The following is a 60948-nucleotide window of genomic DNA, read 5'->3' as shown; positions in this document are numbered from 1 at the left end:
AACAAATATAAAGTTGGACTTAACTAAAATGGTAGTTATGAGTGTCAGAATGATACCAGATACAACTAAATATATGCATATTATGATAAATAATAGCATAGCATTAAGAGAAGAATGCCAAAGAAGGGATAGTATCTTCAAGTTTTCTCTACACATCATTCTAGAAGAGCAGAAAATGATGACAACTCAAGCCATGTCAATTTGGATAAAATTACTTTAGCTAAGAAGCAGAAAATGTGATCAAGAAAAGCTCAGTCAATCTTAGCCACTTCAGTCGTATCAAATAATACTAAAAATAATAAATTTGAAGGCTAATCTATGCAAAGGCAGAATGCTAATAATACCAGAGGAAATTTGGCAACTATTGCCCTTATAGAATTATGACGTCACTGTAGCAGTTTTTTGTTCATTAGATGCTTGGATTAATGAAGATATAAATAAATTAAACATAACCTCTCCATTTTAGCAAACTTCCTAAAGAGGCTGAGTCTTTTAATTTTCTATTATTTCTTCACATTCCAATACATTCCTATCACATTTAACCCAGAAGAGATTAGGTAACATTCTAATGCTTTATAAATTTTATTTAAACCCACTATTTTAACTTAATACACATGCATAGATTTCTTAGATAAAATAATCAAATATTAAGTTTGTATCATACAAAGGTGGTATTTCAAACTATTCAAATACGTCAGTCCCATGTCCCACCAGTGGCAATTTATTATGAAAATAATGTGTGTGCTGTGAAATGGGGAAGATCTCTACAGACTACAAGCATTAAGTGTTTTTATTATGTCCTCTAATTGGTTCTTATGACTTGGGTCCCAAATAGAGAAAATTAATGAATTAAATCAATACCAATAAAAAACATATTAACTGTGCTACAGGTGTAGTTTAAAAGCAGAAAATAAAAAAGCCACAGCATGGCAGAAATAAGAAATGATGTCATCTCACACTGAACAACAGCCTTGTGGGGGGAAAAAAAAAGAAAAAGAATACCACCATGCTGTTTGATCGGCACTATAAAAATTGACTTTGTGGAACTGATAATTTCATATCCAAAGATCAGGCAGTGAAATAAATTAATATGTGGGAAAAGTGGCATGGGGATGAGTGGTGCCAATATCAGGATAATAACGAATTTTCTACATTCATTTGGAAGGAAAAGGACCATTGTGAAATTACAACCACCACCAAAAGTTGTGGTTTAATTGATAAAATTAACAAACCCCAAACTTATAGAAAACTCAGATATAAAATATTTAATTAAAGTTGGCTTTCTGGTAACTCAAAATGTTTACTTATAATTGAGGTTAATTTCTTAACTCTTTATGCAATATAATGTACCAAATTTAAAAGCCAAGTGATTTCTAGTATGCATTAATTCTTTCTGGAATTTAATATTTATTTTAAAAAGTGCATAACAGGAATAAGAGAGGCTTACCAAAATATTTCAAAACTCAAGTACATTTTCCTCATCTCCAATATTTTAGAACTGAATAAAACATAAACTGAATCAAATTTTGAAACTGTCTTTGACAAGATAAAAACACCAAATTATCTACTTAAAATTCATTTTGAAAATACAATCTCAGATAACTGAAACCAAAAGTACTGACCATTGGTTTTCTCCAGAATACTGAGTTCTAAATGAACAAAAATTTATATGCACTTTTCTAGATTTTGAGAAACATTTTTTTGTTTCATTAGAAAAGTTATTTCTAACAGAATATATTAATAGAGAAATAGCACAATTCTTATTCAGTGCCTAAATTTTCACAAGCAAAAATATGAAATTTTATTTTTCTCCATAGTTTATGTATTGATCCACAGGGCTTACAAATAGCAACACACTCTTGGGCTGATACTATCGTGGATTTTGCTTAAATTATGAGGGCAGGAAAATTTTAAAATCCCACAGGTCACAACTGAATCACATTAACTGGCTGATTGAGTAAATGAAGGGCAATTCTAAAATGCAAAATAAAAATGGAATTAAGGCAGCTTTAAAAGAAAATAAAACTCATCCACCCAAAATAGTGGTACATAATTCATTACTTAAAACGCTCTCTGTGAAGTATAGACATAAAGCCTAAAATAAAAACAAACATTGCAGTTGTGATGCAGCATCAGGTGCTTTTACTTCAGTGAATGAAAAATAATGGTCACAACTCAAATGAATGGGAATTTAATATGAATATATGCACCTTACCAGAGATGTTTGCTACCAATGATATTTTAGCAATTCCATATTCCTTACAAAGTCAGTATAATTGTTGTAAAAAAATCAACTGTGGTTCTGAATACCCATTCACAGTTGACCTCAACAATGTATCTGATGTAGGAGACTGAGTGTCTGTGACAGGCAGAAGCATGTGATGGTCCTCAGTCCCAAGTGGAAGAGCTAATGGTAAAGTCATATCAGAAGGCTTCACATCCATAGTTTCTGATAAAGGACTTTTTTGTATGGAATCTTGTTCACTCAAAGTATGATCCTCTGCACTGGAGTCTGGAGTTTTATCTGCACCTATAATGTAAGGAAAAAAATCTACATTATCTTTAAAACAAAACTAAACCCCTGAGGTAGACTAATGTACTTACCATTCCCAGAAATTACATTTCAACCTCTATACCTTTACTCAAGCGGTTTCTCTTTTGTAGATATGCCCTCCTCACTATTTATGTAAATTCAATCTGGGCCTCAAGGTTAAGTTCAAGCACCAACTCCATTAAAAAAAAATGGACTTGATTAAGAATGAAACAGGGCGAGCTGTTTTATCGGCTTAATCACACGTTTGTCAATTTTCATATACTGCCTTGTGGCATCTATCTCTCTTATTGCCATTTAACATTCTACTCAGGTATGCCTTGAATCCTCAACCAGACTGTAAATTCTTTGAGAGTAAATGTCGTTATACTTCTTTAACTCCCTCAAAATATTAAACAGTGATAAGAAATACTCTTTTCATTCACTGAATGTTTTAAATAAGTTGTTCATATTATTCTGTGAGTTCAGAACAGTATGTATGGCACTTTCATATATTTTCAGAGGTGAGAAATTCTGCTCTACTCAAGAGAGCAATTAGCACACTGACTTTTTGCCTTCAAATTTTCCAATGGCTTTAACATGCTTCCGTTACTCTAAAGTGTTGACATGATTTTGGTTTCACTGTCCTTGTTACACAGACAAAACTGCTTTTGTAAAATTGTAATTATCTGTATTCTTCCCAAACTACTCTTCACTTCAACTAGCCAAGGTTTCCTTCTTGTCCCACTGACTCTTTACAATGTTCTCTGCCTGGAATGAATCCTCTCTTCCATCTCCATCTTTGAACTCTTCTCCATACTTCAAGTTAAAATTAAGTTTTTTCTATTACTTACCTCAGAAAAACGTAGTATCTTCTTTAGCACTTTTGTGTCGATTATGCCCTACATTTTCCCTATTTATTTAGTTTATTTAATTATTTATTTAGGTTTCCGGTCTCGCACACCAGGTTGCAAGTGCTTTGAGTACCAGAACTATGCCTTGTTTAACTTCATATTCCCTGAAAGTACACCTTACAGAAATTTAACAAGTGGTTAAATTAATGACTTACTGCAGTTTTTAATGTCTCTAACTTAATACTTATGATGTTTAAGTATTTACACACCAGAAGGGCCTAGTGTCATGTCTAATAATGACAGAATAAAATGGTAAGCACAGGGAAACTTTTTTAAGAATTCACTTTAACCAATAGACTCAAAACTTATTGTTTGGCTTTCCATTTTTATATATTATAACAACGTAGGACTACCTGTTTCCCTATTTCCTCTTAAACATTTCTGGACTAGTGTTCATGATAACATCCCCCACAACTTTTCTTTTCATAATAACCGTAGTAAACCCTGAGTTATCCAGACTCCAGTATGGAAAACAGTGACACAAAGCTTGCTTATATGTTCCTTCATGCTTGGGACTGTTATTAAGTCAGGTTTTAAAAGGAGGAAATGTTTCAAGTTTTTTTTTTTTATAAGAGATTCAATATGAAAAGAAATCCAGAGTGAATGTTTCTGCAAAAAAGCTACTTTCCTCACATGTATATACCTAGTTTTTGAAATAGACATTTAATTTAAACTGCTTAAATGGACATCTCATCTGAACATTTTAAGGAATAGCACTAATATGAGCACCAAATTAAAAAACAAAACAAAACAAAACAAAACACAAGCATTTACCAGAATGGACTTTTGTTTTGTGCTTCTTTAAATTTTTAATATCTGTGTAAGAATTTCCACACAATTCGCAGATAAATGGTCTTTCTCCTGAAAAACAAATTTAAAAGTTTAAATTTCAATATTTTAAAAGCTGCTAGCTAAGACAAAAATATCAATGTTTATGAACACAAGGCAAAAATTATTATAGTGTTTAAATTTGGTTTCAAATTGTAACTTTAATCACCTGGTGACAATATAGTGAAATGAAAGATTCTATACAACCTAGACACTCCTTTATACAAAAAATCTGTATCTCAAGAAAACTTGAGCATTTTCATGAACAGAAATGTATTTGCAAACTAAAACAAACAAAAGCCTACTCTTGTATTTCTATGAAACACTTAGTGAGTGTCAATTATATGCCAGACACTGGCTAAGAGATTCAGCTGGGAGAAAATAAGTGTAATAATCATGGTTTCTGCTCTCAGGTACCTGGCAAATTAGAAAATCCTTAAAAATACTGACAGCATGCTACAATATTACACTTCTTTGGAAATAAGAACTGTTCAGTGCTTTATGGTGTAAACTAAAGCACATGAGAATATAAAGTCACCAAAAACTTACTAAATCTCTATTAAGTACTCACATTATTCTAGGTAGGAATTATGACGAGGAATTTTTAAATAGAGAATGTCAGAACAGTACTCTTTCAAAGTGGCATTTTCCTTTGTTTTAAAATTTTTTACATTCAATATTTTCTTTATACGATTTACAAACTACTTTTTACAATAAACATGTCAAAATTAAAATTTGTTCCTAAAAATTGCATACTAAACACTGTTTAGTAAGAAAATCTGATGTTATCTTGGTATTACCTATTCCTTTTCATTTCTTGGTATATCTGTGCAATTTAATCCAAATCATTTAAAAACTATTGATTATCTGGCATATTTCTTGGAAAACCAACACAATTCTTTAACAAATTTAATTCATACTCCAAACAACTAAAAAAAAAAAAAACAAAAAAACAAAATAAGCAAATAAGTTGATATTTATACATTAAGATATTGCTATAGGTATAGTATGACTAAATACCATATAGTCCATAATGGCTTAAAAGTCAAGGTTTACATAAAAAGAAATTAAGAGAGAACAAAAAATAATACGTTCTCCCTAAACACAGACCTGTATGGGACCGAAAGTGTTTGTTGAGCTCTCCTGAGGAAATAAAACTTTTCCCACAAATACCACATATGTATGGTTTTTCACCTAGATGGAAAATAAAAGATAGCGAAGTGGTGTACTATACCAATATAATATTTATCAATTACAAATAATCTAAAGTAAGCTTTTCTGAAATATTATTTAAATTAAAATCTCTCTATATTGTACTTTAGAGGTATTTTCAGTGATCCAAGTAAATGAGTATTAGTAATTATTGTATACTGTTCATAAGTTTTCATATATTAAAACTTTATTCCTGAAAATGTCCCTTCTAATAGCGATGATTTGGGCAAGGAATTTGATTTTTATATGATTAAGAACATGTCAATTCATAAACCCACATTTCTATTCTTGCTATCTACTATATTAATAAAGGAGAATAAAAGTATGTAGGGAAGTCTTTTAAAAAATGTACCCTAAAAAAGCAATTTGTTTCCAAACTGCTATTTTGCATCTGAATTACTTTATTTGAAAATCTCAGAATATCTGTGTAGGAAAGGTCCTAAGAAGTTAAAAAATCAATGTTCAACCCAAACCCACTCCCCAACCCTAACTACAGGAGATGACCCTTCAGGAAGCTGAAAAGGTTTTTATAAAGTCACAAAACGCATCTCAATGCAAGTTTATATAATATCAAAATTATCTCACTGATTTTAATGTGTAAGTTATATAATTTACTTCACCCACCTTGTATTATTCTAGAAAATAAGTCAGCTTTTATATTTAACAAATATGTGAAAATCATAAACATACCTTATAGAAGTATAAACAGATATCTAACTACAAAGTTTCCAATCTACTTCGCTAAAGGCCCAAGTCCCCTTTTTCTTTTATTTATAACTTTATTTTAAGCAGTCTCTCCCTGTCAAACTTACCTGTATGTTTTCGAGAATGAGTGATAAGAGAACTAGAGACAGCAAATGCCTTCCCACAGGTATCACATACATAAGGCTTTTCTCCAGTATGCCTACGGACATGATAGGTCAGTGTGCTGGCTTGAGCAAATCTCTGTCCACACCTATCACAGACATATGGCTTCTCTCCACTATGCTTCCTGTTAGTAAATAAAGTTAAATAAGTAAAACAATTTGGAGGTCAGTCTATGTAGCAAGAATTCATAAAGTTTTTTATACATTTTATTTCATGTCATCTTAACAGGCCAAGACTATGTATTTAAAATCAGTAGTTGTTTCAGTGTAAACACTGCCAAAAACAAATATTTTACTTACTATCAAAACATTAGTTCTGAGATCAGTTCAAAAAGTTTTTCCATGATCTTTATATGGTTGTTAGTGGGCCCCTAATACTGCAGGCAATTATTTTCACAAGTCTAGTCACTCTTTGACTTGTGAAAACTCTCTCCTCAAACCATCAGCATCTCCTCACCCATTGTTACTCTCAGGTGACATCCCTGCTTCCTATTTCACTGAGAAAAATTCATATGACATGAGGGTGACAGTTCATCTGAATCCATCAATTCCAATTTGTATACTTGAGATCCTACTTAATGATATCACTTCTGCAGTTTCCCCAGTCCTACATCATCCATGTTTCTCACTCCACTGGATTACGGTATACAAATATACTGATGTCTCCCAGATTAAAAAAACAAAAACAAAAACAAAACAAAGACCCTTGACCTTACTTGCTCCTCCATTCTCTGCTCCCCTTTACCAAAACCTTGAGACTCCAAGTGTTCTATCTACTTCCATTTCTTCTCTACTGGCCTCTACTAATAATACTTTTGTCAAGAGCACTGCTGACTTCCCACTTTGCTAAATCCACGTCAATTCTCCGTCTTCATCTCCCTATCACAGAATTTTACAATTGACCACTCCCATCTGAATAACTTCCTTCACTTGGGATTCCAGGGCAGCTCTCTTTCCTGGTTTTCCTCCTCTACTGGCTGCTCCTTCCTAGTTACCTCTGCTGGTTCTCACCCATCTCTCAGAACTCATAAAGTTAGAGTGCCTCAGGGCCGTCTTTTGATTTCTTCTGTCCACATTCACTCTCTTGGTGACCTTAGCCAGGGTTACAGCTTTAAATACTGTCATATGCTGATGACTGCCAAACTGTTATCTTCAGCTCAAACCAGTCCCCTGAACTGCAGACTTAGATAACCAATTATCTATTACACACCTCTATTCAGAAGTGTTAAGTCATCTCAAATTTAACACGCACAGAACTGTACTCGTAAATTCCTGCACTTCCACTTAAACTGTTCTACCCGCAAACCTTCTCTATCTCAGTTAATGGCAACTCCATCTTTATAGGGGTTCAGGCCCAAAACCTCAGAATCATCTTTGACTCTCTTCCAGACTTCACATACAATCTGTCTGCAAATTCTGTTATTTCTAACTTTAAAATATATCCAGAATCTACTGCTACTTATTTCTTTCACTGCTGCCACCCTGGCCTGAACCACCATCACCCTTGCTTGGGTTTTATCTATAGATTCCTGTTTACCCTGATTCCACTCTTATAATCCTATACCAGTTAGAATGATCCTCTTAAGTTGCATTCTGGATCATTCTGATCTTATTTCTGGACCAGTCTGACCTTATTTCCTAGTAGTCCCCACCCCCTGCTTATTTCCTATCAACCACTGTGGCTTCCTTGTGGTTCCTTGAATGTGTTAATATTGTTTGGTGGAACCACAATTACAATTCTACTGTCCTGAATTCTAATATAATAGTCTATTCATAAGACTATGGTGATTAAAAGACTAAAAGATCAAACAACTCATTTGGTTTTTTACCTTGCATGAATCTTGAGATTGCTAGAAGTTGCAAACTGTAAGTTGCATACATCACATTTATAGGGTTTTTCTTCACCATGATGCATGCGACTATGGAAGACTAGCTGACATTTCTGAGCAAATCCTTTATCACACAATTCACATTTGTATGGCTTCTCACCTAAAGGAACAATAAAACTTGTATTTAGAAGAAAATAGTGTTTTGGTTGCATAAGTCATATAAGATTTCATCAACAGTACTAGCTTTGTTATTAAGAAAATGTTAACTGTTGGAACTGAAAACAAATATAATCTTTTCCAGACCACTGAAAACACCAGTAGAATCAGAAGAAATTAGTGTTTCTGAATTCACGAGAGAAGTACATATGGCATTTTAAAAAGTACGAATCTAGGGCTGTGCTCGGTGGCTCACGCCTGTAATTCCAGCACTTTGGAAGGCGGGGGCAGGTGGATCACGAGGTCAGGAGATCGAGACCATCCTGGCTAACAGTCTCTACTAAAAATACAAAAAAATTAGCTGGACTTGGTGGCAGGCACCTGTAGTCCCAGCTACTCGGGAGGCTGAGGCAGCAGAATGGCGTGAACCCGGGAGGCGGAGCTTGCGGTGAGCCGAGATCGCGCCACTGTACTCCAGCCTGGGCAACAGAGTGAGCTCTGTCTCAGAAAAAAAAAAAAAAAGTACGAATCTAAACGTACCAATGGGTGCTCATACTTTCCAACCAGGCAGAGGACATGCAAAATAAAGGTAACTGTAGAAGCTTAGGGAACACTGTATGTGTAATTCCAATGAACATGTTCAGAAGTCAACAGAGTCTCGAAGTATGTAATGAGAAGTGTTGGCAATATCTGAAAACTGGCCTGAATTGTAATTACATTTTCTCTTTATCAGTTTTAATGTCTTTGTCTCTGTTAAATACTTGGTAAGCTAGAATCAACATGCTTATTTGGAGGGAAAATGGTATAAGGAGTTGATGCATTAGGGCTTAAACAGCCAGTAAATACTTGGTTACAATTACAAATAAATTTTCAACAGTTTAACACTGTTAAATACTTTGATGAATAGAAAAATATACCAAATTCTGGTCACAAGTAGTGTGTGCTAAGTACTCTCTATAAAAATACACTATATTAGTCACAGTATAAAAATAATTATATCTCCCCACACACCCGTCTCACCTGTATGAGTTCTTACATGCGTTTTCAGCTGGTTACATTGGGTAAATGCCTTTCCACATAAGTGGCAGACGTAAGGTTTGACTCCTTTATGTATTCTCATGTGCCTTCTCAAACTGCTGGCTTCTGAAAACACTTTCCCACATGTGTTACACATTGGCTTGGCCTTGGAATACCTCTGATCCAGCTCTTCCCCGGAGTTCTCCGCCTCATAAGGACTCTTGATACTGGCTATATTAGACATAGAGTGTTCTTTCAGAGCACAGTTTGGCTGTGATTTTCCACGTTTCCGTTTCACTGTAACAGTGTGCACAATATCTTGTGCTGGAAAAGTATTTTCCACAACTGATGTCAACTCGAGTTCTGAATTATCATTTATTTGTGCAACTTGTTCTACTACAGGTGTGGGCAGTTTATTTGCATCTAGGAATAAGTCAACAGATGCATTCTCTAAGATGTCACTGGGATATTGCACTGTTTTATTCTGCCCTGTTTTTGGGGAGTTGAAAGCCTTCTTCTTCTTTTTTGTTTGAGATGACTTTTTTGCTAACGCCCCTTGTTTAGGATTTGCCTGAATCAAATCTGTAGATACTTCTGATTTCTCTCGATTATTATAATCTCGCAGAGTAAGAAGACAAGTCTGTTGATTCAATTCAATGTTTCCAGTAATACTAGATATCTCTGTAGAAGAAGGATTAGCAATAAAAGCAAAATCTTCCATCTTTATTTTGCATTTAGTGACCACCTCTTCCACTTTGAGATAGTCAGCAGCCTGATGAATTTCTTTAACATTCCAACTGCAAGGAAACAAGGCTACATGACAATATTCTGATCAAAGAAAAACTTTTCGAAACAGAGCTGCATATATACTTCAATGTATTTTAAAGACCTAATGAAGCAGAATGCTGAAAAAGACATAACTAAGAGAAAAATATATTTATAAATTCATTCAGAATAATGTTTAGGTAAAAAATCTCCAATTTTACAGAACTTCAAGAGATGAAAGATAATGGCTATTCACAGCTGACAGTGAACCACTGCAGAAAAATTAAATGTTAAATTTTCTGGCTTTTTAAAACCCTAGAACACAAAAATAGCTGATGGTAACTCACTACCTCCTCCATTCATCCTGAGGCCTCTTCAGATAGCAACCAACTTTTCTGGATTGGCAAGAGGGAAAGTCTAATGACACTTGTTTCTTACTATTTTCTCCTGCTCCCCTGTGAGGGACTTTAATTATGTTTCCCAAACTTTGCTGTGCATGTGAATCACCCGGGAATCCTGTTAAACGTACATTCAAATTCAGTAGGTCTGTGATGGGGCCTGAGATTCTGCATTTTTTTTCTGTTTTGAGATGGAGTATTCCTCTGTTGCCCAAGCAGGGGTGCACTGGTATAATGATAACTCACTGCAGCCTTGAACTCCTGGGCTCCTGCGTCAGCTTCCCAAGTAAATGGGACTACAAGCATGTGCTACCATGCCTGGCTATTTTTTTTGTAGAGGCAGGGTCTTGCTATGCTGCCCAGGCTGGTCTCGAACTCCTGGCCTCAAGTGATCCTCCCACCTTGGGCTCCCAAAGTGCTAGGATTACAAGCATGAGCCACCAGCACAGCCTGCATTTCTTAATACACTTCCTGGTGATGCCAATGTTGCTTAGAGGAATCCACTTAGAGGAACAAGGTTTTAGAATGTTAAACTCTCTCTAGCAACCCTCCCACCTTTTTTGGTGATACTCAACCCAAATTAGCTGGAGTGTTTGTGATATGAGACTTACAAAGAAAGACTTAAGCCACCTTGTTCAATATTCTAGTCAAATGTTTACTAAGCATCTACCATGTGTGGTACTAAGATATTAATAAGTAAATAGTCTCTGTCCTTCAGAAGTTCACAATGTGGTGAAAGGTTGTTTGATTAATCTAGCACTGGCTCTGACATTACTGGCTGACTTAATTAGGGTAAGTCAGCATCTTTGGGGGGTTCAACTTTCTTAGCTATAAAATTAGAGTTGAGTTGGTATTAACACTAAAAACATGACTGTTATAAGTATTTGAGGATGGAAACACACACACACACACACAACACACACACACACACACACCCCTTACCCTAAAATAATCTTCCTGTTTTCCCTAAATATGGTTTATTTTTGGGAAGATGATCTCTTTCCCTCTTTGTTGTAAGTATAAGCCAGAAAAGGGTTTTAATCATAGCTGACAATGTAAATATAGTGCTGGCGATACTATTTTAAAGGACTAAAATTTGAAATAAAATAAAAAATAACTAGTGTCATGAACCTCTAAGATCTCTAAAAGTATGCTACAGTATCTACAAATCTCTACCCATGTTCTCATCATCTTCTAATTAAACTTGCTTTGCCTCAAGTGCCACCTGTATGTTTCCCCTTATTTAATTTAGCGTCACAATAGCTTTCTAAAAATTGTCTTTTGGGCTGGGCCACTAAAAAAGATCTTTTGGTCTCTAACTGTGTTTAGTGCTCCATAAAATAAACCGCCAAACAGATAACAAGGTCAGGTAGCCTTAAGACCAATATAAGTTAGCAGGAAGTCATACATTAATTGTTCAAGGCCAGGTGCAGTCGCTTATGCCTGTAAGGCCAAGGTGAGCGGATGACCTGAGGTCAGGAGTTCAAGACCAGCCTGGCCAACACGGTAAAACCCCATCTCTACAAAATAACAAAAATTAGCCGGGCATGATGGTGGGTGCCTGTAATCCCAGCTACTCAGGAGGCTGAGGCAGGAGAATCCCTTGAACCTGGGAGGTGGAGGTTGCAGTGAGCCGAGATCACGCCATTGCACTCCAGCCTGGGCGACAGAGTGAGACTCCGTCTCAAAAAAAAAAAAATTTGTTCAACATTGAAATGGTAATTCATACAAACTATTTCATAGATGGCTATAATCTCAGTCACAGTTAAGAGAACCAATCAATACTTCAATAACAGATTTGCTTTTGTTTACAAGTATTAGATAACATTCTGTGAACAGTCACTGAAGGTCATTTAATTACATATTGCCAGGTACATGCCTAAATGCTTTATAAGATTATCCTCAGGACATGCCTATGAAATCTATTATAATCCTCATTTTACATACAAGTGAAAAATCAGAAGTCCAAAGAAATAAAGTAACCTGTCCAAGAGCACAGAATGTTAGAACCAAGATTTGACCAAGGTAATCTGGCCCCTGAGCCAACCTAATTCTATTATTCTACCTGTTTTCTTAATCACTAAGTTGTAAGCCTTTCTATTTTGGTATAAATCTTCTCTTACATTTCTAGCTGAACTCAAGGAATTAGCTCCCCAGTCCCCAGGAAAGATATGTACCAAGAGACTGAACAAAACACCTGGTTGTTCTTCACATTGGTTCTTTGCATGAAGTCTCAAAGAAAAGTGCTCTACTGTGTATTCAAATCAAGATTTTTTTGTTTTGCATAGTTAATTGAGAGAAAGGGAAACCATTAAATTGAAGGCCAGCCAAAATTCACACTGCTCTTTTCCTTTAATCAACTTATAAATAACTCACTTGAAGATTTCATTATACCAAAATTTAAAAATAATTCCAAAATAGCATGAAAGTTTACTTTTCTCTCCCTCCCCTCCCCCCACTGGATACTTCTTACACAAGAATGTTTCCTCGTCAAAAGGATTAATGAGCACCCTGATTCTAGATTTTTAAATATTTCCATGATAAGTTACAATATAAAAGGGAGGGAAAGATTTTGCTTAATGTATACATGCACATCTCTACAGAGATCTGGAAAAGAATGAATTAATATATATCAAAAGGTTAACAGGGGTTATCAGTGGGTAGCAGAATTTCAGGTGTTTCTTTTTTCTTTTTTCTATTTTTTCTCCAAGAAATGTGGAATTAAAGGGGGAGGAGAGGGTAAAGAAGAAAAATAAAGAAATTAACGTTCAGTGGGAAGTGAATAAGGATCAAGTAAAACCTTATTTAGCCTCAAGGTAGTTATTACCATCTCATTTTGACAGATGGGGAAACTGAGGCCCAGAGAGATTGCATCATGCTCAAGGAGACATAGCGACTGACAGGAAAGATCTAATTCCAAAGCCTATAATCTTCCTATGTCAGAAGATTATGAACAGTCTACTCATGTTCACTTTCATAAGAGAGGCAGAAATAAGACAGGGGTAATTTAATCAGTTTCTCTTCGCTTTTATTCCCTCCACCTTTTCCCCTACAATCTGTAAATGTATTGATATTAATCTAATTATATGGTTCGTTATACAGGGGAGACACACAGTGCCTGCATTATCAGATTCCTCAGAACCCACTTCTTGTTAATGCAGTGACATCAGTAAGCATCTTAGAGAATCATTGTAGCATCTCTGACCTTACTTTAGTATTAGTACTGGTAGGTTAACAGAGATAACAGGAGTCAGAATGAGGGAGACAGAAGACCAGAGGAATTCAAGGACCAAAAAGCAATGGGAAACTGGAAGTAACTTAGAATTTTTTGTGTTTGCAGCCTGGCCAGCATGGTGAAACCCTGTTTCTACCAAAAAATACAAAAATTAGCCAGGTGTGGTAGTGCATGCCTGTAGTCCCAGTTACTAGGGAGGCTGAGGTGGGATAATCGCTTGAACCCGGGAGGCAGAGGTTGCAGTGAGCCGAGATCGCCCCACTGCACTCCAGCCTGGGTGACAGTGAGCCCGCCTCAAAAATAAAATAAAATAAATTCATCGTGTTTAATGTTCAAGTTTACATAAGTGAAATCACAGGCTTTGTTTCAGTAAATAAACGTGTCAGAACTCTTACTGTTTATTATCTGTGCTTATGAAATATTGCCTGCTCATCCTAAATCAGTGATACTGATTTCTTTATAAAAACAAACATTGTGTGCATAAATAGGTGAAGAATTTGAGTTCAGAGAATGAATGGAAAAAATACAAATCTACTTTTGCTGTGAAGACTACTGACTAACTTTTATAACTGAAAATAAAATGTGTACTTTACCTGTCAAGATTTAAAGTTCCTGTGTATATAAACTCCAACAGTTTCTGAAATCCATCAGCCTTCACCTGACTCTGATCAAGAAAGACATTGTTCTCAGAAGTGCTTCTGTAGATCGCACCAAAATACTCACTAAAGGAGGCCAGCACATTCCTATGAGCTTTAAACTGGAATTCCCCAATCACTATGGTGCAGTCACAGAGAAAACCTGCTTCCCGCTGTTTGTTCAGTCTCTCTAAAAGGTGCTCACAGTGGTGCGAATACTGCATTTTGATATCAGAATGGAATTTTACCCTTGATCTAAAAGACAAAAAGAAACAGTAAATCAGTAACCGTAAGTTTTCATCAACGTTCAGTGAGGGAAGGGACAGAGAACATAACTAACAATTTTAGCCCCCTTGAAAATCCTTATCAAACATATATGGTTAAGAATGAACGGATGAGTGCCTTTCTATCTTTGGTTACCTTGATCAACTAACACAATCCTTTGGACACATCAATAAGTGACGGTGAATGGCAACACTTCTACCACCTGCAAAAAGCACCGCAAAACCTGACGCTTTCACATCTGTTGAACCCTCAAATTTTCAAGCTCAGTAGACATACTTATGTTACAAAAAATTTTTTTAAACCACTAAGACATGATCTCTTGGGACACATAGGGGCAAAACAGTACGAGTTTTTAAAAACTGCTCTCAAGTCACCAAAACCTGTTAGTTTCCCCAGTGCAGTTTCCCCAAAACGCGAGGTGGTTGCCCAGAAAGCCGGGAATGCGCCGGGCCATGGCTTGTTGTCAAAGGTTCTATCACTCGCGCTAAGGAGGCCACACCTTCTCCCTTCCCACTCTCTCTACGCGAGGCGGCATCTGAGAGCGACAACCCAAGCCAGTCCCTCCTCGGCTTCTGCCGCCCTGCCCTCTGCCCAGCTCCCACTCCCGCGAATTCCCACAGCAGAGGTTGTGGCCCAGGCCACCCCGGGGCTGCCTAGCCCAAGCCTTCCACCTGCGCCCCGACCCGTGCTGGAACTCCAAGGAGCCTGCCCTCTGATGGCCCAGGTTCTGGAGAGACCGGGAATGGCGGGCTGGGGGTGAAGTAGGAACTCACCGATAGCAACCCAGGGGGGAGCACGGTTTCTTCACTCTGTCTCCGCCATCTTGGGAGGACGTCACAGCGCCACGCTCCGCCCCTCCCTTCCTTCCACGGTGGCGTCACGTCCGGCTCTGTCATCCCGTGGCAGTGCGGGAGGTTCTGGGGCCGTGGGGGTCCGGCGCCGGCCAGGGCGGGACAGGATGTCCCACAGAGACCCACTCCCCAGCATGCCAGGGGTCCCCCGAAGCAGCAGGCGTCGTGGATACGACAGCTGAGGGCTTGCTAGCTCGCAGCGCTCCGCCTGTCTTCCTCATCGCGAGCATTCTGGTGCCGGCAGTCAGCGTCTGGCGCTCCGCCGAAGCTCTGCGCCGAGGCCCGGCAGCACTGCACCGCGGGCCTCTCTCTTGAAGCCAGCTGCGCACTGCGTGCGGGGGCTTGTAGTTGCTTGTCTTCTCCCATCATCCTCCCCTTCCTCGGGGCCCCACCAGTGGAAACTGCTGCATGTGTACTTGGATCTCTGCCATGGGGGATTTTTTAGCTGAGACTCGGCACCCTTTTCCCGCTTACGTACCTGAAAACTCTTGGCACCCCCTGGTTTTTTTTGTGCCCAGCCAACTGTAGCTCAGCGTCCAAGATGCCCTTACCTGGTGACAGAAGTCTGGGATGCACGAAAGCGGAGCAGCTGGGCACAGTGGGCATGCGCAACATTAGAGGAAGGTGGGCTTTATACCGGAAAACGTTTTCCTGCGTCTGGACTAGAAGATTTTTAATACGATTATTTACATCCACTTCAGACGAAAAACCAAGTGATATAATACAAAAATGCTCAGGAGGCGACAGGACTAACCACTTTTACACTTTGATCTTTCCTTCTAGGCTGTACATTATTTTTTCAGTGTTAGCTGGTGAGTCAAATTCATTTTTTAAAACCCGGGACACGTGTTCCACGTGGCAAGGCTTCCATAAAAACATTTGGTGAACGAATAAAGTAACAAAAACTTACAGTTCAAACTCTCAAATTGCTATCAAGATCATGTCTTTTGAAAGACCGGCATACATTAAGCTAAGGCTTCCCTCAAAAAAAAACCAAAACAACAACAACAAAAAAGCGTGATCTCACGCTTTCTTCTAAACGAAGGAGAAGAAAAACAAAAATACGAGCTACAGGTTGTTTCCGCCCGGTTTCGAACCGGGGACCTTTCGCGTGTTAGGCGAACGTGATAACCACTACACTACGGAAACCGAGCTGTACTATGTTGCTTGTAAAGTCCTTGATATGTATGTGTCAATTCGCAATTCTCAAAAAATTATTACCAAATTGAGAGGAATGAATATAATGTATTTAGAGAAAAAAACAGAAAAGGAAAAATAGCCCATGCGCAATTGAACCGTGCTGAAACCATTTCAAAAGCTTCAATCTGCATGCACTTTCTTCCAAAGCGCCCGGGTATCGCGGTAGAAACCAGGCACTCCCGAGTTGCCCTTGCTTTGGGTGCCCTTTTTTTTTTGTCTCCCGGGAAAGGCGTTTTATTACACATCCTTTCCGCGGGTTGAGCTGCTCAGAGTCCGCAGCGAAGCAGGGGCCTTTCGTTATTCAGCCGCGAAAAAGCCATCCTTTCAGCTTCTGGTGGAAGGACGTGTAAAATTACTTTTGAATTTCCTCCTTTTGCTTCCGAAGACCAAGCAGAAGTTCTAAATTGACGGCTTGTTTTAAAATTCTCTACAGGGTATACAGAATCAGACACCAAGATGCGTTTACTGACATGCAATGTACCTTCAAATTTTTCCAAACTTGAATTTCATATGACCTGATAAACTTCACTTTTCCTGCAAAAAGGCAGGCACGTCCTTCAGCATAAAAATCGAGATAGGGAATGAGGCTTGCAGATTACACCAGAAGGATAGAAATCGAAATATATATATTTATATTTTATATATGAATATAGATCTATATTTATATATGTAGATCTATATTTATAAATATGAATATATAAATTATATATATGTTATATACATTATATATAAATTATATATATAAATTATATATATAAATTTTATATATAATATATAAATTATATATTATATATAATTATATATAAATTATATATAATATATAAATTATATAGATAAATTATATATAATAGAAATTATATAGATAAATTATATATAATACATAAATTATATATAAATTATATAGATAAATTATATATTATATATAAATTATATAAATTATATATAAATTATATATAAATTATATAAATTATATATACATTATATATAAATTATATAAATTATATATAAATTATATATACAAATTATATAATATATAAATTATATAATATATAAATTATATATATAAATTATATATTATATATATTATATAATTTATATATAATATATAAATTATATATTATATATAATATATCATATATAAATTATATATTATATATAATATATCATATGTAAATTATATATTATATATTACATATAATTTATATATTATATATGAATTATATATAATATATAAATTATATGTAATATATATAATTTATATTTCTATATATAAATTATATATTTATATAATATGTGTATATTTATATTTATAATATATAAGTTTATATATTTATAATATATAAATATAAATTTATAGATACATTTATATTTATTATATATAAATTTATATATATATTTATACATATATAAATATAAATATATTTCGATTTCTATCCTTGTTTAAATATATGAATATATTTATATAAATATATTATAAACTTTATATCATATAATATATAATATATAAAATATATATTATATGAGATATAAAATATATATTATATCAGATATAAATATATAATATTTAAAATATAATATATAAAATATAATATATAAAAAATATATAAAAATATAATATATATAATATAATATATTATATATGATATAAAAAATATATATGATATAAAATGTATATGATATAAAGATATATTATATGATATAAAATATATATTATATGATATAAAATATATGATATAAAAGATATATTATATATGATATAAAAGATATATTATATATGAAAGATATATATGATATAAAAGATATATTATATATGATATAAAAGATATATTATATATGATATAAAATATATATTATATATGATATAAAATATATATTTACATATATATTTATACAATTATATAATATATATTTATATAAATTATATAATTTTAATATTTTATATATAAATTTATATGTATTTATATATTTATATAAATACATATAAATTTATATTTATTTACATATTTAAGCGAGGAACTACTATTTTGTTTTAATTGCGTAGATTTTGCTTGGAAATCACAGGAAGAAACACAACAAAGCATTGCCCAAGGTACAGAAACAATAATAAACGTACTTAAAACTCATTTAAATTCCAGCATTTTTCTCCTTATTTTAGAAGTTTAACATTTCAGAAGCAGACACTGCCTCCCTTCCTGCAACAACTTTTTCCTAAGTCTCATTTTTCCCCAGTTTCAAGGGCGAATTCTAGAACTCCCCGAAACCGCCACCAGTTAACCAGAATTCAGTGGCTTTGGAAAATAAAACTGCTTTTATAGCTCTTCTGGGTATTTGAGAAATGCACTTGTGAAGGGTTAGAGTTGAATCTTTTGATGGGAAAGTCGGGTTTTCCTGACACTGGGATTCCGGGATTCCAGGGATTGGGGTGGCCCAGTTCCTGCGAGAAGCAATAGCGGGCGGTGACATGAGGAGCACGGTGCGTCCAGCGAGTCCTTCTGCCTGGGGCCCTCCCGACCCCCCGCCTGCGCCCCCAGGACTCTGGCCTCACCCGGCCGTGCCGGGGCCTCTGTGACGCGGCGTTCCAGGCACTCGGCCTCGGCCAAGCCCGTAGCTTGACAGGCCCAGAGACAGGAGGCAGCGGCAGCAGCGGCGGCATGAACCACTGCCAGCTACCGGTGGTGATCGACAACGGCTCGGGAGTGATCAAGGCGGGCGTGGCTGGGTGCCGGGAGCCCCAGTTTATCTATCCGAACATTATCGGCCGCGCCAAGGGCCAGAGCCGCGCGGCCCAGGGCTGGCTAGAACTCTGCGTAGGCGACCAAGCTCAGGACTGGAGGAGCTCGCTGTCCATCAGGTACCTCCTTCTCCCAGCAGGCTGGTGGGGCTGGGGAGGTTGGGGTGGGGTGGGGCTGGGGAGGTTGGGGTGGGGTGGGGCTGGGGAGGTTGGGGTGGGGTGGGGCTGGGGAGGTTGGGGTGGGGTGGGGCTGGGGAGGTTGGGGTGGGGTGGGGCTGGGGAGGTTGGGGTGGGGTGGGGCTGGGGAGGTTGGGGTGGGGTGGGGCTGGGGAGGTTGGGGTGGGGTGGGGCTGGGGAGGTTGGCGGGGCGGGGGGACTGGGAGTGTTGTGGGGGAGTTGGGGCTGGGGAGGTTGTGGGGTGGGGCTGGGGAGGTTGTGGGGTGGGGCTGGGGTGGCTTAGGGGGTGGGGTTGGGGAGGTTGGGGGTGGGGCTGGGGAGGTGGGGGTGTAAGGTTGGGGGGGTGGGGCTGGGGTGGCTGGGGGCGGGGGGGACTGGGGGTGTTGTCGGGGGGCAGGGAAGGACCCCAAAGGAGGTGCGCAATGGGGACAGAAAGGATAAGAAAGCCGGGAGCTGGAAAGCCCCATCCAGCTGGAGTTACTACAAACGCGCGGGCCACAAATCTCCAAGGGTACCACACATCTAAAAACTGAACATTTTGCTCTCTCTGGCTATACAAATGTATTAAAACGTATAAAGTTATCGAACGAATACATTTAAGAATATTAACTCATGGTTCCTTTTGTCACTTGGGTTATTCTCTTCAATTGACATTTAAACTATACTATAATGTGGACATTTCCCAATTTTTTAAAAGTCACAAACTTCTAGAGGACAGAGAAAATGGAAAGCAACAAAAATTGCAGAGGTAGGCCGGGCGCGGTGGCTCACGCCTGTAACCCTAGCACTTTGGGAGGCCGAGGCGGGCGGATCAAGAGGTCAGGAGTTCGAGACCATCCTGGCTAACACGGTGAAACCCCGTCTCTACTAAAAATACAAAAAAATTAGCCGGGCGTGGTGGCGGGCGCCTGTAGTCCCAGCTACTCAGGAGGCTGAGGCAGGAGAATGGCGTGAACTGGGGAGGCGGAGCTTGCAGTGAGCCGAGATCGCGCCACTGCACTCCAGCCTAGGTGACAGAGCAAGACTCCGTCTCAAAAAAAAAAAAAAAAATTGCAGAGGTAAGTAGCTGTGCTAATTTTGGCTGACACTTACCTTCTGTGAGAGGCTGTGGCAGTTATTGCCCATAAGGGGATATTGGTAATAAACGCGGGGAATTAACTGAGGGTCGAAGACAATAGAAACTAGAAAAATAAAAAGCTGTCATTGATCTTATTGCTCTCCCTACAGTTACCCAGTGGAGCGTAGTCTCATTACTTCATGGGAGGACATGGAGATCATGTGGAAGCATATCTATGACTATAACCTAAAGCTGAAGCCATGTGATGGCCCAGTCTTGATTACTGAGCCAGCGCTGAACCCACTGGCCAACCGGCAACAGATCACGGAAGTGTTTTTTGAGCATCTGGGTGTTCCTGCCTTCTATATGTCCATCCAGGCTGTGCTGGCTCTCTTTGCTGCTGGCTTCACTACTGGCCTTGTGCTGAATTCAGGTGCTGGGGTTACCCAGAGTGTGCCCATCTTTGAGGGTTACTGTCTGCCTCATGGTGTGCAGCAACTGGATCTGGCAGGCTTTGACCTCACCAACTACCTCATGGTGCTAATGAAGAACCATGGTATCATGTTGCTTAGTGCTTCAGACAGAAAGATTGTGGAAGACATCAAGGAGACCTTTTGTTATGTGGCAATGAACTACGAAGAGGAAATGGCCAAGAAACCTGATTGTCTAGAGAAAGTTTACCAACTACCTGATGGGAAGGTCATCCAGCTCCATGACCAGCTCTTTTCTTGTCCAGAGGCCCTCTTCTGTCCATGTCATATGAACCTTGAGGCCCCTGGCATTGATAAGATATGCTTCAGCAGCATAATGAAATGTGATACAGGCCTGAGGAATTCCTTCTTTTCCAATATTATCCTTGCCGGGGGATCAACCTCTTTCCCTGGTTTAGACAAGCGGTTAGTTAAGGATATAGCAAAGGTGGCTCCTGCCAACACCGCTGTGCAAGTTATAGCTCCTCCAGAAAGGAAAATATCAGTGTGGATGGGAGGTTCTATTCTTGCATCCTTGTCTGCCTTCCAGGACATGTGGATCACTGCTGCAGAATTTAAAGAAGTTGGACCCAACATAGTACACCAAAGATGCTTCTGAAATACCGATAAAATGGTTAGAAGAAAATGTTTTGAGTATATGTGACAGAAAACTTTGGATATTATATGTTTCTGGGAGAAGAGAAAGTACTTCAACTATTGGGATGCCAGTATTTCTGTTGTATTTCTATAATGGGTTCGGGGGAGAATAATGGTGAAGCTCAAGAACAGATGTCTATTGAGTAGAACCAAGTTAAAATAATGTTTCCCATAGTGTTTCTTCTATAACTTGACGTTGGTGAGCTTATATTTCCCTTGGAAGAGAGCATTTGTGGTACAATATGCTATGTGCCAAATGAGTGATAAGATTTAAGCTTATTGAAGTTTAGGGAAAGAAGGTGAGGAAAGAGACTCCATAGCAGAGGTATGCCATCCTGGAAGGGGTGGCATTGGGATGGAGGGCAGATATCCAGGCAAGCATACTAAAATGAACAAGTTGCTAAAGATGAGAATGAACAAAGCATATTCAGGGCATGTTTAATAGACTGATTTTGTTTTTAAAATTTTTGTTTATGTATGTATTTATTCATTTATTTAGTTTTAGAGGCAGAGTCTTGCCCTGTGTCACAGGCTGGAGTGCAGTAGTGCAATCATAGCTCACTGCAGCCTCCAACTCCTGGGCTCTGCCCTCAGCCTCCCAAGTAACTGAATCCACAGGTGTGCACCACCACGCCTAGTTTAGACTGATTTTGTTCAAGTCAAGAGCTCATATAGAGCAGAACAAGCACTATGACTAGCAAGGTTAAGTGAAGGCCAGGGACTGAAAGGCTTAAAGTGCTAAATATCCAATATGCAAAGGAGAGAAATTAAAGATTTAAAAGCAGGAGCCATAAGGAAAATATGTTATGATGAATGTGGTGATAGTTTGGAGAATAAATTGAACGAGGAAGGCCCTGGAGATTTGATGATCAGTTAGAAAGTTACTAGTCCAGATATAAAGTGCCAAGTCTTGTACTCAAGATTATAAGCAATAGGAATTTAAAAAAAGAAACTATGAAAACTGACAAGATTTAGTGCCTACTTAGACATGAAGGGGAAAGAAGGGTTTGAGATAATGTGGGACGCTAAGAGAATGGTGGTAGTGTTGACATATAACTCAAAGCATTTAGCATCTACTCTATGTAAGGTACTGTGCTAAATGCAATAGTGCTAAAAACAGGAGTCAGATTCTGTCCTTAAAAAACTTTACAACCTGGCAGATGCTATGAAAGAAAAAGGGGATGGGAGAGAGAGGAGGGAAAGAGATGGAGAGAGAGAGATTTTACTTTTCTTTCAGATCGAGGACCGACAGCGACAACTCCACGGAGTTTGTCTAACTGAACACGAGTAAAACTTTTAAGATCATCCTGTCATTTACATGTAAAACTGCACTATACTGGCCATTATAAAAATTCGCGGCCGGGTGCGGTGGCTCACACCTGTAATCCCAGCACTTTGGGAGGCCGAAGCGGGTGGATCGCTTGAGCCCTGGAGTTCGAGACCAGCCTGGGCAACATGGTGAAACCCCTGTCTCTACTAAAAACACAAAAACTAGCTGGGCGTGGTGGCAGGCGCCTGTAATCCCAGCTACTCAGGAGGCTGAGGCACGAGAATCGCTTGAACCCGGGAGGCAGAGGTTGCAGTGAGCCGAGATCACCCCACTGCACTCCATCCAGCCTGGGCGAAAGAGCAAGACTCTGTCTCAAAAAAAAAAAAAAATCGTTACAATTTATGGTGGATTACTCCCCTCTTTTTACCTCATCAAGACACAGCACTACTTTAAAGCAAAGTCAATGATTGAAACGCCTTTCTTTCCTAATAAAAGGGAGATTCAGTTCTTAAGATTAATAATGTAGTACACTTGATTAAAGCCATCCTCTGCTCAAGGAGAGGCTGGAGAAGGCATTCTAAGAAGGGGGCAGGGTAGCAACTCGGACGCATCCCACTGAGCCGAGACAAGATTCTGCTTTAGTCAGTGCTGCCTGAGAATCTATTTTCACAAAGTTCTCCAAAAAATGTGATGATCAAAACTAGGAATCAGTGTTCTGTGTCTTAGGCCCTAAAATCTTCCTGTGAATTCAATTTTTAAGGTAGTCGAGGTGAACCGCGTCTGGTCTGCAGAGGATGGAAGAAAGGCCCTCTGATACCTCAAGGTAGTTTCACCTTTAAAGAAGGTCGGAAGTAAAGACGCAAAGCCTTTCCCGGACGTGCGGAAGGGCAGCGTCCTTCCTACTGGCCGGAAATGGAACTTTAATTTCCCGTTCCCCCCTCACCCGCCCGCCCGAGAGAGTGACTCTCACGAGAGCCGCGAGAGTCAGCTTGGCCAATCCGTGCGGTCGGCGGCCGCTCCCTTTATAAGCCGACTCGCCCGGCAGCTCACCGGGTTGCGGAGGGTGGGCCTGGGAGGGGTGGCGGCCATTTTTTGTCTAACCCTAACTGAGAAGGGCGTAGGCGCCGTGCTTTTGCTCCCCGCGCGCTGTTTTTTTCGCTGACTTTCAGCGGGCGGAAAAGCCTCGGCCTGCCGCCTTCCACCGTTCATTCTGGAGCAAACAAAAAATGTCAGCTGCTGGCCCGTTCGCCCCTCCCGGGGACCTGCGGCGGGTCGCCTGCCCAGCCCCCGAACCCCGCCTGGAGGCCGCGGTCGGCCCGGGGCTTCTCCGGAGGCACCCACTGCCGCCGCGAAGAGTTGGGCTCTGTCAGCCGCGGGTCTCTCGGGGGCGAGGGCGAGGTTCAGGCCTTTCAGGCCGCAGGAAGAGGAACGGAGCGAGTTCCCGCGCGCGGCGCGCTTCCCTGAGCTGTGGGACGTGCACCCAGGACTCGGCTCACACAATGCAGTTCGCTTTCCTGTTGGGAACGCCGATCGTGCGCATCCGTCACCCCTCGCCGGCAGTGGGGGCTTGTGAACCCCCAAACCTGACTGACTGGGCCAGTGTGCTGCAAATTGGCAGGAGACGTGAAGGCACCTCCAAAGTTGGCCAAAATGAATGGGCAGTGAGCCGGGGTTGCCTGGAGCCGTTCCTGCGTGGGTTCTCCCGTCTTCCGCTTTTTGTTGCCTTTTATGGTTGTATTACAACTTAGTTCCTGCTCTGCAGATTTTGTTGAGGTTTTTGCTTCTCCCAAAGTAGATCTGGACCAGTCCCCTCAATCGGGTGTGGGAGAGCAGTGATTTTATTTTGAGAGATCATCTAACATTTAATGAATATTTAATTAGAAGATCTAAATGAACATTGGAAGTTGTGTTCCTTTAATGGTCATCGGTTTATGCCGGAGGTTACAAGTTTCTTTTTTGAAAAATTAGACCTTGGCGATGACCTTGAGCGGTAGGATATAACCCCCACAAGCTTAGCGTTCCAGTAACGGAACACTAGGCATAATGAAAGACGGAAAAGAAATTTATTCCACACCCCCCCAACCCTCCCAGCCGGCAGTCTCCCACAAGAGCTGGCTCTGATTTCCTTTAAGAAAATAAGCTGATGGCCCACTAGGTTGAAAGAAACAAACAGGCCATTCTGCCCACTTATCACGACAAGGTAATTCGGTTCCAAATCCATACCTTCAATTCCTTAGGGCCATCTGGGGGAAGTTGCCAAGAGAGAGAGCAGCCAGGGGTGTGTATATAAAGGCCCACCTTTAGGGTGATAGCCTGAATCCTGATGATTGAAAGAGTCAGTAGTCAAGACCATGTCGGTAAATTTAGGAACGTGTATATTTGTAGCTTTTTAACCTATTACCTAAAGTAGGTCCCCTGGAATTGTCTAGCAGATACATTTCTTAGCGCTATTAGAATTAAGAAATGTAAAAAAACCTCTAGAGTCCACTGTTGCTGGTAATGTTCTCTAAATAAGGAAAAATACTTTTCCTATCAGCATGGTTTTGTGGAAAAGTAAGGAATGATTTTGCCAAGAACTTGTCTAGAGTCTTGAGGAAGTAGCTCAGCTTCAGTAAGCCTCACTTTACTCAAGGTGATCTAAGATCAATTTTTCTTTCTTTTGAGACGAAGTCCCACTCTGTCACACAGAGCTGGAGTGCAGTGTCCCCATCTTGGCTCACTGCAACCTCCGTCTCCCGGGTTTCTAGCGATTTTCTCTCAGCCTCCCGAGTAGCTGGGTTTACAGGCACACACCACCATACCCGGCTAATTTTTTTGTATTTTTAGTAAAGTTGGGCAGGCTGGTCTCGAACTCTTGACCTCAGGTGATCCGCCCGCTTCTGCCTCCCAAAGTGCTGGGATTACAGGCGTGAGCCACCGTGCGGGGATTAAGATCCCTTTTTTCAAGGGCGGGGATTCCTTGAACTACAGAGAAATGCATGTCTTTTGTTCTTACTCCATCTAGTGGTACTTTTGCTTCTCCACATTTACAACATTTGTGGTGGTGCAGGGCCGTGAAGCAAGAATGGCCACAGACTGGGAATGTTTTTCTTTCATTTTTAAACAGAAAATAGTGATTTAATACATTCAATTTAAAAATAAGTCCATAGTTGTTTTCTAGCTCATATTTGAAGTCCTCCCTCTGACATGTCTATTACAAACAGTCCAAAGGACAATTCTTAGTATTATAAACTTCAATATATTGTTTCTTTTTGGTAAAATGATTAAGTTATATAATTCTGGGGTAAAGACGGCCAGTCATCCTGGATGACCATACAGGTCATCCAGTGAGATAATTTATGTGAAAATTTTCTGTACATAATAATTATGGCAAAAGTGACTTCTTACTGCCACCGATTTGAGTGACTAGCAGATGAAGAAACTGCTGCGGAGAGGGGTTTTAGTTACTTGCCTAAGTTAATTTTTTTGCGGAGTTGTGACCAGAAGCTAGGCTTCCCAAATTCTAGTCCAGTGTTCTGTTCACTGTGTTGCACCCTAAGTCTTTGTTGGTTAACCTGGGACAGATGGCTAGCATTAACTCCATCGTCACTTTCTGATTTAAAATAAAATAACCTCCTTAATGGTTGTAACCTTGGTTTCCACCCCACATCCACTCCCGCCCCAACACTCTTTGATGTGATTTTGTGCTGTGTGTGTTTCACTTTTTTACAAGTACAGTTTATTCTAGTTATTTGCAGTAGTTACATTCTGTGAAGCCTCTTGTGAACACTAGATTAGTGAATACTGAACCATTGCTTCCAGAGGAATTACGGGATTAGGTTTCTGGGAACATTCGGTCACAACATTTTCGTCAAAGAATCAATACATAATCTTGTGTGTGTTTCTGTTAAAGACATCCTAAAGTATGTTGATGCATTAGCATTGAACTCATATTCAACAACACTATCACTTAAGCCTGAATGAAGACTATCTAACACAAGTATTTTTTTTCTGTAAGTCACATCACAGCTTTCTTGTGCTTAGGAACGCTAGACAGCACTTAAGCACTATGATTGGGGGTCATTTTAAACAGCACAGTCACTAACTAAAAGCATAAAAATGTGAAAAACTTGCCATTAAATAGACCAGAAATAGGACACTTGTTTATAGTGTCCTTTTTGGACTACAAAGGCAAAAGGGAACCTATGTGTTGGGGAAATCAAACTTTTCAGGGCTCTGCACGTGCCCATGAATGACTGTGAAAGCACTGCAGGTATTGCTTTTGAGATTATAAACAATTTCGGTGACTAGGTGAATCCACAAATACAGAATCTGTGAATATTGAGGGTTGACTGTACTTCAAGGTCTATGTGACAGCTGTATCTGAGAGAGACTACAGATGTCCACATGGTTCCTGAGGTACTTAGGGCTTGTTTCATGCCTTTTATATTATTTAAACCAGTGATTCTGAAAGGGGTATAATGAGAGAAAGGGTATATGAAGTTTGCAAATGACGATACTTGTTCTCTTTATTTTCAGTTACTTAGGTTGTATTTCACGTAAAGAAGGATGTGAGAATTTTATGCTTATGAAGGAAGCATTAGCTTTAAAAATACTGAGAAACATGCTTTTTCTTTTGTCCTTCAGAATGAGGGACTTCCTTTGTAAGGTCCGGGGTTGGTTATGGGTTTTGACTCTGAGGATGACATTGAGTTTTAATGCAGCTTGTCCTGGTTCTGCAGTCAAAAATTCCGTGTTAGCCTGGCTCGAGACTTAAGAGACAAATAGATGGCACAGGCACAAGCGTGTGTACACATGCACCCACCCTCATACAAAGTGTAAGGGAGGAGTGGTTTTAAACTAAGATGAGAATGAAGTGACACAAGGTAACTGTCATTCCTTCCATGTTCATTCTTTTAAGGTAATAATATGTGATGGAAGTAAAAACAGCGAAAATACCCAAGAATTAGCCCAGGATATGCAAATTTAAATGTCTGCAGTGGACAGAAAGGAAACAAAGAAGTGAATCACACCGGGAATAAGAAAATGAAGACTATAGAGATGGTGGGGAGAATGAGCATCCCTTTTTAAGGAGGCAGCAGTCTTACAGAAATTGAGCCTAAAGTTGTCAGTATTGCAAGAGAAGACAAAAATTCAGATTTTTATGTCAACACCACTGATTATAGAATGTTGGTAGCTAAATTGAAATAAAATTTAAATATTATATAAGTTCATAGTAAAGAATTTGGATGGCTTTTGTTCCTGAACCCTGGGAAGTGGCCTGTAAACCCTTGGAATTCACCACGAATGGTAAGAGTGTCTTTTCTTGGTAGGCCTCTTGGACTAGACCCAATAGTTTACACTAACGAGATGACTCATGACTGGGGGTTGGTCAGCCATGTGATTAGAGTGTTGGGGCTTTGGGCCCCATGATACTAGCCCAACCTCTTGAGAAACTTGGAGCCACATGTCTGAGCTGTATGATTAGTGATTCATCCAATCTTGCCTGTAATGAAGCCCCAGTAAAAACTCTGGACACACTGAAGCTTGGATGAACGTCCGTGGTTGGCAGTACTCAGTGTGCTAGGAGGAAAATGTGTCCCTGAGGACATGAGGAGAGGGACAATGGAACCTTCTTTTTGGGACCCTCCCAGACCTCACTCTATGTGTCTCTCCCTTTGGCTGGTTTTGATTTGAATCCTTTTGCTATAATAAAACCATAAATAATAACTAATAAACATCCTTTTGCTATAATAAAACTGTAATAAAACCAAAATAACACTTTCCTGAGTTATCTAAGTCATTCTACTGAATTATGAAACTTGAAGGGGTAGTGGGAACCCCTAAATTTGTAGGCAGCTTGTCAGATGTAAGGATGGCCTGGGGACCTCCTAGCTTAGGTTGTTGATAGCTGAAGTCATTGCAATGGGCCAATCAAAAAACCTTTTGAGATAAAATCTGGTCTATTATAGGCTATTAATTTGCGACCTTTGGCCTAGGCAAATTTAAGCATTCCTGAATGCTTTCCCTAGAAGGGTGAGGGTTTGGACCATCCTACCAGTTTAAGGCCTACTCAAAATAAATGTATATGAGAGGAGTTTACACTGGTGGTATCTTTTATAGGTTTCTGGGAATATCACTAAAGAGAAATTTCAAAATTAAATTTTAATAGTATTCTGAAAATAGTAGTGCTAATCCTTCACGTATAGGAGTTAGGGTATTTCTTCCAGTGGTTCTGCCTGAGGGGTGGGCCTGTTTTTCAGTGTCCATTCTGTCAGTCTTTATGGGATGTGAAGAGGGTTCCACCATCACTCGGTGGAAATGAGGCAACTTTTCCCATATTTGTCCTTTACTCTGGTTTATATCTCCCCTCCTAGGAAGGTATCAAAGTATATATGGTCTTCATTTGTGTTGCCTCAAATTCTCATTTCTTCCTTGATATAAAAAGGAAACAGGAAGACATTGAAATAAGGATATTATTGTGGTCCTGTACTTTTACCCTGTTCTAACCTAGCTGAGGGAATCTAGCATAAGTCACCCAACTTTACATTCCACATGTGTCAACCGGATGTACTAAGACTTCCCTTGAAGGGTGGTTGTGGTGAGAATATATGAGTAATGTATATGACAGCAACTGGTATTATTAATGAGAGGAGAAGTCTGTCTTACTCTTTACTTTGCAAGTAATGATTTTACAGCGCTCTGATGGGTATGTTGTAGTTACTCCGGCAGGAAGTGGTTTTGACTTGGGTATGTAGTTAAGAGATATATGGAGAAGGGTGGAAGTGCTAATGGTTTGTGAATTTTTAAAATAACACCAATTATGAACTTGATGCACACCTGCAGCTAGAATCTTTCTCTAGATGATGTTTGACTATCATTTTTTTTTTTGTCTTGGGGCTCTAGGTTTTCACTTTGGTGATATTTATGTGTGTGCTATGGCTGTCTATATAAGTGTTAAAAGGCATAATTATAGTTATTAAAAACAATTTAAGGAAAACAGAAAAATGCAATAATGAAGAAATGCAAATACTGACTTTTTGGTGTGATCAATGAGGACATTATAACTAAAATGAAAAACATTATACATATCAGTTACAAAAACAGTTACATTCCCCACAATCTTTTTAAAAAATGCTAGTAGTTTGCTAAAGTGAACTGGGTGACTTATTTTCAACCGTGGAAGAAAAACTCAATTAAAGCCACATTTGAACTGTAATGGCACCAAGGAGTTCAACTTGACCTCATATGCCAGATTATAATCATCTTTCAAGTGTACAAACAAGGAAGCATAGTTATCAAAGAATGAGAAATACGTTTGTTCAAAGACCATTTACTGCTTTAACAAGAGGTGAAAGCTTGCCAGAAATATATAAACACCTAACCCAGTGCTATTCATAGGCTTAACATGTTCAAAGACTTGGGGGCGGCGGGGGGGGGCAATTTAAAAATATCTTTGAAGTTGTGGGTATTCATCATCATATCTAATAGTGCTTACTTTCTAGAGCCCCTCTCCAAGGAGGGCAAAGCAATTTATCTGACTTATTTTCATGACATCCTTGTGAGATAAGGCAACCACCATTATCTCCCTTTTGCAAATGGAGAAACTGAAACGTTGGGAGGTAAAATCACTTGAAGAAGGTCAGTAGCAGGCCCAAGAATGTAAACACACACATTTAAGCTTTTAACTGCTATTTTACTTTACAGAAAACTAAACAAACAAAAAATAATTAAAAAAAATCACACAGTTTTTCATTCTCTTTTTAAGTTAAAGAATAATTACTCATCTATCAACTTTTCCTTGGTAAGGAAAACTGTTTAAATGGCTTTTCACAATAACTGGAATCTTATTATACTGGAATGAATGAACCACTTGCAAAGTTGTGATGTTCATTTAACAAACACTAAATACCTAGTCTGCAACATGTTGTATTGTTCAGGGTGTTGAGACTTCAAAGGTGAAACATATATTCCTCATCCTTAAAGGTCTTCCTGGAGAGAGAAATTCTATAAGCAAATTATATGGTGCAGTCTCATGTTATTTAAATTTACTAAATTCTTCATTTTGTCCTCCAAATCTATTTTTTCTTCCCTTTCCCCTTTCTGTAAATGCTACTGCTACACCCAGTAGCTCAAACCAGTCTTCTGGGCACCATTGCTGATGTCTCATTCTCCCTGCACCCCGCCGTGTCCTCTGGTCTATTTTTTTTTTTTTTTTGAGATTGGGTCTTGCTCTGTTGCCCAGGCTGGAGTGCAGTGGTGTGACATAGCTCACACCCTGAGGCTGAGGTGCGAGGGTCACTTGAGCCCAGGAGTTAGCACAGAGGCAAATGCTAAGTAATCTAATTAATAATGCTTTCTAATTTTTTCAGTTACAAAATTAATGTGACAATATCATAAAAAAGGCGAGAAATGGACTACAGATGTGCACCACCAGCCTAATTTTTAAAATAATTTTTTTGAGAGTCAGGATCTTGCTATATTGCCCAGGCTGGTCTTGAACTCTTGGCCTCAAGTGATCCTCCCACTTTGGCTTCATTGCCACTTCCTTAATCCAGTTCACTATCTTTTTTTTTTTTTGGAGACAGAGTCCTGCTCTGTTGCCCAGGCTGGAGTGCAATGGTGTGATCTTGGCTTACTGCAACCTCCACCTCCCGGGTTCAAGTGATTCTCCTGCCTCAGCCTCCCAAGGAACTGGGATTACAGGCACGTGCCACAACGCCCAGCAATTTTTGTATTTTTAGTAGAGATGGGGTTTCACCATGTTGGCCAGGCTGGTCTTGAACTCCTGATCTCAAGTGATCCACCCGCCTTGGCCTCCCAAAGTGCTGGGATTACAGGTGTGAGCCACTGCCCCAGCCCAGTTCACCATCTTCTACAAAGACCTGACAGGTCTTTCTACTTCTTATCTTGCCTCACACCCATTACCAATTCATTCTTCACAATGAAACTAGAGTGATCTTATTAAAAGGCTAACTGAGCCATGTTTTTTCTCTTCACAACCCTTTAGTGACTTCATGTTGCACTTGGAATAAAATCCAAAATTCTTATCAAGGCTTTGTATAATCTGGCCCACTGCTTACCCCTCTGTGTCCCCACCCAAATCTCAACTTGAATTGTATTGCCCAGAATTGCTATGTGTTGTGGGAGAGACCCAGGGGGAGGTAATTGAATCATGTGGGCCAGGCTTTCCCATGCTATTCTCGTGATAGTGAATAAGTCTCACGAGATCTGATGGGTTTATCAGGGGTTTCAACTTTTGCTTCTTCTCTCATTTTCTCTTGCTGCCACCATGTAAGAAGTGACTTTTGCCTCCCACCATGATTCTGAGGCATGCACAGCCATGTGGAACTGTAAGTCTGATAAAATCCCTTTTTCTTCCCAGTCTCGGGTATGTCTTTACCAGCAGTGTGAAAACAAACTAATACACCCTCTTCTCTTCTTGCACCGTGCTTCAGCCACACCAGCCTCCTTTGTACCAAGCTCTCATCCTGGGTTCTCTGCTTAAATTGCACTTGTAGTTCCTGGCCCCTTCTCTCCTCCTCAAGTCTCAACTTAGATACCACCTCCTCAGAATCCTCTCTGACCCCCTTTTGAAGCAGGTTACCCCTTCTCTTATGATCTTCTGTTGATTACCTTTATAACATGTTTTCCTAATTTGCAATAAATTATTTGCTTATCTGTGTTCTTCACTGGGTTATAAGGATAGGGGCAGAACCCAAATCATTGAGTTCATTGACAGATCCCAGGTGCCTAGTACATAACAGGTGCTCAATAATTGTTTGTTGAATGCATGATGGAGCGCTGTTGGGGCAGAGAACAGACCAGCTAATTGTAACTATGATTTCACCAGCACAGAGGCAAATGCTAAGTAGATATCTGTAATTAATAGTGCTTCTAATGTTTTTCAGTTATAAAATTAAAATTTAGGTCATTATTTGGTACATTTCTTTCCAGTCTCTCTTTATACCTGATGTATATATTTTATACCTGTCTCTTTTTATACCTGATGTATATATTTTAGACAATTATATGTCAAATTCTGCTTTTTTATTTAGTAATAAATTATAAATATTATTCCATGTTATTACAGAGCCTTCAGAACCGTTATTTAATATTGTTGCCTAATGTTCCATTTAATGGATGTATCATAATCTATGTAACACTTCACCTACGGATGAATATTTAACTTGTTTTCAATCTTTTTACTGCTATCGTGAATAATTATGCACAAAATTTTTTATGTTTTTAGACTGTTCCTTTACTTAATTACTAAGAGTGCATCAGTAACCCAAAGGGTAGTATTTGGTTTGAAGGAGAATTGTCCAGACTTGTATAGAACCTCTGGGTAATCTACCTATGTTACTTTCTCTTCTGGAATTTCCCAAAATAGAATTTATCTTGATCACTATGTATATCTGGTTGTCAACAGGACTAGATCTGGCCACAGCTGCAAACCTTGAGTAGCTATGCAGATTGAATCATTCAATCTTTTCCAGAGTCCTTCTACTACTAAAATGAAGGACATATTATATCTTCTCTGTCTTATCTTTCCTCATCTTCTTTCCTGCCTTGCTTTCCCTGCCAAAAGTTTTGATAAAGCAGGAGGTAAAGATGGCAGGGAGAGAGATAATGGCTAAAGACACAGAGTCTGTTTCTCAGAGTTGTGTGTGTGTGTGTGTAGTATTAAGTCACGGGGGTCAAGAGTATCAATGCAGAGGCTGGATACATACATGATGGTGCCTCTCCTGCATCACACTCTCCTCCTGCATTCAGTTGCAGCCATGCATCATAGGTAGGATGGATTGACTCTTACCTGTATCCAAGGATGGTTCTAATCTCCTCTCTCTTGCCATCATGATTGGTTCTGGGATGGCTTCTCAGAACAAAGTGCTGAACTTCAGTTTAATGGCTGAGTGAGGTAAGAGTTTCCTCCCCTTTAATGGGAATGAAGACGTTAGTAACTAGTGGTGCTCCTATCAGTCACTTGCAACTAAGAGGGAGGCCAGTTTGAGGACAGAGTCAACTCACAAAGAAGGGCAAAGCCCAGGGAAACACAGAGAAAGAGAGGTGGAGCTCTGCCTTTGGACTTTCCAAAATGCGTGAGCTTGCCCTGCCTTTAGACTTTTCAAATACATGAGCTGATGAATCACCTTGATTGTTTTAGCCAGTTAGCGTCAGGGGTTTTGTTGCTTCACTCAAAAGTACCTTAACTGATGCAGGAAAATTGGCATGACTGCTATACGATTGCTATCTTACCAAATAATTGTTTTGTGGCACTGTCCTAGAAGAGAGGTTAGGGTGGCTCCTGTCCTAGAAGGAAATGTTCTCTACAACACAGGAAGCATGCCTCAGAGACTTCTGGGACCAGCTCTTCTCCCAATTTGTACCCCTCTTCCCTGGATACAGTGACAGATGGCATTGTAAAGACAGGACATGCAGCTTTCAGATGCTATATTTGCAAGTAAATTTTCTCCTATTTGAGACCCTTTGCAACTACCAAATACCATGGACATGGTTTGTGATTATTTGTAATATTGGATAGGAAAGGCACAGGGGCTGTCATTCTGGGGCAGAACAAATCTTGTTTACAGCCCTGTGCTATTCGGGGATGTAGGCCCCAAAACTAGGAAGTTGGGGGCCGGGCGCAGTGGCTCACGCCTGTAATCCTAGCACTTTGGGAGGCCAAGGTGGGTAGATTACTTGAGGTCAGGAGTTCGAGACCAGCCTGGCCAACATGGTGAAACCCTGTTTCTACTAAAAATACAAAAAAATTAGCCAGGCATGGTGGCACACGCATGTAGTCCCAGCTGCTTGGGAGGCTGAGGCAGGAGAATCGCTTGAACCCAGGAGGTGGAGGTTGTAGTGAGGCAAGATTGCGCCACTGCACTCTGGCCTGGGCAACAGAGAGAGACTTTATCTCAAAAAAAAAAAATAAATAAATAAATAAATAAAAAAATAGGAAGTTGGGACACAGAGCGTGCTTGGAATATTTATTCTCAGAGGAGAAAGACTTTTTCTTTTTTGTGTATGTGTCCAATGTGTAGCTTTTCAATAATGAGATATACAATAATAAAAACTCACAGTTCTCCCACCTTTCTCCATCTCCCACTCCCACTTTTCCTTTTCTCAGTAGAAGCTCTCACCTTATTTGTTTGCTTGTTTATTACAGACAGATTCATGTGATTGATGTATAACTGATAGGAGAATATCTATCTAGTTAAATATTTGTCTTAAAGTTAATCTTTAAAAAGTGACTGTTAAAAAGATAATTAAGTAAATGTTATTTGATAGCTGTCCAAAGTGTCGTTCCTGTTATGGAATAAATCTTTCTTTGGTATTCATTGCAACAACCTGACTATAGCAAAAATAGCGCTGCTGTTGATAATCCTTCTAAGTGTTTGACTTCCACATTCAAAGATCTCCTCTCTCTATCAGACAGAATGGTGTTCCTTAACCAGAAAGATTGGGCCGGGCTCAGTGGCTCATGCTTGTAATCCCAGCAGTTTGGGAGACTGAGGCAGGTGGATCACCTGAGGTCAGGAGTTCAAGACCAGCCTGACCAACATGGTGAAAACCCATCTCTACTAAAAACACACACAAAAAAACACAAAAAAATACAAAAAAAATTGGCTGGGCATGGTGGCACATGCTTGTAATCTCAGCTACTCGGGAGGCTGAGGCAGGAGAATCACTTGAATCCAGGAGGTGGAGGTTGCAGTGAGCCGAGATCGCGCCATTTTCCTCCAGCCTGGGCAACTCCATCTGAAAAAAAAAAAAAAAAAAAAAAGAAAAGAAAAGAAGGAAAGAAAGAAAGATTGTTTTACCTGTTCATTAGTGTAATTTTCTCTGGTGCAAGATATGGAATTAAAACAGGGTTATACAGATAGCAAGTATGAAAGGAGAAGAATAGAGGAAATGGTTTGAATTCACCAGTTCTCTCGACTTTTCTCCACTCATTCTTACCTTTTTCCTGGTGTTAACTCTGACCTTTTTTGGCTTTTCAACCTTCATCTCAGAGATTCTGTTGCTGATTTTTTAAATAGAGGACAAAGATCCAGCTATGGTATTCTCAATTTTATAGTATTTATGCCACTATTTTCCAAAAGTGTTCTGCATGGTATTTGTTTATTTTTTCATCTGCTTATTCATGTATCTATTCATCCAATAAAGAATTGCTGTTTTATTAAAAGAATATGCAATAGTTACCAATATTAAAGGTTTTAAAATTCAGAAATATAATGCCACAGTTAACAAAGTATTAAGTATTTAAATGAGGAATTAATACATTAGAATGCCATCACTAGTAAAATATAAGTATTTAGGTATTAAAACTGAATATTAGAATTTTTGAACTATATAAACTCAGCATTAATGCTTTGAAAGAGTTATTATTAAGAAACAGATATTGCAGAACAGACTTCAGACATAGCTCTCTAATAAGTTCTTGCTAAGCTGTAACAAAATGTTGCTTCTTTTGCTATCTGTATACAGCTGCTTGCTTTAAATTAGTAGATTCTGAAACAGCTTTCCTTGCATGTCTAAAATAAAAGTATTGCACGTAAAAAAAAAAAAAAAGAATTACTGAGCTCCTGCTACATGTCAACATTATGCCAGGTGCTGTGAATGCCAGGCACCAGGGCAACTAAACTTCAGTATCCCTGAAGTTTGGCAGTAAACTAGAAGACAGACAGTGAGAAGTAAACTAGTAAATATATAATTCCAGAGTGTGAAGGAAATGAACAAGGTTTTACGCCATAGCACAATGGGTAGGGGACGAGGACTTAAATAGTATTTTCAAAAATTCCAGTTTGGACAATACATTATATAGTCATCCTGTCTATTCGTAAGAGTAGTTTTGGTGGACTGGGGAGGCAGAAAGCCAGAACGCAGTAGATTGAGAATTGAGGTGTAGGAATTGATGGAGAGATGGCAGATATGGATAGTTCTTTAGTTTATGAAGGAGAGGAGAGAAATAGGAGAGTTAGCTGACAGGGGAATGAGTTGAGTAATGCTTTGAATAACCATGTTTATGTCCTGATAGGAAGGGGTCTGAAGAACAAAAAAGGTTGATGACTGGAACTGGAGAAAGGTTTCTAGGAAGGCAGTACAGCAGAAGAAGGATTTTCCATAGAAAAGAAAAGAGCAAAAGGGAAGGAAACGGGCCATCAGATACAGGTCAGTTTAAAGATTTCATGGTAGGGAGTTAAGGGGGTTCATATCTTATGGCTTCTTTTTTCTCTGAAGTTAGAACCTGGGTCATGTGCAAGGATTTCTTTATTCTTCTAATACTCAAACTACCTTTATTGACTGTTTTAAGGTGATTGTCTTATTTTATTAGTACAAAACACTGTATTATAGCTACTATTACTGAATTTTATGTAGGATAAATTGAGGGTAAGCCAGATCTGTGACACACTCCCTTAAGCAATGCTACCTCTGTCCTTGCAACCTTCCTGCTCCATTTTATTTATCAAACTTCTCTCTTTTTCACTCTTTAGTTGTAGAGTGGGAAGGGTTAAGACACAGCCATTCTTCCACTGCACTGAAATTAGAGTATTAGCTTGAGTATCTGACCTGATTCCTCCTTTGGAAGCCCTCCCATAGTTTTAATTATACTGCTTGTGTTTTCTAATTTAAAAGCCAACTCTTGGCTGGGCATGTTGGCTCATGCCTGTAATCCCAGTACTTTGGGAGGCCGAGGCAGGTATATCATCTGAGGTCAGGAGTTCGAGACCAGCCTGGCCAACATGGTGAAACCCCATCTCTACTAAAAATACAAAAATTAGCTGGGCTTGGTGGTAGGTGCCTGTAATCCCAGCTAGTAGGGAGGCTGAGGCAGGAGAATCACTTGAGTCCGGGAGGTGGAGGTTACGGTGAGCCAAGATTGCATCATTGTACTCCAGCCTGGGTGACAGAGTGAGACTCCATCTCAAACAAAAACAAAAACAAACAAACAAAACAAAAAAAAAACTCTTGTTTCAACAAATATGAGTGCAGTAATGGGGAGACTGTGACTTGGTATGCGAAATTTGCACTGACCCAGAGAAATCTGATTTATTGTCCCCACAAGTAGAAAGTGCACTGAATTGAAAGATAGAATATCTGGGCTTAAATCTCAGTTTTGCCATGTAGTTTCGTAGTGACCTTGGGCAACTCACTTAAATTTCAGCCTTTATTTCCTCGTCTCTAAAATAAGGCTATTAATATCTGCTCTCTCTAACTCACAAATATTTGTAAAGATTAGATTAGGCAAATCATGTGAAAGTGTACTGCTATGCAAATTTAAGGTGTACCACTTACTTCCTCAAAATAAATATTTAAAGGCGTCTCTTCATGTTCTGAGAATGGGAATAAAGGAAATTCATCTAAAACCATGAAAGTGATCTGATCCTGATGTTAGAGTGAAATCTTGGACAAAATATGAAATACAGAGAATGATCTAGGCTGGGCGCGGTGGCTCATGCCTGTGATTTCAGCACTTTTGGAGGCCGAGGCAGGTGGATCACCTGAGCTCCCGGAGTTCGAGACCAGCCTGACCAACATGGCAAAACCCTGTCTCTACTAAAAATACAAAAATTAGCCAGGCATGGTGGCACATGCCTGTAATCCCAGCTACTCGGGAGGCTGAAGCATGAGAATTGCTTGAACATGGGAGGCAGGATGCAATGGACATTGCACCACTGCAATTCAGCCTGGGCAACAGAGCAAGACTCTGTCTCAAAAACAACACCACCACCACCACCACCATCAACAAAAAAGAAAAACAACAACAACAAATAAAAAAGACCTAAAGAAGAATTTCAGTCAGTTAGAATTCAACTAACCAAAACACTTAACTAACCAGGATTAATTTTTAAATTTTCTGATTCTAAACCCCCAAAAGAAATGTTTTAGATTTATCCTGAGAATATACTGTGGCCATCAGGGGTAAGTATGAGGATGGCAGGCAGAGGGAGATGGAATGGATGGTGTCCTTGACTTGCTCTGCTGCTATTGTTCTGCTGCTATTTTGACTTGCTCTGGAATTCTCTGTCCTTAGACTTTATTATGTCATATTATAATTTTTTTTTCTTTTTGGAGACAGAGTCTCATTCTGTTGCCCAGGCTGGAGTGCAGTGCTGTGATCTCGGCTCACTGCAACCTCCGCCTCCAGGGTTCAGGCGATTCTTCTGTCTCAGCCCCCTGAGTAGCTGGGACTACAGGCATGCACCACCACACCTGGCTAATTTTTTGTATTTTTAGTAGAGATGAGGTTTTGCCATGTTGCCCAGGCTGGTCTCAAAGTCCCGAGCTCAGGCAATCTGCCCGCCTCAGTCTCCCAGAGTGCTAGGATTACAGACATGAGCCACTGCGCCCAGCCTATACATTTCTTTTTGTTTGTTTGAGACAGGATCTTACTCTTGTCCGGGCTGGAGTGAAGTGGTGCAATTACGACTCACTTGCAGCATCAGACTCCTGGGGTCATAAGATCTTCCTGCCTCTGCCTCCCTGGTAGCTGGGACTACAGGTGCATGCCACCACGTGGGGCTATTTTTATTTTTTATTAGTAGAGACAGGTTGTCGCTATGTTGCCTAGGCTGGTCTTGAACGCCTGGGCTTAAACGATCCTTCAGCGTCAGCCTCCCAAAGTGCTGGGATTACAGGTGTGAGCCACCTCACTCGCCACATGACATATTTCTTTATCGTGTGAGGCTCTTTCAGTTGTGTTTAACTGTTACTGCAGTCAAAAGCATCCTAACCAATACATTAGCCTCTACTAATCTTATGTAAGGTAATCTCAATCTTTTATTCTCATCAAAGATAGGCTACTATAGCAGGTCTTTGAGCTCTTCCTGGCTAGAACTGATACTCAAAGGCCCAGGGCTACACAGAAGCAGCAGACAGCAAAAAATAGATAAGCAAAAATCTGTTTCCTAAAATCAGATTCATGCACTGCACTTGCTCCATAATTCTGGTGACCTCCCAATAGCTGACTCTGGTTGCCTGAACTTAGGCATATTTCTGCCCTTTATTGCTTCTGTTGGCTTCCTTGAACTCGGCCATATATTGTCTAAATTGCTGCTTCTATTTGACATTTCCTGTTTGTCTAGACTCCTACCTGGAGCTGGTTTGTTGTAAATGGTCTTATCCCATTGTCAACCCCACCTCAATGTGATACACCTTTATTTTTTAACTTTGCCTTAAACCACCTACAGAGGATGAGTCATAATGTTTGCTGACTTGATCATACACGTTTCTTCCTTCCCTTTGCTTTCATCTCTGAATCCCTCACAACACCTGTAACTTAGAAACTACCAGTAACCAGAACCTTGCTGAGCTGAAGAGTCTTTCATCAAATCATATATCACATCATATATATTTTTTTCTGTATGAGCCTTGAGGCTGGCTTATTCTAGATCCACCCTCAGTTGCCCAGTTACAAACCTTAGCCACTTCCTATTCTCTTATCCCATCACAGTCTCCAATACACCTCCTGATCATCTTAACCTAAGTAAAAACTGTTCAATTTTCTCCTGCATTCTCAGTTCTATCCAGCCCAGCTTCCCTTTTCCTTATTCGATAACTGGCATAATTGTGCATTTCATACCTAGGAATCCTACTGGTTCTGTGTACAATAAAGCAGGAAATTATTCTGGTGCTATTCTGAAGTCATTGAAAGGTTATGAAGATCTACATGTGAGATAAAATGACATAGAACTGTATCAGGGTTAATTAATTTGCCAAATCCCACAGTTGATTATGGCAATGCCAGATTCAACCCTAAGTCTACTTGTCACCAAAGTCTGGACTGCTAATCACCATAATTCCCATGTCTTACTTGCAAAATGGGGATAAAATAATACTTAACTTGACAGATTAGCCTTATTCAATTTCTGGAAAAACTAAACATACATTTACAATGTATCCCACCAGTCATACTCCTAGACATCTATCCCAGAGAAATGAAAACTTATGTTCATACAAAAACCTTTACACAATTGTTCATAGCAGCTTTATTTTTAATAGCTCCAAACTGGAAAAAAAGAAAAAAAAAACGTTCTTCAGTGGGTGACTGATTAAACAAACTGTGGTACATCCATACCATGGAATATCACTCAGCAATAAAAAAACAAACTATTGATACATGCAACAGCTTGGGTGCACTTCCAGCATCATGCTAGGTGAAACAAACCAATCACACAAGGTCACATACTGGATGATTCAATTTACATGACATCTTCAAGATAACAACATTGTAGAGATGGAGAATAGATTAGTGGCTGCCAGGGAATAGGGGTGGTGGAGGGAAGGGGGCTGTAACTGTGAAGGGGTAGCATGAGGGAGATGTTTGTGGCGATGAAATAGTTTTTTATCTTAATTGAATTCGTGGTTACATAAATTGACTGGTGTGATCAAATGACAACTACACATGTGTTGTACCAGTGTCAATTGTCTCCTTTTGATATTGTGCTATAATTATGTAAGATGTCCCCTTTAGGGGAGATGAGGTAAAGGGTACATGGAACTTCTCTATACTACGTTTGCAACTTCCTATGAATCTACAGTTATTTCAAAATAGAAAGATGAAAAAAGTAGCTTTATTGACTTCTCTCTCCCTCGTTACTCTGTCTTCCCCAATCCATCTTGTCACTCAGTCAGACACCAGGTAATATGAGACTCTATTCTTTCCTTCTTTTACCCCTATCCCCATCATCTAAGCAGTCTTGAAGTCCTGTCCATTTCATCCCTGTGTGGCATCTCTCCAGTCTGACTGCCCCTCCCCACCTTCTCTGCTCTGGGTCAGACCCCCTAGTCTGACCTTCTGCAATAGCTCCCTGCTGGTCTCCTATCTTTCACCTATCTTGTACAATGCTGGTGACCTCTTTAAAATATAAATCATATCCTATTACTTCTCTGCCCAAGAACAGTTGGTTGTTCCTTGACACCTGCGGTTTCGAATCACCTCCTTGCTGCGGCAGACAAGAGACTTCATTCAGTTCCTGTTCTGCATTCCTCTTACAAGCAATAGATCTGGATGTACTAGAGGCTCATCTTCCCATTTTTGGTAGATGAGTAGAAAGTTGGCTCAGCAAGTTAGAGTTAGCCCACTAGAACAGGTGGATGCCAGTTTCTGGGCTGCAGAGACCCGACCCTCCCTTTCTACCAAGCTACTTCTCTGACCATGGGACATCCAAGTGCATAGATGTTCCCTGTTCCTTACAGGATTGTAGGACAGGGTCCCTTTCTACTGCAATGTTAGCCATGGACATGTGGCCCATCTACACAGGGCCAAAACTGAGGGATAATGAGAGTTCAGGGGATTGTGGACACTCTGCTGCTTCTCTGCTTGTAAGCTTTCTTTTTATAACCTTTATTTTTTACCTTCCCTATGTGACACTAGGCATATATGCCCAGGACACCTCTGCCTGACACTTCCTCACCAGACTCACCTGCTGATACCCAGCGAGCCTGTAGTATCCAATAATGATCTGTGGTTTTCAGGAAATGTCCCTTCTCTGCTAGATCATGTGCTATTTAGTTTTTGATTACTTACACCTTCCTGGAACCTGGCTGTGTCCCTCTAAGCAGAAACAGAGCTACTGTGTTTCATTTTACATAGCACCCCTTCATTCTTCTATCATGGGACATCTAACATTGATTTTAAAATCCAGCTGTGAGGTTTGCTTCCCTTTCACCTCCCCAGACTGTGAAGCTTTTTGAAAGATGGGATACCTTGTCTTTTAGCTTTGTATTCCTGAAGCTTGCGAGAACCTCGCACAGGGTTGGTATTTAGTACACATTTGTTAAACGAGCAAATTTTGACACGCATGAGAGCATTTTATGAACAGTAAATGCTATACCAGCCTTAGTTATGATGACAGCATCTTTATGAAGCCAGCAGAATAAGTCATAATGGTTGGAACCAGAACTGTCAATATAGCAAAATCAGTTACCAATTTTAAAAACATCAGCTCCTTGACACACACACAGATACACACACAAACACATCCTCCATAGTGCATAGTGTATAGTCAGCTTTCATACTTGGCCTAATACACTGCAAAGATTAAAGGTCTTTTTCTCTTTTCTTCACAGACATTCACGGTGGGGGCTCGTTCCTCACAATCCACACACTACGCTTCACATTCGCGTCGTTTGACTACGAGATAGCTGTTAGAGGACGTGGTCTGGTGCTTGGCTGTTGACAGAGTTAAAAAATATTTTTTAGAGGGGAAAATACTTTTTTATGTGCAAAAACAACTGAATTTCGGCCACCAAATCATTTCCTCCAGCTCAACACCAGCCACCAGAATAAAGACAGGTCATTTCTCACATTGATTGATCTGAGGCTCAGAGCTCTGTCTCCCTTTCCTAGTGGGAGAGGCTGAACATGGCTGGGTTCTCTGACTCAGATGCATTGCTTTTATGGTAGCATTTTGCCCTAAAGGGGCTTTCTGTAAATTTGAGCTTAAGTATGTACTATTAGAGGCCTAAAGAAGGCTAAGTGGTAGCTACTCTATTTTTCAAAAGAATATTAGTAGTTAAATGTAAAGTTAAAAACTGACTTTGCCATGAGTGTTTCCAGTGATTTTTATGATAAAGCACATTAACCTATTTGGAAGGTAAATTTTGAAATGAAGTTAAGGTAATTAAAAAGAGACATTACTTACGTTTCTTCTCAATTGCAGTAGCTAATACTGTGGGCCAAATGGAATCCAGTCAAACATGATTTGCTTTCAACTTTAATCAAAACTAAGAATAATTACTCATAGCAATTTTTCTGATTTTAGAGAAGAAAGTTTTCTGGTTTATTATGCTTTTTCTTCTCTTTAGTTCTCAAATTACTTTATGAATGCTAAATAGCTGTATAAGTAAAAAGAAACTGACTACTTTCATAAAGTCATTTTTTTCTTCCATTTTAAATTTATTATCTGTCAAGACCTCAAGAAGGCTGAAAACTTTTGGCTTAACTCTTTTATTTTTTCTCAACAGTAGATGGCAATATCTGTTCACCTGTAGTGCAAAGCCCACTCCCATGAATAACTGCAGACTTAGATTTTTTTGTCTCCCACTCTGTAAAGTGAAATCAGCCTATTTAAAATTGTAAATTGAAGACAGAAACAGTTTGCATGTTTGTACAATATTACTTTTTAAATGTTGGTTGAAGGAGTACAAAAGTATGAAAACTATGCCTTATTTTACTCCAGGGTAGACCCGGCGAGCAGCTCCAGAGAAGGCTGCTGATTGCAGTGAACAAAGAGAACCTGTGGGTAGATGGTCTGTGGCAGGAGCAAGAGAGGTTAAGCTAGCAGGTTTTAGTTTGTTCTGTTAAAGTTTATGCTCAGATCTTGTTATATACCCATAGAGGTTTTTTGCTTACATTTAAAAAAATCCTGAAGTGTGCTTTTTGCCTAGAAATTTGTAAGCTTTTCACATTTTTTATATCAAGAAATAAAGTAAGAAATAAATAAAACAATGTCAATTTTGTACCCAAGGCTCACATTTACTTTTTCCTTCTCAAAGGAGTAGTGGGGGATGGGTGAAGACTAGTCTTTGGGAGAGGTTTCTCTTAGATCTGATCCTCTTGTTGATCCCCTCAACCTGAGCAGTTACACTTTATAAAGTGCATTTCTCGCGTTGGTAAGTAATGGCACCACAGTTTCAAAAATTTCAAAAATTACAGGTGAAGACCTAAACAAAATAGCTGCTATACAGGTTAAACAGCTTTACTTTTGTGATACAACAATAAATGAGCTTTTTAAAAAAGGGATAATATATAGTCTTATCCTCCACATCTAACATCATCTATTCCTTTGAACACTTAATTATTATAATATTGTGCAGTATGATGAGAGAACATTGGCATATCGCCTATAACTCTCTAGCTTTTATTTTTCCATAACGAGAGTTATCCTTCATTGACATATACCTTTAATATGTAACATTTGTTACTAAGTTGATTGTTTAGTGGCTGTAACTTTTGCTTTTGTATTTCAAAACAAGTCATTTATTCGTCAAAATCATTCCATTGACAGTTTGCTCTTTGGAAGACTGTGGATGGGAAAACAGCTCTTTGCAGACAAAACTGCTAGGAGGTAGGACAAGAGTCTACTGCTGCATTCCTGAACATCAAACCGGAAACAAAATGCAATGAAAAAGAAAAAGTGGGTCACATCTGCTGGTATCAAATAGGTTTAGTTTCCATGACATCATGCTGATTAAGGCTTCAAAGGTTTTTATGACACACATTAATATTGGGCTACTTTTCATTAAAAAATGACTGTTTCCTTGTTCCTATAGTTCAGGACCAGCCTCTCAGATCTGACTGTAATCCTTTTATAATCCTTTTGAATTTCTTTTTTATTTATTTTGTTCTTTTTAGACAGAGTCTCACTCCGTTGCCCAGGCTGGAGTGCAGTGGCATGATCTCAGCTCACTGCCACCTTTGCCTCCCAGGTTTAAATGATTCTCCTGTCTCAGCCTCCTGAGTAGCTGGGATTACAGCTATGTGCCACCACATCCGGTTAAGTTTTGTATTTTTAGTAGAGACAGAGTTTCACCATGTTGGCTAGGCTGGTCTCAAACTCCTGGCCTCAGATGATCCACCTGCCTTGGCCTCCTAAAGTGCTGGGATTACAGGTGAGAGCCACTACACACGGACAAATTTCTTTTTTTTTAAAGGATAAAAGTGATTCACTTTAAGTAGTTAGATTTTTTTTCTTTTATAACACTCCTTCTTGCACACTGAATTAGTTAGATTTTTAAAAATAAATGTTTTGGCCGGGCGCGATGGCTCACGCCTGTAATCCCAGCACTTTGGGAGGCCGAGGTGGGTGGATCATCTGAGGTCAGGAGTTCAAGACCAGCCTGGCCAACATGGCGAAACCCGTCTCTGCTAAGAATACAAAAATTAGCCAGGCGTGGTGGTGCGTGCCTGTAATCCCAGCTCCTCGGGTGGCTGAGGCAGAAGAATTGCTGGAACCTGGGAGGCGGAGGTTGCAGGGACCCAAGATTGTGCCACTGCACTCCAGCCTGGGTAACAGAGCGAGACACCGTTTCAAAAAAAAAAAAAAGTTTTGAGGAGTCAAGGAGGAATGAACTATAAGCTATTTCTAGGTCATTTTGTGTTGGTGGCTGTTTATTTCAGCAGAAAATTCCTCAGGATTCTGAAGATTTACATTGATACTTGAATTTCTATTAGAGAACAAATCCCATGAAAGTTTGTCTGTCTGACTCTCTCATTATTTAAGAATGCTACAGCATGTAAGGTTTACTGAATGCAGGTACTGCATAAATAATGTAACCACATTCCATGAAGTTTTGATGGGTTTATGGTCAAATGAAAGGAATTATTTTGGCTATTTCTTGGTGGATGTTTTCCATAGAGTGAGCTTGTGTTTCTCTCATTATTTCGTGTGTGGTGATGGCTTTCGCAGTGGAAACTTACCTATTTTTAGGATCACTGGACACCTGGCCAGCTTTCCTATTTATAACAAGTCTTTCTTCAGGCAAAGAACCAAATTTCATCATTTCTTTTATCATATTAATATGCCTGTAAATGAATGCATTGTGGAAGTACTATTCTTAGGAATATAGTGAATATGTATATCTATGTATTTTTCATCACAGGAAATAGCTTTAATTTCTTGATAACACATGGAACTCTCATTTATCTTGTTTCACAACAACCTTTTGCTGTTTACCTGGTTTTATGGCCTCTACTATGTACAAAGACCCAAGTGTGAACCTAAGAACAGGCCTTATGATTGTAAGCTCCCTTGACATCAGAATACATTAAAGGTTTAATTTGATATCATGTGTCTGTAGGCAGCTTTGAATAAAAGAGCGTGATGATTGTGAGTGTGAACTGGTAAATCTTGGTAATTTCTCTTCATTTCTATTCACACTTATCTCAAATTCTCCAAGGTGGGACATTTATCTGCATGTTTCCAAGGTGTTCAATTAATAAATGAAAAGAATTAAGGCTGATATGATCATTTCATGTCTTAATTTAACTCTTTTAAACAGACTGCTGGGAGGGAAAAGTACCATTTTCATTAAAAAAATTCCTGTTATTTTTTCATTGTATTTGTCATGTTACAGATTGAATATCTCTAAGTAATTTATCACAAGCAATCTGGTATTTGATCACTTACCCAAATAACATATATCCAAATTTAAATTTAGGTGAATAATATTTAAAATGTTGATTTGTAATCTCTTCAGGGCTTGCTCAAGCTACAAGTGCCCCTCTCTTATATATATATATATATGTATGTGTATATATATATATACACATATATATGTGTATATATATATATACACATACATATATATATATATATATATATATATGAAGAGAGAGAGAGAGAGACTTACTCTGTTGCCCAGGCTGGAGTGTAATGGCACAATCTCAGCTCACTGCAATCTCTGCCTCCTGGGTTCAAGCGATTCTCCTCCCTCAGGAGAGGTGTTACCATGCTGGACTAATTTTTGTATTTTTAATACAGATGGGGTTTTGCCATGTTGGACAGGCTGGTCTTGAACTCCTGACCTGAAGTGATCCATCCACCAAAGTGCTGGGATTACAGGTGTGAGCCACCATGCCCGGCCTCTATTCATAATAACTATCTTTTGTTAAGGTGCCTCCATTTGATGCCCCTTATGTGTCATCTCTCCCAGCTTTCTCCTCTAATCCCTTTTGTCAGCCCTGGGCGCTAGGCCCTCTGTGTCCTTCTTTTAGCTTTTCCGTAGCTGTTAGAGAGCTAGGAAGAAAGAGAGCTAGTGGAACCAGCATGCCACTGGGTCACTTCATCCTTTGAGATTTAATTAGATGGACTCAGCCCTTTTTCCTAAATGTGGTGGGAAAGGAGGCATCCCTTCCCCTCCCTGCACATTTCACCCTTACCCCAGAACTCTTGGGATAGCTTGTGCTCTGGACTTAAACCATTGGATTCTACCTTTGTTTCTGGAAGTCTCCTCCGCTGTGCAATTAGCCCACTCTTTATATCTTCTGCCCATTTCTGCATGTGTCTTCTTCGTGGACATTATCCAAATCCCTTCACTGTCCAAAGTCCGGACAATTCAGGGCTATGTGTAGAGTCTTACCCTACGTTTGGGGTCATAAAGCTGCACTAATATAATATAATTAATAATTTTATTTATTTTATAATAATTTTATTTATTATATTTGTGCAGCTTCATGACCCCACTTAAAATAAAATTTGAGATATTTTTTCCTCAAAAGTTGTCGGCCATCCCTCCCACTGGGGAGTTGCAATCTTCTCTGGCCTGGGAGTCTCCTTTCTTCTGCTTCCAAGTATGCTCTTCTTCCCTGACTGGCTCCTGCTCCCAGCCCCGAAATCCTTATTCTTTTCTTTCTTGAGAGGGAGTCTCACTTTCTTCCCTAGGCTGGAGTGCAGTGGTGTGATCTCAGCTCACTGCAACCTCCACCTCCAAGGTTCAAGCGATTCTCCTGCCTCAGCCTCCCGAGTAACTGAGATTACAGGCACCCGCCACCACACCCGGCTAATTTTTGTATTTTTAGTAGAGATGGGGTTTCACCATGTTGGCCAGGCTGGTCTTGAACTCCTGAGCTCAGGTGATCCACCCACCTTGGCCCTTGTTCTTTTCTTATGCAGAATAGTTTTGCTCTCTTTGTCTTATTCCTGCCTTATTCTAGCTGTGCCCCAAGGACTCATTCTTTCCACATCAGTCCTCGCACGTAAGGATTCTGTTTGTCACCAAACAGAGACTGTTCTCTAAGATGAATTCTGCCACTAGCTATTAACTAGCATTTGTTTAATGTGCCATGCTAAATGCTACTAGTTAATGGGTTAATCTCCTTCTAAAATATATGCATGTTCACAGGGGTTTGCCTGAGGAATAAATTAAATTTTAAATTAGAGCTTCTCGACTGCTCCTGGGACCCTTTGGTGAGATATGGCTGACTAGGAAAGCCTTTTTCAACTTCCACAAATTGTTCCACAGAAGCCACTGTTTTTCCATTTTTCTACCTATTTTGTGTTCTTATTTTTTTTTCCTCTGCAAGCATGTACATCTACATGAATGTAAAGAAAAACATTTAAAGAACAGAAGGTTCAAAATGAAAGTAGCCCTCTTTCATTGAGTTTAAACAAATGTCTGTGCTAAAGCATTTATATGCGTTATTTAAACAACACCATGAGGAATCTATTGTGTGATAGGAAACAGCCCCCTATGAGGTAGCTCACCCAAGGTCACATATATAGTGGATTCAGTCTACATGAGTTTACTCCCAAGTCCTGTGCCCTTCACCACTAGAGTAAAGTGGCAGCCACCAACTTTTCTCTGTAGAACAGTTCATTACATTTCTTTAATGGCAGAAGTCCCTTGATTTCATGTACTATTTTTTTTTTTTTAGTCAGTAAATACAGCATTGCTTAAATGCACATAATTTCTTGAATTGTGAACAAGAATCAGTCGGTTGTGGGATATACTAGTTGTGTGACAAGGTTAAGCCAATGATAAGGTATTGAGATAATTCAATATTGTCTAAAAAGTAACCTCAGGGGCTGGGCATGGTGGCTTACATTTATAATCCCAGCACTTTTGGAGGCTGAGGCGGGTGGATGGCTTGAGCTCAGGAGTTCAAGACCAGCCTGGACAACATGGCAAAGCCCTGTCTCTATAAAAATATTTTTTAAAAAATTAGCCAGGTGGTGGCGCATGCCTGTAGTTCGAGCTGAGGTGGGAGGATGGCTTGAGCCGGGAGGCAGAGGTTGCAGTGAGTCAAGATCACACCACTGCACTGCAACTAGGGTGACAGAGCCAGATCCTGGCTCAAAAAAAAAAAAAAAAAAAAAAAAAGTGATCACAGTTCTTTTATAAATATGTATTCAGCATGTGTAAAAAATATAAAACCTATTTTTAATTTTTAATTTTTTTCCAGCTTTTTAAAATTTTTGTGGGTGCACAGCAGGTGTATATATTGATGGGTTACATGAGATGTCCTGATACAGAGATGCAATGTGAAATAAGCAAGTCATGGAGAATGGGGTATCCATCCCCTCAAGCATTTATCCTTTGAGTTACAAACAATCCAACTGCACTTTTTATTTTAAAGTATACAATTAAGTTATTATTGACTATAGTCACTCTGTTGTGCTATCAAACAGTAGGCCTTTTTTTTTCTTTCTTAATTTTTCTCTTTTCACTCGCTCAGCAGAATCAAAATAGTAGGTCTTATTCATTCTTTCTATTTTTTTTGTACCCATCAACCATCCCCACCTCCCACTGCCCCCACTACCTTCCCACTACCTTTCTCAGCATCTGTCAACTGTCCTTCTACTTATGTCCATGAGTTCAATTGTTTCGATTTTTAGATACCACAAATAAGTGCGAACATGCGATATTTGTCTTTCTGTGCCTGGCTTATTTCACTTAGCATAATGATCTCTGGTTCTATCCATGTTGTTACAAATAACTGGATCTCATTCTTTTTTATGGCTAAATAGTACTCCTTTTTATATATGTTCCACGTCTTCTTTATCCATTGATCTGCCGATAGACACTTAGGTTGCTTTAAAATCTTAGCTATTGTAAACAGTGCTACAATAAACATGGCAGTGCAGATATCTCTTCCATATACTGATTTCCCTTCTTTTGGGTATATATCTAGCAGTGGGATTGCTGGACCATATGATAGCTCACTTTTTAGTTTTTTGAGGAATGTCCAAACTGTTCTCCATAGGGACTGTACAATTTACATTCTTACCAACAGTGTACAAGCATTTCCTTTCCTGCACATCCTCTCCAGCATTTGTTATTGGCTGTCTTTTGGAGAAAAGCCATTTTAACTGGAGCGAGATGGTATCTCATTGTAGTTTTGATTTGCATTTCTCTGAGGATCAATGATTTTGAGCACCTTTTCATATGCCTTCATTTGTATGTCTTCTTTTGAGAAATGTCTATTCCAATCTTTTGCCCATTTTTTAGATCAGATTATTAGATATTTTCTATTAATCTCTTATCAGATGAGTAGTTTGCAAATATTTTCTCCCATTCTGTGGGTTGTCTCTTCACTTTGTTGATTGTTTCCTTTTCCATTCTTTTTACCTTGAATTGATCCTATTTGTCCATTTTTGCTTTGGTTGCTTGTGCTTGTGGGACATTGCTCAAGAGATTTTTGCTCAGACCATTGTCCTGGAGATTTTCTCCAGTATTTCCTTGTAATAGTTTAATAGTTTGTGGTTTGAGATTTAAGATTTAAGTATTTAATCCATTTTGATTTGATTTTTGTATATGGCAAGAGATAGGAGTCTAGTTTCATTCTTCTGTGTATAGATATCCAGTTTTTCCAGCACCATTTATTGAAGAGATTGTCTTTTTGCCATTGTTGTTCTTGGCACCTTTGTTGAAAGAGTTTACTGCAGAAGTATGGCTTCATTTTTGGGTTCTCTATTCTGTTCCATTGGCCTATGTGTCTGTTTTTATGCCAGAACCATGCTGTTTTGGTTACTGTAGCTTTGTAGTATAATTTGAAGTCAGGCAATATGATTCCTCCAGTTTTGTTCTTTTTACTTAGGGTAGCTTTGGCTGTTGTGGGTCTTTTGTGGTGGCATGTAAATTTTTGGATTATTTTTCTATTTCTTTGAAGAATGTCATTGGTATTTTGCTAGGAATTGCATTGAATTTGTAGGTTGCTTTGGGTAGCATGGACATTTTAACAATATTGATTCTTCCAATCCATGAATATGGAACATTTTCCATTTTTTGGTGTCCTCTTCAATTTCTTTCATCAGTGTTTTGTAGTTTTCATTGTAAAGATTGTTCACTTCTTTGGTTAATTTCTAGGTATTTAATTTTATGTGTGGCTACTGTAAATGGGATTACTTTTTAAAATATCCTTTTCACATTGTTCACTGTTGGCATATAGATTTTGTATGTTGATTTGTACCCTGCAACTTTACTGAGTTTGTTTATCAGTTTTAATACTTTTATTTATTTATTTATTTTTATTATACTTTAAGTTCTAGGGTACATGTGCACAACGTGCAGGTTTGTTACATATGTATACATGTGCCATGTTGGTGTGCTGCACCCATTTACTCGTCATTTACATTAGGTATATCTCCTAATGCTATCCCTCCCCCATCCCCCCACCCCACGACAGGCCCCAGTGTGTGATGTTCCCTGCCATGTGTCTAAGTGTTCTCATTGTTCAATTCCCACCTATGAGTGAGAACATGCGGTGTTTGGTTTTCTGTCCTTGCGATAGTTTGCTCAGAATGATGGTTTCCAATTTCATCCATGTCCCTACAAAGGACATGAACTCATCCTTTTTTATGGCTGCATAGTATTCCATGGAGTGTATGTGCCACATTTTCTTAATCCAGTGTATCACTGATGGACATTTGGGTTGGTTCCAAGTCTTTGCTATTGTGAATAGCGCCACAATAAACATACATGTGCATGTGTCTTTATAGCAGCATGATTTATAATCCTTTGGGTATATACCCAGTAATGGGATGGCTGGGTCAAATGGTATTTCTAGTTCTAGATCCTTGAGGAATCGCCACACTGTCTTCCACAATGGTTGAACTAGTTTACACCCCCACCAACAGTGTAAAAGCGTTCCTATTTCTCCACATCCTCTCCAGCACCTGTTGTTTCCTGACTTTTTAATGATCACCATTCTAACTGGTATGAGATGGTATCTCATTGTGGTTTTGATTTGCATTTCTCTGATGGCCAGTGATGATGAGCATTTTTTCATGTGTCTGTTGGCTGTATAAATATCTTCTTTTGAAAAGTGTCTGTTCATGTCCTTTGCCCACTTTTTGATGGGGTTGTTTGATTTTTTCTTGTAAATTTAAGTTCTTTGTAGATTCTTGATATTATCCCTTTGTCAGATGGATAGATTGCAAAAATTTTCTCCCATTCTGTTGGTTGCCTGTTCACTCTGATGGTAGGTTCTTTTGCTGTGCAGAAGCTCCTTAGTTTAATTAGATTCCATTTGTAAATTTTGGCTTGTGTTGCCATTGCTTTTGGTGTTTTAGTCATGAAGTCCTTGCCTGTGCCTATGTCCTGAATGGTATTGCCTAGGTTTTCTTCTTGTGTTTTTATGGTTTTAGGTCTAACATTTAAGTCTTTAATCCATCTTGAATTAATTTTTGTATAAGGTGTAAGGAAGGGATCCAATTTCAGCTTCTACATATGGCTAGCCAGTTTTCCCAGCACCATTGATTAAATAGGGAATCCTTCCCCCATTTCTTCTTTTTGTCAAGTTTGTCAAAGATCAGATGGTTGTAGATGTGTGGTGTCATTTCTGAGTCCTCTATTCTGTTCCATTGGTCTATATATCTGTTTTGCAACCAGTACCATGCTGTTTTGTTTACTGTAACCTGGTAGTGTAGTTTGAAGTCAGGTAGCATGATGCCTCCAGCTTTGTTCTTTTTGCTTAGGATTGTCTTGGCAATGTGGGCTCTTTTTGGGTTCCATATGAACTTCAAAATAGTGTTTTCCAATTCTGTGAAGAAAGTCATTGGTAGCTTGATGGGGATGGCATTGAATCTGTAAATTACCTTGGGCAGTATGGCCATTTTCACGATATTGATTCTTCCTATCCATGAGCATGGAATGTTCTTCCATTTGTTTGTGTCCTCTTTGATTTCGTTGAGCAGTGGTTTGTAGTTCTCCTTGAAGAGGTCCTTCACAACCCTTGTAAGTTGGATTCCTAGGTATTTTATTATCTTGATAGCAAGTGTGAATGGGAGTTCACTCATGATTTGGCTCTCTGTTTGTCTGTTATTTGTATATAGGGATGCTTGTGTTTTTTGCACATTGATTTTTGTATCTTGAGACTTTGCTGAAGTTGCTTATCAGCTTAAGGAGATTTTGGGCTGAGATGATGGGGTTTTCTAAATATACAATCATGTCACCTGCAAACAGGGGCAATTTGACTTCCTCTTTTCCTAATTGATTTTTTCCTGATAATTTCCCTTTATTTCTTTGTCTTGCCTTATTGCCCTGGCCAGAACTTCCAACGCTGTGTTGAATAGGAGTGGTGAGAGAGGGCATCCCTCTCTTGTGCCAGTTTTCAAAAGGAATGCTTCCAGTTTTTGCCCATTCAGTATGATATTGGCTGTGGGTTTGTCATAAACAGCTCTTATTATTTTGAGATAAGTTCTATCAATACCTAGTTTATTGAGAGTTTTTAGCATGAAGGGCCGTTGAATTTTGTTGAAGGCCTTTTCTGCATCTATTGAGATAATCATGTGGTTTTTGTCTTTGGTTCTGTTTATATGATGGATTATGTTTATTGATTTGCATATGTTGAACCAGCCTTGCATCCCAGGGATGAAGCCAACTTGATCTTGGTGGATAAGCTTTTTGATGTGCTGGTGGATTTGGTTTGCCAGTATTTTATTGAGGATTTTTACATCGATGTTCATTAGGGATATTGGTCTAAAATTCTCTTTTTTTGTTGTGTCTCTGCCAGGCTTTGGTATCAGGATGATGCTGGCCTCATAAAATAAGTTAGGGAGGATTCCCTCTTTTTCTGTTGATTGGAATAGTTTCAGAAGGAATGGTACCAGCTCCTCTTTGTACCTCTGGTAGAATTCAGCTGTGAATCCGTCTGGTCCTGGACTTTTTTTGGTTGGTAGGCTATTAATTATTGCCTCAATTTCAGAGCCTGTTATTGGTCTATTCAGGGATTCAACTTCTTCCTGGTTTAGTCTTGGGAGGGTGTATGTGTCCAGGAATTTATCCATTTCTTCTAGATTTTCTAGTTTATTTGCATAGAGGTGTTTATAGTATTCTCTGATGGTAGTTTGTATTTCTGTGGGATCGGTGGTGATATGCCCTTTATCGTTTTTTAATTGCATCTATTTGATTCTCCTTTTCATCCTAAAAACTCTCAATAAATTAGGTATTGATGGAACATACCTCAAAATAATAAGAGCTATTTATGACAAACTCACAGCCAATATCATACTGAATGGGCAAAAACTGGAAGCATTCCCTTTGAAAACTTGCACAAGACAGGGATGCCCTCTCTCACCACTCCTATTCAACATAGTGTTGGAAGTTCTGGCCAGGGCAGTCACGCAGGAGAAAGAAATAAAGGGTATTCAATTAGGAAAAGAGGAACTCAAATTGTCCCTGTTTGCAGATGACATGATTCTATATTTAGAAAACCCCATCATCTCAGCCCAAAATCTCCTTAAGCTGATAAGAAACTTCAGCAAAGTCTCAGGATACAAAATCAATGTGCAAAAATTACAAGCATCCCTATACACCAATAACAGACAGAGAACCAAATCATGAGTGAACTCCCATTCACACTTGCTATCAAGATAATAAAATACCTAGGAATCCAACTTACAAGGGATGTGAAAGACCTCTTCAAGGAGAACTACAAACCACTGCTCAACGAAATCAAAGAGGACACAAACAAATGGAAGAACATTCCATGCTCATGGATAGGAAGAATCAATATCGTGAAAATGGCCATACTGCCCAAGGTAATTTATAGATTCAATGCCATCTCCATCAAGCTACCAATGACTTTCTTCACAGAATTGGAAAACACTATTTTAAAGTTCGTATGGAACCCAGAAAGAGCCCACATTACCAAGACAATCCTAAGCAAAAGGAACAAAGCTGGAGGCATCATGCTACCTGACTTCAAACTATACTACAAGGCTACAGTAACCAAAGTCTGTTTTTCGTTTCTCATATTTTTCCAGATTATTTGGATATTTATACTGTCTGATTCCTCTGGTTTCGTTCTTTTTGCTTAGGATAGCTTTGGCTATTCTGGGTCTTTTGTGGTTCCATATAAATTTCAGAATTGTTTTTTCTATTTCTGTGAAGAACATCATTGGTATTTTGATGGAGTTTATGTTGAATCTGTAGATTGCTTTGGCCATGTTGGCCAGGATGGTCTCCATCTCTTGACCTCGTGATCCACCCGCCTCCGCATCCCAAAGTGCTGGGATTACAGGCATGCGCCACCATGCCCGGCCTGTTCAGTGTAAACTTTCTACTTAGGAAAAGAATAGTCTACACACCACAATTACAGTGTTATAATATTCTGTGTTTTTCTATATACTTACTATTACCAGTAAATTTTGTACCTTCAGGTGATTATTTCTCATTAATGTCCTTTTCTTTCTGATTGAAGTACTACCTTTAGCACTTCTTATAGGACAGGTCTGGTATGCATGAAATCCCTCAGCTTTTGTTTGTCTAGGAAAGTCTTCATTTCTCCTTCATGTTTGAAGGATATTTTCACTGAATATACTATTCTAGGGTTAAAGGTGTTTTCCCATCAGCATTTTAAATATGTGATGCCACTCTCTCCTGGCCTGTAAGGTTTCCACTGAAAAATCTGCTGCCAGACATATTGGAGCTCTCTTGTATGTTATTTGCTTCTTTTCTCTTGCTGCTTTTGGATACTTTCTTTATCCTTGAACCTTTGGGAGTTTGACTATTAAATGCCTTGAGGTAGACTTATTTGAGCTAAATCTGTTTAGTGTTCTAAAATTTTCTTGTACTTGGATATTGGTATCTTTCTCTAGGCTTGGGAAGTTCTTTGTTATTATCCCTTTGAATAAACTTTCTATCCCTATCTCTCTCTCTACCTCCTCCTTAAGGCCAATAACTCTTAGATTTGCCCTTTTGAGGCTATTTTCTAGATCCCGTAAGCATGCTTCATTATTTTTAATTCTTTTTTCTTTTGTCTTCTCTGACCGTGTATTTTCAAATAGCCTGCCTTCAGGCTCACCAGTTCTTTCTTCTACTTGATCAATTCTGCTATTAAAGGACTCTGATGCATTCTTCAGTATGCCAATTGCATTTGTCAGCTCCAGAATTTCTGCTAGATTCTTTTTGACTATTTCAATCTATTTGTTAAATCTATCTGACAGAATTATGAATTCTTTCCCCGTGTTGTCTTAAATTTTTTTGTTTCCCAAACACAGCTATTTTGGTTCTCTGTCTGAAAGGTCACATATCTCTGTTTCTCCAGGATTGGTCTCTGGTGGCTTATTTAGTTCATTTGGTGACATCATGTTTTCCTGGATGGTGTTGATGCTAGCAAATGTTCTTTGGTGTCTGGGCATTGAAAAGTTAGGTATTTATTGTAGTCTTCACTGTCTGTGCTTATTTGTAGCCATCTTTCTTGGACCTGAAGCCAGCTCAGGGCTTGCCTAAGGCCTGTAGCAACCATTGCATGGCTACCATTGATGTTTACTCAAGGACGAAGGGCTCTTTAGTCAGTAGATGGTGAACTCAGCCAGGCTTGTGTCTTTCCCTTCAGGGTGGGGGACTCCCTTCTGGCCTAGGGTGGGTCTAGAAATACTGTCTGGGAGCTAGAGCCTGGAGTCAGAAATGTCAGGAATCTACTTGGTGCTTTAGTTTACTGTGGCTGAGCTGTTGCCCAAGTTGCAAGATAAGGTCCTTTTTACATTTCCTGCTCCTTCTGGAGCTGAAAAATGCAATTGATATACTAAAGAATATACCAGAGTCCTTTAACAGAAGAATTGATCAAGCAGAAGAGAGAATTAGTGAGCTTGAAGACAGGCTATATGAAAATACACAGTCAGAGGAGACAAAAGAAAAAAAAAAAGGAATGAAGCATGCCTACAATAACTAGAAAATCGCCTCAAAAGGGCAAATCTAAGAGCTATTGGCCTTAAAGAGGAGGCAGAGAGAGACATAGGGTAGGAAGTTTATTCAAAGGGACAATAACAGAGAACTTCCCAAAGCTAGAGAAAGGTATCAATATGCAAGTACAAGAGGGCTGTAGAGCACCAAGCAGATTTAGCTCAAATAAGACTACCTCAAGACATTTAATATCAATCTCCCAAAAGCCACGGATAAAGAAAGGATTCTAAAAGCAGCAAGAGAAAAGAAACAAATAACATACAAAGGAGGCCAGCATCATGGCTCACATCTGTAATCCTAGCACATTGGAAGGCTGAAGCAGAAGGAATACTTGAGCCCAGAAGTTTGAGACCAGCCTGGGTAACACAGTGAAACTCCATATATCTCTAAATTAGCCAGGCATGGCATGGTGGTGTGTGCCTATAGTTCTAGCTACTTGGGAGGCTGAGGTGAGAGGATTGCTTGAGCCCAGTTGATTGAGGCTGTAGTGAATTGTAATTGTGCCACTGCACTCCAGCCTGGGTGACTAAGTGAGACCCTGTCTCAAAAAATCCAACCAACCAACCAAATAGAAACATACAAAGGAGCTCCAATATGTCTGGCAGCAGACTTCTCAGTAGAAAACTTATAGGTTGGAAGTGAGTGGCTTGACATAGTTAAAGTTCTGAGGGAAAAAAAAGAAAAAACACAAGAATTGTATATCCAGTGAAAATATCTTTCAAATAGAAGGAGAAATAAAGAGTTTTCCAGACATACAAAAGCTGAGGGATTTCATTAACACTAGACCTGTATTACAACAAATGCTGAAAGAAAAGGACATTTATGAGCAAGAAGAAATCATCTGAAGGTGCAACACTCACTGATAATAGTAAGTACATGTACACATACAGAATATTATAACACTTTGATTATGGTGTGTAAACTACTAATATCTTGAGTAGGAAGACCGAAAGATAAACCTATCAAAAATAATAAGTACAACAACTTTTCAAGACATAGCCAGTATAATAAGATATAAATACAGACAAAAATGTTGAAAAGTTGGGGGGAGTTAAAGAATAAGTTAAAGTGTTTTTTATTAGTTTTCTCTGCTTTTTTCTAGTTTGTTTATGAATCAATGTTAAGTTGTCATTAGTTTAAAATAATGGGTTATAAGATGTCATTTGCAAGCATCATGGTAACCATTAAGGAAAACAACCTACAATGTTACCCAAAAAATGTAAAGCAAGAAATTAAAACATACTACCAGAGAAAATCACTTCCCCAAAAAAGAAGACAGAAAGGAAGAAAATACCACAAAAAAACCAGAAAACCAATTATAAAATGGCAGGAGTAAATCCTTATTTATCAATAAAAACATTTAATGTAAATGGACTAAACTCTCTAATCAAGACATAGACTGACTGAATGGATAAAAAAATCAGCCCCAATTACCTATTGCCTACAAGAAACACACATCACCTATAAAGACACACATAGACTGGCAATAAATGGATGGAAAAAATATTCCATGCAAATGGAAAACAAAAAGAGTGCCTATTCTTATGTAAGATAAAATAGAGTTCAAGACAAAAAACATAAAAAGAGACAAAGAAGGTCATTATATAAGGAAAAGGGATCAATTCAGGAAGAAAATATAACAATTATATATGCGGCCAACACTGGAGCACTCAGTTATATAAAATAAATATTATTAGAACTAAAGAAAGAGATGGGCCCCAAAACAATAATAAGTGGAGACTTCAACACCCACTTTCAGCATTGGACAGAGCATCCATACAGAAAATCAGCAAAGAAATATTAGACTTATTATTCAGTATAGACCAAAGAGACCTAATAAATATTTACAGAACATTTCTAATGGCTGCAGAATACACATTATTTTTCTCAGCAAATGAATCATTCTCAAGTATAGATTCTAAATTAGGTCACAAAACAAACCTTAAAAATTTCAAAAAAATTGAAATCATATAAAGTATCTTCTCTGACCACAATGGAATAAAACTAGAAATTGGTAACAAGAGGGACTTAGGAAAACACAAAGCCCATGGAAATTAAACAACATGCTCCTAAATGATTATTGGGTCAATGAAAAAATTAAGAGGGAAATTTAAAAAATGTATTGAAACAAATTAAAATGAAGACACAACATACCAAAACCTATGGGATACAGTGAAAGCAGTACTAAGAGAAAAATTTATAACAATAAGTGCCTACATCAAAAAAAGTAGAAAAAATTTAAACAAATAACCTAGCGGTGCATCATAAAGAACTAGAAGAGCAAGAGCAAACCAAACCCAAAATTAGTAGAATAAAGCAAATAATAAAGATCAGAGTGGGAATAAAAATTTTGCAAAAACAAAAACACAAAAGATCAATGAAAGAAAAAGCTGTTTTTTTGAAAAGTTAAACAAGGCCATAGGTGGTGGCTTATTCCTATAATCCCAGCACTTTGGGAGGCTGAGATGGGAGGATTGCTTGAGCCCAGGAGTTTGAGACCAGCCTGGGCAACATAGCAAGACCTGTTTCTACTAAGAATAATAAAAAAGAAAATAGCCAGGCAAAGTGGTGTGGACTTGTAGTCTCAGCTACTTGGGAGACTAAGGTGGGAGGATGGTTTGAACCTGGAAGATCAAGCCTGCAGTGAGCTATGATTGCACCACTGCACTCCAGCCTGGGCAACAGAATAAGCCCCTATTAAACAAACAAACAAACAAACAAACAAGATCAACAAATCTTTAGTCAGACTAACAAAGATAAAAAGAGAGAAGGCCAAAGTAAATAAAATTAGAGATGAAAAAGGAGACATCACAATTCATACTGAGAAATTAAAAGGAACATTAGAGACTACTATGAGAAACTATATGCCAGTAAATTGGAAAACCTAGTAGAAACAGATATACTCCTAGACACATAAAACCTACCAAGATTAAAGTATGAAGAAATCCAAAACCTCAATAGACCAATAACAAGAGATGAGATCAAAGCCATAGTAAACCGTCTCACAGCAAAGAAAAGCCCAGGACCCACTGGCTTCATCGCTGAATTTTACCAATCATTTAAAGAGGAACTAATAGCAATACTACTGAAACTATTCTGAAAAATAGAGGAAGAGGGAATACTTTCAAACTTCTTCTATGAGGCCAGTATTACCTTGATACCAAAACTAGGAACATCAAAAAAAGAAAACTACAGGCCAATATTCGAACACTGATGCAAAAATCTTCAACAAAATACTACAAACTGAA

The 60948-nt window shown here is 38.9% G+C and overlaps 2 protein-coding genes and 1 non-coding gene across 7 annotated transcripts; 1 reads left to right on the top strand and 2 right to left on the bottom strand.

Moving 5' to 3' along the window:
* Nucleotides 1-558: 558 nt before the first annotated feature.
* On the bottom strand, nucleotides 559-16499 carry MYNN (myoneurin). Of its 4 annotated transcripts, none has more exons than XM_054480972.2 (8): nucleotides 15444-16499; nucleotides 14344-14640; nucleotides 9356-10149; nucleotides 8180-8339; nucleotides 6297-6475; nucleotides 5383-5466; nucleotides 4219-4305; nucleotides 559-2530 (listed from the first exon to the last, which is right to left on the bottom strand). In XM_054480972.2, the coding sequence occupies exons 2-8, from the start codon at nucleotides 14607-14609 to the stop codon at nucleotides 2268-2270; spliced, it is 1833 nt and encodes a 610-aa protein (XP_054336947.1). In that variant the 5' UTR covers nucleotides 14610-14640; nucleotides 15444-16499; the 3' UTR covers nucleotides 559-2267. The 4 variants fall into 4 exon arrangements, with proteins under 4 accessions (XP_054336947.1, XP_063518478.1, XP_054336948.1 ...); XM_063662408.1 differs by having other exon boundaries at nucleotides 9356-10165; nucleotides 14474-14640; XM_054480973.2 differs by lacking the exon at nucleotides 5383-5466.
* A 98-nt stretch (nucleotides 16500-16597) lies between these two features.
* TRNAV-AAC (transfer RNA valine (anticodon AAC)) lies at nucleotides 16598-16670 on the bottom strand. Its single transcript has one exon. It is a non-coding gene; the product is annotated as a tRNA-Val (tRNA).
* Nucleotides 16671-18840: 2170 nt separating this feature from the next.
* ACTRT3 (actin related protein T3) lies at nucleotides 18841-28291 on the top strand. Of its 2 annotated transcripts, none has more exons than XR_010125785.1 (3): nucleotides 18841-19572; nucleotides 20857-25283; nucleotides 27984-28291. XR_010125785.1 is itself a non-coding variant. In XM_063662407.1 (3 exons), the coding sequence occupies exons 1-2, from the start codon at nucleotides 19373-19375 to the stop codon at nucleotides 21773-21775; spliced, it is 1119 nt and encodes a 372-aa protein (XP_063518477.1). In that variant the 5' UTR covers nucleotides 18841-19372; the 3' UTR covers nucleotides 21776-21790; nucleotides 27984-28291. The 2 variants fall into 2 exon arrangements, 1 of the variants encoding a protein (XP_063518477.1); XM_063662407.1 differs by having other exon boundaries at nucleotides 20857-21790.
* Nucleotides 28292-60948: the final 32657 nt, after the last annotated feature.

Source organism: Pongo pygmaeus, chromosome 2 (assembly GCF_028885625.2).
Source record: "Pongo pygmaeus isolate AG05252 chromosome 2, NHGRI_mPonPyg2-v2.0_pri, whole genome shotgun sequence".
Lineage (NCBI taxonomy): Eukaryota > Metazoa > Chordata > Mammalia > Primates > Hominidae > Pongo > Pongo pygmaeus.
The sequence above is the reverse complement of the archived record's forward strand: the minus strand, read 5'-3'. Positions and strand labels throughout refer to the sequence as shown.

Excerpts from the sequence above, each read along its gene's own strand:
- ACTRT3 (XM_063662407.1), top strand. The coding sequence starts at position 19,373 with ATGAACCACTGCCAGCTACCGGTGGTGATCGACAACGGCTCGGGAGTG. Across the intron at positions 19,573-20,856 it reads AGGAGCTCGCTGTCCATCAG|TTACCCAGTGGAGCGTAGTC; the intron begins GTACCTCCTTCT and ends CTCTCCCTACAG.
- MYNN (XM_054480972.2), bottom strand. The coding sequence starts at position 14,609 with ATGCAGTATTCGCACCACTGTGAGCACCTTTTAGAGAGACTGAACAAA. Across the intron at positions 10,150-14,343 it reads GGAACTTTAAATCTTGACAG|TTGGAATGTTAAAGAAATTC; the intron begins GTAAAGTACACA and ends GTTTCCTTGCAG. Across the intron at positions 2,531-4,218 it reads CAAAACAAAAGTCCATTCTG|GTGCAGATAAAACTCCAGAC; the intron begins GTAAATGCTTGT and ends CTTACATTATAG.